Source organism: Euleptes europaea, chromosome 3, assembly GCF_029931775.1.
Source record: "Euleptes europaea isolate rEulEur1 chromosome 3, rEulEur1.hap1, whole genome shotgun sequence".
Classification (NCBI taxonomy): Eukaryota; Metazoa; Chordata; class Lepidosauria; order Squamata; family Sphaerodactylidae; genus Euleptes; species Euleptes europaea.
The window spans coordinates 83,368,738-83,429,685 of NC_079314.1; the positions used below are offsets into that span (position 1 = coordinate 83,368,738).

Consider the following 60,948-nt stretch of genomic DNA (forward strand, 5'->3'; position numbering starts at 1 on the left):
AGGCAACCACTATTCAGAGATCTTTCCAAGAAAACCACCAGTGTTTCTCCCAATCTCCCGGTTGGCAGCACCATTGGAATTAGGTTTCTTTGACAGATCTTAAGCTTCAGAGGGGAAAGGAATGTCCTCTTGATAAAATAATATCAGGCCAGGCAAAGTGCCCTGCTTGTGTAATCCAGTTTGAGCACAAATAACACATTATGGCTGTACCATTATTTCCAAGTGAAAGTGTCTACATTTGGCGGAGCCAAGAAAGTTATCCTGATTGACACGTTTATAAATGGGTCGGTTGGAATGTGTATTATAGATTCAAAGGCCAATGCAATCCACCTGGTGTTTAGGAAGGAAGGTCCTGGGAATCAGCACACCAAAGGGGCCCTCTCCACCTCCATCACCCCTGCCTCCATAGAAACAGAAGCAGCTGGCTTTAGGAAATCAGACCATACTTTCCATTTTCCATAGTTCCTTGTCAGCTCAAGCAGCTCTCATCCTCCATCGTATCCATTCAGGATTCTTTGGGTAGTACAAGCCCAGATTCCACATCCCCAGTGCCATCATGAAGACAATAGTCTATAAAGGTCTTGTGTGGGAACAGGCCTGCAAAATGTGGGGCCTCCCCTCTTCAGCTGAACACAACTTGCAACACGACAATCCTAAACAGTTACACCTTTCTAAGCTCACTAGCTTCAGTGGACCACACTGCAACCTGTGAGATGCTAAACAGCCCCCATATTTTTGCAGTCACATATATGCAGTCAATCTAGGTAGTAAGCTCTTGGTAGGCTGTTATGTGGTCTACATTGGCCTTGGTGGCTCACATGTTGACCAGGCCTGCTTTGGATTATGTCAGTTGTGGTATTGTGCTGTTCTGTAACACTGTAGGATGTGTTTGTGTCTAATGATGTTCAAGTTTCCCCCTTCCTGATGGGAAAACAGTTTTATTCCCAACAGCTTGAAGATAGTATCTCCTTTCCAGTTCTTCAGGTTCCCCCCACCCCTTTGGCATAAATGCCTGTACATTTGTAATTAGAATAACAAATCAGTGGCAGCATGCAGTTAGGCTGCATAACAGTAGCAGAAACTGTGGCAGTTTAGAAATTAATTGGTTGTCTTGTGACCTGAGTTGTCATAGGCAACCACCTACAAAGGTTAGGAATGCAGAAAGCCAATTGGATGAATGGACAAACAAAGCTGTTGATTCTGACTGATCTCAGTGCAGCTGCCATTGTGGTTGTATGATGCCTACATAAACCAGCAGAGGAAACACAGATTATGCCACAGCTACTGAATGTGAATCCCCATCCAATGGCCATGAAGTCTCCTCCTCCTCTTAACCTAACTCACATCACTGTGGCATCTCTTTACAGACTTGCTGAAACAAGGCTTTTGGCTACCCAAGAGCAGACTCTAAACACTCTTGTGTTGTTTCTCACATTTCTGTCCCTCTCAGCAGCTCAGGGTGATTTGCCCCCATTTTTTTTAACAAGAACTCTGTGAGGGTTTGGTAGGTGAGCATATGTAACTGGCCAAGAATGACTGAATTTCCTGAAGAACAAGGATGCGACCCCAGGTTTCCCCAATCTAAAGCCTTCCAGTATAACCATTACACCAACTGGGCTGACTTTTTTTTTTACATGATTGATAATCTGATGTTTAATAAATAGATTTTATTGGCTTTGGGTTGTTTGATTCACAAAAATTGCCTAGCTAAGGCCTGGTATAGGAGCCCTGTGGCGCAGAGTGGTAAGCTGCAGTACTGCAGTCCAAGCTCTGCTCACGACCTGAGTTCAGTCCCAACGGAAGTTGGTTTCAGGTAGTTATCTCAAGGTTGACTCAGCCTTCCATCCTTCCGAGGTCAGTAAAATGAGTACCCAGCTTGCTGGGGGTAAAGGGAAGATGACTGGGGAAGGCACTGGCAAACCACCCCGCAAACAAAGTCTGCCTAGTAAATGTCAGGATGTGACATCACCCCATGAGTCAGGAATGACCCGGTGCTTGCACAGGGGAACTTTACCTTTAAGGCCTGGTATATTCTTCTACTACAGATTCAAATTTTCAGTGGTGTCAAGCAGGGCATTGGCAGATATGGCCCTGACTCGATGGAGTATGGCTCTTAAAGAGACCTATCTCTGCCCAAACTTTCCAGTCCAATGTTTTTGTTGGTAGGGTTGTCAGCTTCCTAGTGAAAAATGCCATCTTTAATGGGATGGTATTTATCAGATGATGCTGTTAACCTCCATGCCTTCATCTGCTCATTTCCAGACATTAAGCTGTTATTAAAAAGACAGGACATTTTTCTCCAGGCCCATTGGCAACCTTATTTGAGTTTCTCAGGGAAAGGAGGGGATAAAATGTGGTTGATGGTATATGACAAGACTGTGATGGTAAAAATCTTTCATAGCCTACAGCATTGCCATATTCCATCAGTTCACATTTTTATCCCATCCTTCCTCTGAGGAACTTGGAGCTACATACAAGGTTCTCCACTTCTTCATTTTATCCTCGCAGGAACCTTATGAGAAAGGTTAGATTGAGAGATATTCATGGAGCTTTATAGCTGAATGGGGATTTGCATCCTGGTCTCTCTGACCCAGTACTACACCCTATCTACATAGGGTTGCCAACCTCCAGGTAGTAGCTGGAGATCTCCTGCTATTACAACTGATCTCCAACTGACAGAGATTAATTCACCTGGAAAAAATGACCACTTTGTCAATAGGACTCTATGGCATTGAAGTCCCTTCCCTTCGCCAGTGGCAAAGAGGGACCTGGCAACCTTACTACTACATTACACCACATCTCTTATTGGTTAAATCTATTTTAAATTGGGTTTGATGGGTTCATTTTAATCTTACCCTGTAATTTAGTAAGCCACTTTGATCAACTAGGTAGAGCAGAATAATATAACCACTTAACCATTACAGAGTACCGTTCTATCTGCTTTCATCAAATATTGTTGAGACATCATAATTCATGAGTTGCCAGGTGTGTAACATTCATATGCAAGGGCATTAGCAGTTTCTCGCTATCTCTATCTGGAATTAGCTGCCAGATGTTTACTGATAGTACTAGATCTGACAAGCATTATGTCAATGGAATTAGACTCTGCTTGCAAAAACTTGAGTTTCGCTTTGCAGTCTTTAGCAAATAAATCTATTGGCTTTTCTAATTCATGGCTGGTTGGAAGCCAAGCGGTTAATTCACTGGAACGCCATAAACACTGTGAAAGTATGTCTTTGCAAATACTAAAAACATTCTTTGAGTCGTATTCATTTTGACATGCAAAGGTTTGGTTCTTGTAGGTTATCCGGGCTGTGTAACCGTGGTCTTGGAATTTTCTTTCCTGACGTTTCGCCAGCAACTGTGGCAGGCATCTTCAGAGTAGTAACACTGAAGGACACTGTCCTTCAGTGTTACTACTCTGAAGATGCCTGCCACAGTTGCTGGCGAAACGTCAGGAAAGAAAATTCCAAGACCACGGTTACACAGCCCGGATAACCTACAAGAACCAATGAACTCTGACCGTGAAAGCCTTCGACAATGCAAAGGTTTGTATGCATTTTTTTCGACAGGTTTGCACGTTTCACATCCTGAAGCACTGTCCTGAGTTGACATGATCATAGAATTAAACTAGTGCATTATAGTGATTTTACCCAGGCTTCTTTCAAGCTGAATTCAGATTTGCTTGAAAGGTTCATGAATCTCTACATTATAGTAGTAGCAGAGCACAGCAGATGTCATGAAGTCTGAGATTTCATAATTAGTTTCCCCCCAGCTTCCATCTACACATCCCATACTAGAATTAAAAGATTGTCATCTGAATTTCTTCCATCCACCCTGACTGGAAATCAGAGCATTTTTTTACCTGTGATCCATTTCTGGAAGTCACCAATTTGCAATGCACCATTAAGCAGAGTTACACCTCGTCAGGTTCCGCTGGGGTCAGGGTCTTAGTCCAAGGTTGTCTCATCCTCCAACTCCAGGGTTGCTTTCCATCGGGCAAGTTCCCCAGGATAGATCCTCAGAACACAGCAAGAGGAGGGGTTTCTTTTTGTCCAATTTCCCTACTCTGCCATTTACCTATTCCCACCTGCCTTGGAATGGATTGGTCTCTTCCTCCCTGGCTGCTCCTGGGCATGGCCTTTAAATGCTTCCCCAAGGGAGGGCCAACCACATGCTCAGCTAATTTTCTCTCCCCAATCCCATCCTGGGGAATTACAAGCCTCTGGGCCAGTGGATACTTGCCTTGGAGTGGTGAGCTCACGGGCCCTTCCACCTGGACTTCTTTAAATAGCTGGGTGCCCTGCCTGACCTCCTCTAGAAGATCAGTACTGCCTGTTCTCCCTGACCCTTTGCCAGAACATTTTGGGGACTCAATGCCAGGGTCATCTCTGGTAGGAACTCTGGTGGATTGGCTTCTGCTGCTGAACACCCTGCTGATAGCCAGCTGGGCTCCTTCAAGCTGACTAACTGCAACAAGGCCACACCCTGCTGCAATCTGACAGGTGACATCTCCAGACCTGGTGCTTGCTGGTGCCACATGCCTTTGGTGGGGCTTGCAGTCCCCTGGGATAAGTGTGGAGATGGAAGTATTGTGTTATGCACTGTACTGGCAACCCAACAATGATCTATCCAAGTCCAATATTGTATGCTATACCATATAAGCATATTATAATATTGGACTTGGATAGAAGTTGTTGGTAGGGTTGCCTGTTCTGGGTTGGGAATCACCTGGAGATTTTTGGGGTGGAGTCTGAGGAGGGTGGGATTTGGGGAGAAGAGGGAGTTCAATGCCATAAAGTCCAATTGCCAAAGTGGCCATTTTCTCCAGGAAAATTCTATTGCCTGGAGATCAGTTGTAATAGTGGGAGATCTACAGCCACCACCTGGAGGTTGGCAACCCTAGTTGTTTTTCTCAGGTCGACACTCTGCTCAGCTGTCAGAGTCAGTGGGTGACCTTAAGCAAGCCACCACGTCTCTGTTTAAAACCATCTTACATATTACCCTGTGGCCAAAACCCTGGACTATAGTTCTGGAAGCACTAAGCTTCTGGAAAGCAAATAAACCCTTCAAGTATTTATCTGCTATTTGGACAAAATTAAGCTCAATAACACAGCTATTTGTCAAGAATCAGAACATTTCCCAAGGTAAAGGCAGAAGTAAGCCAAGCTTAATGGCAGGGGACTGACTGAAGCCTGAGAAGAATTCAAGATGTTAACAACATCAATAACAATAATAATGTAGGTAGAGAAGAAGATAAGGCAAGTCAACCCCAATCAGAGAACATACATTTTTTTGAATAATAAGGAGATGGGACATGGCTGATAGGCAATCAATAACTACCTGCTATCAGCTGATCTGCAGGGAATGGGGTAGTATTGCACAGTTTTATGACTGTGGTCTAATGTTCCTTGGCAGACTGTGAAAAGTCCTTATTCAGCCATCTAGATAGTCTAGCACAATTGCTAACCTCAGTTTGACCTACCAGTTGTGTAGTTAAACACGCCTGTGTCAAAACCCCCCCCCCCCAAGCCTCTTTGCAGGAAATCAATATGCAGGCTGGGCTTGTCTTTGGAACCAGGACCATTTTTTACCTGCCTTACGTGTCCCTTGAATTGTTAAGACTTCTTGGAGCTGTGGTAGCAGATTGGCCAAGATAGACTCTTGGAAACCACCCCTTACAGTTTCATCTTACCCACACAGTCAGTTGGTGGCCTTAGACAAATCAACCCCCCCCCTTTTTATTTACAACCCAGGGGTAATAATACTGGCTTACTTTAGAGGGCTACTGTAGTGCTTTGGATAATGAAAGCACTATACAAATTCAAAGTGACAATTTAGTTCAGTTGGATTTTAATGCTTTATGTTTCAAAGGGTTCTAGCTAGGACTTAGGTGAGCTGGTAAACTGGAGTATCCTAGCCTCTTTGTGTGTATGTAAACTACTGTCAAGTCACCGCTGACTTAAGGAAGCTCCAGCAAAGGGCTTTCAAGGCAAGTGAGAAGCAGAGGTAGTTTGCCATTGCCTTCCTCTGCAGAGTCTTCTCTGTTGGTCTCCCTTCCAAGTACTTAGCCAGCTCTGATTAGATCGGGCAACACCATGCTGCCTTCCCTCGTCTTGGCCTCTGTGGGGGCAGCTAATCTGAGAATTCTGAGAGGTCCCTCTCAGGATCAAGCAATGCAGCAGCAACAACAGCCCAGAATGAAGAACTCCGTCACAGCCAGGTGCAATCGTGCTGGGATAAGTTTTCAGGTATCTAGCACCTGATCTGCTCCCACTGCTTGCCAAGGTTAGTCTCTCTAGAGTCCTTTCTTGGCTACATATTTCCTCCTTGCCCCCTTGCCCTTGCGTAGAGTGAACAGGCTACACAGTTTGGGCTATTTCAACTCATGATGTCAATCAAGAATGTGAAGTCAATTCAAAGAGTTTGGTAATATTGTTGTGTCAGTTGCCAGAGGCAGGGCTGGCAGTATGAAAGGATCTTAATGCTAGAACTGCTGAAAGATATGATACTGAGGCGTGTGCAAGCAAAGGGCCAGTGTTCTGCAAGCGGTATGGTTTCAGCCCACCGCACTGGATGCCAGAGGGGAAGTCACACCCTATAATGTAATTTGTATGTTCCTGTAACTCCCCCACATTTTATCTTTTAGCTGTTTTATGTCTGAACCCTTCTAATGGTATATAGTTCCATATGATCATCGTCAGTCACAGTATTCGATGCAACAGACAGGCGGTGTATACCATTGCCTGTACTGTCATTGATTGTGATGAATAAAGATTACCTCCCAGAATTCAAAAGTGGAACTGCAAGCTTGGAAATTCGAATTTTGGCATCATCTTCAAGCACAGTAATCCAGGGCAGGAAAACTTGGTGAGCGCCTATCGATGAAGGGAGTTCACCTAAGCCAGCCACCTGCTTATCGGCTGTATGGCCAAAGGCACGGGGAATTGCTTGGTACCGGGTGGCATTAAATTGAGCTCTAGCTGTGTTGGTGGGGCTCAGCACCTTTCAGCACAATTCTATACAGAAAATATATAAATGCGGTGCCAGGAAATGTTGTTCTTGCCACTCTCATTTGCTCTAATGACAGGCCTCCATTTGGGGAAAAATGAATCTGTTTAGTTGAGATCCCTTTTCCAACAAGAGGCCACCTTGTGGTTCTGGGAAGATTACAAACAGGATGAAAAAGCCAGTACCCCCCTCCCCCCCACGCTGCATGTCTCCATCTGTTATTGAGAGGTACTCTACCTCTTAACATGGGGAGGAGAGCAGAGTAATCCTGTGGTCCCACTAGCAACACACCTCGGGCTTATGCCAGTGTTATGGTTACAGCTGTAGTAGTAATAATAGCAGTAGTATTGGCTATAACAATAGCCCTAGAAATCAAGGCTAACAAAACAGCCCTGATGACCATACCCCTACAACATCCTTGAATTTTGTTTTGTTTACCAATATTTATTGATTCAGATGTGACAAAGTTCTTTAAAAACAAGTCCAGTGGTTCAGCATCTGGATTGTGGGCTGTATTACCACCGCCAACGAGATTTTAAAATCTGGGCTAAATGCTTGCATTCTAAATGATTATTCCACCACAATGTATGTTAGATTTAGGATTGTCCCCTAGGGATACTGTTTTTGCAGCCATGCTCCTAATCTCCCTTGGCATGAACTCTGCTCTTGAGCAATTCCTGAGATTTGAAGCCAGCTTAGAGTTTCGGTTGAGAAAACATTGATGCGAAAGTGGAGTTTCCAAATTCCTTCAGCACACTACTGATGTTCTTCCTCTCTGACAGTACAACAATAACATTTGATTCCTAATACAAATGACTTTGTTTTCCTCAGCACATACTTTCAGTTCCAATTAATTAATGTCAAAATACAGAAGGAACATTATTTTCTTAAAACCATAGCTGATAATTAAAGTTGTGTTTTTTCTCTCAGCATACTCCATCGTGTTTTTAGAGTCCTATATTTTAAAGGACTTCCCGATAGAATGCCTGCATAATTTCTGCTTTTGTTAATGGTGCATACAAATGAAGCTTTTCCATCCACAGAGAGCTTAAGTACAAAGCTTGCCCTCAGAAGGTCTGAGTTCCCCCCTCCCCATGAGACAGCATTTAAAATCACATTATTTAGTACATTTTATATTTCTATTATGGAGGAGGGGGAAATTACCAGGATGGAAGAAGAAACCATGTGTTTTAAATTATACATACAAAGTAGATTTGCTAAAGTATTCAGCCTTACACAGTTTGGCAGTAAATTATAGTACAAAAATGAGTATCAAGAAATAGTACAAGTCACTTTTCACCATTATACCAGCAAAAGGACAAATGGATTTTATCCTTTTTCTAGTTATTCAAATACATAAACTGAGTCACAAATGTGGAATTAATAAGCAACATTAATATATGTGTCATAAATGAACATTAAAAATTCACTGAGAATCCTCTACTAATAGTTAGAATTCTCTTATTTAAAAATGGTGTTTTCCCCCCTCTCAGTACCACCTCAGCTTTTCAGTCACTTCAGCTAACCATTTTGTGCCAAAATTGCTGCAGAAAAATTTGACCAATGCATCTAACTCCAATAGAGCTCAAGGCGTCTTTGGCTGCTTTGTAAATGAGGCAAGTATACTCCTACCCTCTCTTGTAGCAGAGTGGCACATGAGAGGAATCTGTGCAGCACGGGTCTCTTGTGAAGGCTGATGTCAAAATAACAACTCCAGGCGGTGACCTGGTGGTTATGGACAGTGTTCGAGTTCATGGCCCACACTAAGAAATGGTAGTACATGATCACTTAGGGTTGCCAACCTCCAGGTGGCAGCTGGAGATCACCCACTATTATAACTGATCTCCAGGTGTCAGAGACCAGTTCACCTGAAGAAAATGGCCGTTTTGGAAAGTGGACTCTATAGCATTATACCCCATTGAAGTCCCTCCCCTGCCCAAACCCTACCCTCTTCAGGCTCCATCTCCAAAATCTCTAGGTATTTCCCAACCCATAGCTGGCAACCTTATCACTCCTATCCTAAGCAGAGTTACATCTTTCAAAATGCATTGAAGACAGAGTAATTCCCTTTAGGGTGTAATTCACTTTAGGGTGGGTATTGCGCCTGTATTTCTTTTCTAAGCAAACCTGTTACCCATCAGGGCATGGTTTTTAAGCAGAGGCTAGATGACCATCTGTCAGCAATGCTGATTCTATGACCATAGGCAGATCATGAGAGGGAGGGCATCTTGGCCATGGAGTAGAGGTCACTGGGGTGTGTGGGGAGGTGTGAATTTCCTGCATTGTGCAGGAGGTTGGACTAGATGACCCTGGTGGTCCCTTCCAACTCTATGATTCATGGTACAGTGGCTTCTCTGACTTTCACTTAGTAATTATATTATTAGATCTGTAACAGATCTAATGGTGATGACACTTGAACCCTGAAAAATTGTAAAGACAGCCAAGGAGATGACCAAATTCATGCCCAGTGCTTTCTTTGTGAAAGTCCATGTAAACCTCCATGTCACAAACTGGCACTCTGTTCCAGGAACGCTACAGCTGCCCAGGCCACAGGGAAACAGCTACTGGAGGGACTGCCCCCTTACCAACACCGCAGTGGCTACATTCAGATATTTGCTTCTGTGCCCAGTTCAAAATGTCAGTTATTGACTTCTAAAGTATTAAATGGCTCAGGGCCTGGGTTCTTAAACCACCTCCCCCCTTATGAAGCTGCCAGTGCAACGTGAAACCTTTGGTGGCCCTGCTCATGTAACATCGGCAGGTTGGAAGGACAGGGCTTTTTCAGCTGTAACCTCCAGACTGGAGGATTCACTGTCCCATGAAATCCATCAGACAACCCCCCACCCCCGCATCTGACCATCTGGAAATTTTTCAAGATTTTTTTTTTAATTCCAGAGGGTGCTTTTCTTTCCCAACTCGATGTTTGAATCAGTAGTCTTTTATTTTACTTTACTTTTATTTCCCTGCTTTGATTTTTATTGCTCATTTTATCACTCTTTATTTTGCTAACCCTTTTCACTGGGTCTATCAATTTTAATCTTCCCCACCTTCTGCTTATAGCGGTTTTAATTTTGGGTTTTTTAAAAAAAAGTTTACTGCTGGCTGTTTGATCCTGTTTCTGTTGAAGTTTTTATTATTTTCATTGTGTGACTTTTTAAAAATGTGTGCCACTTTGAGTATTATTCATAGGATAATATTTGTTTTCAAAGTAAGTATGTTTTGATTGCAGCATTTCCTAACCAGTGTTTCCTTGTGCACTGCAACACTGAGACAACTTATTTTCTGCCACCTGGTGGTTGAACACACACATGGCACTCCATATGCTAAGAATACATAGTTCTAAGATGAAGATAATACTGAAATGTCAACCAGAAAATTTCCCAATTATTCCTAAAAATGATTCTGACTGGAATTTGGCATGTTGTACCAAAAACTTGCAGGGAGGAATCTGAGCCAAATGAATTCAATCCCTTTAAAAGAGTATAAAGTGCAGCTTGCAGAATCCAAGGCTCAACTTTAGCTGTTTATTCTATTGCTCCAAGGTCATTCTGTGCCCTTTTGACTCTTACAGTAAGACCATAGATACATTACATTAAAATAGAACTGTGTTTGTATCTAAACACTTGAGCACTTAGTTTATTAGGCTTTTCTTTACTTCAGGTTGCACAGTGATATTGTTGAGTGGTCTCGGCCAAGTGTGGGCAGTGGGTCTGTGTGAGAAAATTCTAGGAGCCCAGGTCACTGGTGGATCCATGGTCTGAGGAAGTCATGTGATTTATTTTCACAAGACGTTTGAGTTAGAGCTGGGTGAGATGAGGGAAGTTCAGATAAATCTTTGTTTGGGGGCCCATGGCATCTTTTGGCAAGTGTGGGTTTACTGGTGTTTACTGGTGTTAACGATCCATGAGCCACTTTTTGGGAAATAATAATATGGTTGGAAGGCACATGGATAAGTAACCTACCCTCTCCCTTTACAGGGATAGTAATGGAACAGTAATTTGTTTTAGTGGTTATACATGTGGAACAGAATTTAGAACTCCCAATTCAAGAACAGGGTTCTTGTCATTATTGTATTGGTTGAAGATCTAATAGCCCTTTGTAAAGTCTACTTTGCTATATGACAAATGATGTAATCTTTTAATGTAATTTAAATTAGGCTTATAACAATTATCATAACCAGTGGGGACCCAAAGCTGCATTGATTTTCTGTCCTTCGTTTTATCCTCACAACAACCCTGTAAGGTTGGTCTCACTGAGAGTGATTGGGAATCTGGGTATTAGAGACTCACGAGAGGTTGCTTTAAAGCTCTCTTATTATATGTTGCCCATTGGGAAGATAACTTGGTTCAGGGTGTTTCAATTCCCTTCATTTTTGGTACCACAACTTCCATCGTTCGGATGTTGGTGGCCAGTTTTAAAACCGTAGCATTATTTTCTGATGAGCTATGCCTGCCTCAAACAGAGATATGAGCTATGCCTGCCACAAACAGACACCCTTTGCTTCCATTGCAAATACCACAGGGAAGGGAGGGTTTGTCTCACCTGCGCCACAATATTCCCCATGCCTTTCAGTTTTGGCACTGGGACTCCCATAATCATCCTGAAGCTGGTAGCCCATTTTTAGTCTCCTAGCTTTATTCTCTGAAAAGTTATGCCTGCCATAAATGGGCAGACAGGCCGATTCTTTTATTATTATAGATTCATGGTAACAGCAATCAAAGTGATTTGTTTTGTTACTATACTGAGTTTGGATCAGGGTCCTATAGAGATGGGGCAGGTGGACTCTTTGTCCAAGGGCCCATGGGCTCTTGGCAGCCCTATATATAAAACCAAATATACATACATACATACATACATACACATACATATATATATATATATATATATATATATATATATATATATATATATATATATATATATATATATATATATATATATATATTTAAAAGACGAAAAAGATTCACGCGTTGCAAAACAATCCAAATACCGTCTCTTTGGTGTTTGCTGTTCCATTTCCCTGTGTATAAAGACTATTATAATTTATTACTAGATTAATGTTTGGCACATCTATCGCATCCTTTAACCTGCAGCCTCTCTTTAGCGCGTTAGCCTACGAGAAGGACCTAACATTATCAGGCGTTTTAATTCTAAGAAATAAAAGACCCAACGCCGTGTAACCCAACAACACCACACACGTTTGCAACGACAACAGCCCCTGGCGCCGGCCCACCCGCACAAGCCACGCCTTTCCCTTGGGAACTCCCCAATCAGAGCGTCGCTGTCCAGTTGGCGCCTTCAGCCCAGACAATAGAAAAAGGCTTTTTCTAAATTACTAGAGCGGCCCTAAGAACCGCGATTCCATGGGGGTGAAAGGTCGGCAGGGAATTGGCTGCCGTGTGACGGAAGTTGAAGGGTGGCACGTCACTTCCTGGTCGTGCCTTTTGGACCTCTGGCGGGCACACGTGCTGCCCGGCGGGTAATTTTTGTTGTTGCGGCTGCCTCCTGCCGGGTCGGGTCGCCATGGTGAGTCCGGGGCGCGGGTGAGAGGGGGGTGTGTGTGTGTGGCGCGGCGGGGCCGTCTGTCGCCCCCTTTTCATGCGTTCTTTTCCGGTTCCTCCCCGTGCAGAGTTTGCCTCTGAATCCAAAGCCCTTCCTCAACGGGCTGACTGGGAAGCCCGTGATGGTGAAGCTGAAGTGGGGGATGGAATACAAAGGCTATCTTGTCTCTGTCGACGGCTACATGAACATGCAGGTAAGAGAGGGGGAGAGGGTTGGCTACCGATGCCGTTACTGCAGGTTGATGGCCGCCCATCAAAAGCCCGTGCTTCACGGTCAAGGGCTTTGGCTGTGCTTTTGCACCTTCTCATCGAGTTTGGCGTGCGGTAGTCAGACCACATTAGTGTCACGCCCGTTCTCCAAGGGTCTGAGGGTAGTGCCATGTGGGTTTTCCTCCTAATTTTATCCTCACAACAACCCTGTGAGGTAGGTTAGCCTAAAAGAGTGACTTACCCTGCATCGTTGCAGAGAATTAGCCCCTTCCGAGCCAATGGGTCTCCTTCCCGGCAAAGATGCCCAACGTTTCTCTGTGCGCAACACCCTCGTCTGGATTAGGGGAAAGGACTTTTGGGGGTGGGGAGGAGATAGAAAGAACCAGTCCAGGGGCTTTGGGGAGGGGCCGTGGCTCAGTGGTAGAGCCTCTGCTTGGCATGCAGAAGGTGTCAGGTTCGATCCCCGGCATCTCCAGCAAAAGGGACTAGAGGCAGGTAGGTGATGGGGAAGACCTCTGCCTGAGACCCTGGAGAGCCACTGCCGGTCTGAGTAGACAATACTGACTTAGATAGACCAAGGGTCTGATTCAGTAGAAGGCAGCTTCAGTTTTGGAGCTGTAGTTTGTACCTAACCTTTACCAGTCCTGATATTGACAGCTAAGCTCTGCACCCCATCGTCTTAACCCCCCTTAAAAAAAAAGTCATCCTTCACCTACTGACTTGTGTATATCAGACCCTTGTTAAAGGGGCAGGAGCAGACTAGGCTATTTTCCCTCCCAACTATATATTTTTGATGTTTACTCCTAATTCTTAATGCAAACATCTCTGTGTGTGAATGGCTGTGTTTGTAAGGTAAGGAACATGTTATGGAGCAAGTTCTACTTGCTGACACAGTTTCTTTAAAATGTTGAAAATGATCTGTAATTTCCAGCTTATTACAGAGAAAGGTGAGGACCTATCCCACCTTGAAGCATTCATAATAATGTGGGATATATAGTCACGAAATGCAGAACGTAGTGGAAAACAAATGGTCATGCTGATGACATTAGAAGACTTCTTAGCACATTAAGTATTGGTATTCATTGTTTCACACCCTTCAAAAAACTTGTGTATAACTTCAACCTGGATATTTGTCTCTTAAAATTGTCAGATTTTTGTTTGATGTAACGTATTGACCACTGGCTTGGAACCCAAATATATGCACATATATATATATATAATTGGTTATAACCAATTAGTAAGCATTTATTTACAAAATATCCCTTTCCTGTATTCTGGGACTCTAAATCTTTCACACATAAATGGCATACCTTGCTTTCAAGTTTTGGAGAACGGTATGCTGCAAGCTCCTTTTCATTTCTGTCTTTCAAGTCAGTTCCAAGCTTGCGGTAAGTTACATCAAACAAGGGACTGACAATTTCAGAATCATTGTGCTTTATTCATGAGCTAAGAAGCAAGTTTCATAATTAGTGATGCATGTCGATGTCCACGTTGATACTAAATTATATTTCTCCATTTAACAGACAAAAATATGAATAAAATAAAATGTGGTTGAAGTAAACCTTTAAAATTGTAAAACTGGTTACTGCAGAAAATTATATTTTTGGCTGTCAAACAGTAGCCCTGTTCACATGTTAGTACACCCTGCCTGTACATGCATACATCTGTTTGTGAGGCAGAGCCAACACATTAACTTTACGAATGAAAGTGGGGATCCGTACCTGGATAACTGTGGGGCTTGTATCACATGTTCAGTTGTTTAAAGAATTTTAAAACTGGAATGTAGCTTGTTTCCATAAGACACCCAGCAAGATGGGTTTTCTGAAAAAGTAGATTTCCCCCCAAAAAAACTAGTATGCTAAATACATGGTTATCTGATTTATCATGTCTACTTTGGTTTTGTAATCAAATTTTAAAGTACCTCATGTTAATTTTGTCTCAATAGCAACCAATATTTGGACTGAAATATTTGATGGGGGGTCAAATCAAGTATGGTTTTAAGTGCATAAACAAAATCAAATTTTTATGGGAAAACTTATTTTTATTGGAATAATACTAGTGAACATTTAGACAATGTAGATGTACTTCCTTTCCATTGTTTACATTTAAGGGGAAAAACCCGAAGGAACTGAAAAATGTTGACATGCTAATTTTAGTATCGCCAAATAAATGCATAGTATGCCATGGTTGTCTACTCATCTACTTCAATGGAATTTAATTCTCATCTGCAGAAGTCACTAGAGCTTTACTTGATTGTTCCGTATAATATGGGTGGTCACAGTATCCCTTCTGCAGTGTAAGATGAGGCACATCAATAAGAAATTGAGCTTTGGTTTTGATTTGACCATATACAACTAATCAGTTAGTTGCATGTGTAAAATCATTTTTAAATTTTCATATTTGTAGTTTTTATTGCTCTCCTCCCAATACATACTTGCTCACACAATTCCTAGGAACAATAATCTGAAAAAAATTAATTATAAAACTGGTACGTTTACCTTCTATTGTATTGACAGTGGCATCCATTTGTGGTTATCAGTTTTATGGAACAATGAGTTTTTTAAAATGGAAAATTTTCCTTGTTGCACCTGCTCACCATGGTGCATTTTATCCTTTAAACTTCAGCAGAGAATTTTGAGGGATGCTGACGTAAGTGAAAGGATAAGACAGCAAACAATCTGCCTCTACAGGCTGTTACGCTTGTGCTAGTATAGGATTCAGCCCAACATTAGCAACGTTTCAATATGTTATGCACTTTTAAAGTAAGAAAATGTTAAGTGCTTGAATTTATATTTGATTTTAAAGATCTTTTGTACAAGAAGCTTATTTTTACGGGCATACATAGATCCTCTAATCGTCCTTAATTTTTGTTTTGTTTTCCTTGCTAAAGCTTGCAAATACAGAAGAATATATTGATGGTGCATTATCTGGACATCTTGGTGAAGTTCTGATAAGGTATGTATAATATTAACATGTGCAGTTTTATCCTGAAGCAATATTTACACTGTGCTAAAATCCTCCAGCAACAGTACTTGGTTTAAAACCATCAGAACCCTTTGCAGTATTTTAAACACAATACTTTAGGATTAGAATACCAAGTCACAAAATAATCTGGTAGGTTGGTATAAAGTGCTGCTTCATTATTTCTCTTCCTGTGTAATAGTACTTCTATGATTGCAATTGGAAACTGTATTAATATAAGGAAGAATATATATAGTGAACAGAAGTAACTTTTATTTTTATTAGTACCAATAAATTAAATACAGCTGCAAACATAGAATACTTGTATTTAACTTAAACTTACAAGCAGTTTGACTTATTAAAGGAAATATAGTATGATGTATACATTAATTTTTTAAAAATATAAACCACATATATTTATGCTGATCATAGCAAAAACAACTTCTGTTTTGATTTGCAGGTGTAATAATGTCCTTTATATAAGGGGTGTGGAGGAGGAGGAAGAAGATGGAGAAATGAGAGAATAAACTATTGCTTTTGGAAACATTTTTAAAGGTGTTCAATCTTTTTTTAAAAAATACAATATATGTCACGTTTGGGTTTAGTAAATTTGTAAAAGAGCCTGCATACTGTCTGTATCTTGTGGTTAGGAAAAGTTAATTTTTGTTGACAGAAAATGTTCACTGTGAAATAAAGACTCCATTTGACTTTTTTTAAAAATTGATTTGTTTGTGTGAGGTTAAGAATTTTTTAAAAGCAAACTGGATGAAATTTCCTCTGCCACAGTTTACTTACTTTAACTGAACTGAGCTACAAGCACTATTGCAACATCTGGATCTATCTTTAAAAAAGCCATGTGATGCAGTTTAACTGAAATAGTAGTCATCTTCGATTCTTGAAGTGTCATTTACAACTTGTTCTTTTCCTTGTTGAATCTCTGGAGGTTGTGAGCGATACACCAGTTTTCTACCCACCTAAAAATGTAAGAAAATATAAACACAATCCTTGTTAAATTAACTTCTGAGTTCTAATAGTCTTCCAAATCTATTAGATACAACTGTATTAGTTACATGGGCTCTTGGGACCATGCGGGGGCATCACGTTATCTAGAAGTAAAACCATAACTGTGTACACTGAAGTGCAAGTTTTACTGAGTTCAGTGGGACTGACTCCCTGGTGAGTTTAGTGTTGCAACCTCAGATTCTTCTTGTTTACTCACACAGATCATCATTTTGTTTGGCAAGAACAGGTTCTAGCAAAAATTTGCCTGTGCTGTCATTGAGCATTGCTTGCAAGTGGAGCGTCAAATTATTTTGGTTGAGATAGAGCTGTATCTGAAGTTGCTTCTGTTTGGTTTTATTTCAGGTTAGTAAAAGTTAGTAACTGTCATTCCAGTTCTGTTTTGTCTGTGATTACTTGCATTTCTTTCACATTTGGTAAAGTGTTAAGATTATTGTCTAAAATGTCTGCAATATGCTAAAATGTATTTGAACTTTGAGAGCTGGAGCCAGTTCTTCTGTGATCAAAAGACTACTGGGAACATGGAGGTTGTAGCAAAAAGGATAACATACAGAATCTACTTTCCACCCCTTTTCTTTTGCATATGCATAAAACCTGGGCAGGGGAAGAGAATTCCGCTGATTTTCCTCCTTGGTGCAGCCCCGTTCCCAACTCCCACCATCTTTTGAGGGTTCTCCAACCCTCAGATGTGCATTTTTGTGGAACAGAGGCTGCAGAAGGAAACAGCTTTTACAAACATGATTTGTTCACAGAAGGGTTGAATCCAACCCTATGTAAATACTGCAGTGCAACCATCAATATATCCATAGGGAAGGTCTCTGTTGAATGCATTTTGTGTTAGCACTTGAGTTGAAGGTGTTTAGCACTGCAGCACTGTGTAGGGTTTCACTCCATTGTGACTCAAAGCCCCAGGATCTGCAATCTTTACAACAACAAGCTGTCTGCCTGCTGCTTTCTATCCCCCATAGAAATGCCTACAGAATATGGGACAAACCCAGTGCTTTAACATGCTTCCAAATACTGGGTTTATGTGGCCATCATTCATTATTATTGGAGCCAGTAAGTGTATCACTCTGTCAGATTTTTTTTGTCAGTTAATTATTCTTTACTGGTAACCTGCTTTGGAGCGGGTCCATAGATTTTGGTCAAGCTGCTGGAGGTTTTGTGTTTAGGGACTCAGGTAAGTTTGTTTCCATTTAACTATAATTTCACTGCATTGCACACTTCAGTGAAAGTGGTGCTCTTTAATGTGTTAGCTTTTAATCTGAAGTGAAGATATTCTAATCTACATCTTTGAGCTAAATCCCTTTGCAGCACAATTATAACGTATTTTAATCAGCATTTGAATTAATTCTGGATGATAAACCAGACTCAAGATACAACTAGTGTTTCCCTGCTGATAGGCTATTATCATGCAGTGACTCAGGCAAGATTGTCCAATGGTCAAAGAATAGCAAGCACAGTTCAAGTGAGAAGAGCTATGTCATTGCCGCGAAAGGTCATGCATGCAAAACATGTGGTACATGCTGTGACTATGTAAATATATGCGGGCTTATATTCCATTATTCAACTGGATTTACCTCAAAAATATGTGCATGACCACAGCTATATTAGACTGAGGGATTTAAAATAAATAGATGAACATCTTTTTTAAAATTCACAACTAACCCTTTTATTTGGTGCTGCAATTGCTCTTTTCAGAGCACGCTTCACTCTTTCTTCTTGAGCTTTCTTCAGTTCTTCCAATTTCTCTTCACGTAATCTTGAAGAATTAAAACACAGTTTGCACAATTAGGAGACATTACTTCTATGTTACCTGAAGAAAACTTGGTTTTGGAACCTCCCACACTTTCTCGGTCTGGTAATTTTGCATTTTACTGTGATTAGTTTGTGGCACTCAGGAGTGAAGCATCAAGAAATACCTAGAAATTTTATGGAGGGTTCTTGCAGAAAGGAAGCACAAGGGTAAATTTTAGACTTTTTTTTAAAGTCAAGAGCGCTAATCATACTTTATAAAGAATCTAATGAACTATGTAAAATATGCACTGAAGTGGTAACCTACTCACTGCAAATCCCAGTGTGGTCTAGAAATAATGGTGGTAGTGTTGAGATCTAGGTTTAAATCCAAGTTCAATCATGACAATATATGTCTGAAATACTTTTATTACTTATTGGTTGTTCATTTACCTTTGCTTTCTTTCTTTCAATCTAAGTTTTTCATTGGCTTCAATAGCATCACGGTATTCACTTGGAACTGCTTCCAACAACTCGCACAATTGTGAAACCCTAGTTTCTATTACTTTCAGCATTTGAAAGGTAGTCAGACTGGTTACTTCAGTTTCTTCACCACAAGCTCTGTATGCTTCTGTTACTTTTTTATTAAGCACATCCAGAATTTTATCCTTATGATTTAAAAAAGTGTTAATAAGGTACAGCAACAATTTGTTAAATCTATACCAAAGCCCACAATGAAATATTAGGATGTACCCTAGAAAAGGACAGTTTCCAAATTTGACACTTTTATAGTTGCATGATTGTATTTCCTTCCTTTTTTAGGCAAATTCTTGGATGGTTTCCTTTCAGTTCACAAGGCAGGCTGGTAGAGATTCATTGTACAAATAACACAATACACAGTTGAAAGTAAAGAGAACTAAATCTAATAAAGATACAAATGTACATTTCTTCAATAAGCCAGTATGTATTTAAAGTAGCAAAGAATGATTCAGCAAGAAAACTGCCGCAAGTTTTCTCTGCACATCAGGGGATCCAATAGCCCATAGATGATTGAAAGGCAATTTTTGTTTCTTTGTCTGTCTTCAATTATCTTTATTTCAAGAAAAATATTTTTATATATAAAAATCCGAATATTTGAAATTCTGAAAACTACAATTTGTGGCATTTGTACATGGTATGTGAAGTAGGTGTTAGGATCTTCGGGGCAGAACTTTGTCAGCTGATATCCTGGGATTGTGGAACATGAACAAACACTGTTTAATTCAAAATAGCCCTTTGTTCCACTGTACATAATTTTAAGATTAAAAGCCTGTCCTTGCAGCTGCATATTGATACCCAAATGCGTTCATGTCCATTCCACTGCAGCAAATGGGCATGAGCGTAGGTCTGCATTATCACATCTCAGTAGCAGAGGGTTGTATACTTAAAGTAGAGCCAGCTGGGCTATCATAGCCTCTTAAGACAGAGAGCAAAGTTAGGTATTAATATAGTTACACCGTCTCCCATTTTCTACTCACTCTAATGACACCATTAGATATAATGATAAGGGCTGGCTCTCTTGAGCCATTCCCCGCTATGAACATAAGAAAGGTCATGCTGGCTCAGACCAAGGTCCATCAAGTCCAGCAATCTGTTCACACAGTAGCCAACCAGGCGCCTCTAGGAAGCCCACAAACAAGACAACTGCAGCAGCATTGTCTGCCTGTGTTCCAAAGCACCTAATATAATAGGCATGCTGCTCTGATCCTGGAGAGAATATGCTTTTCCCATGTCAACACCCCTACCAAATAGTGCTCTAACAACAGTAAAGTCTTTTTTTTTATTTATTTTTTATTTTCTCATTTATTACAAACTAAATCAGTTTTCATCATATAATTCTTATAAATTTAAACAAAGTAGAAATCAAAGACAATTATCTATTACAAAAAAAGGGGACTTCCCCTTCACTCTAGTCTGTCTAGCATTTAATTTGTATATACTTTTGCCAACATGTAATCCTTATTTGTAGATTTACATTATATTTATCTTATATTATCAAATCCAGTTCATATAATATTGTAAAATACTCTAAAATATCTATAATAAGTTCAAATTAGGGATTATATTAAGGAATAACCTTTAAATTGACCTATTGAGAAATAACTTTCACAGTATATTCTCCACGCCTCCCAAACAACAGTAAAGTCTTCACTCTTAAATATCAAACAGATAAAGCCTTGGAACCAGAGTAACATTTCCACATGTGCAAGGACTTCTGCATGTAGAGTGTGATTTTCTTTTCTGTGGCAGGGACAGGAATAGGGGGACATTTTGGGCTCCTGATGGAATGGGAATGCTGAGTCCTAACAGAAAATGTTAGTCTGGATCCAGCACAGAAATTGTCATGCCCCTACAGAAGATATTAGTGTAGCTTTTATATAACAAAAGGGAGACTGCTTTTATTGTTAGTTGTTTACACAGCAAAAAGTTACCATGGTTGTTGGATTATACTGTCCTGCAGAAAATATCTTGGCTTTTAATGCCAGTTCATTGCTTTTTTCCTCTTCTTTCATGGAAGCAGCTATAACAGCTTCTTTTTCGTCCACTAGGCTTTTTATTTTTTGTTCCCTGCCAAAAAAAAAACAAAAAATGGTGCTCAGAAGTTATAAACAGGTTTCATAATTCTGTAGCTAAACTGATATAACTCACAGTGGCTATATTTCTGCTAGCTCTTAACTTTATAGAAAGGCTGCTACATCACTGTTGGTATCTGATAAGCCATGCAGTTTGCCGGGACAAACGAACTGACGGTGAGGTTGAGACCTTGAGTTTGGAAGGAAATGGTGTGTAGGAGCTTGCTAGTCAAAATGATGGACATGTATGGTACCAATCAGCATGAGCAAGCCATCATCCATGGTACTGTTTTTTTTGGGGGGAACTTCAGTTAATTTACAATTGGATTGTCTCAAAGCTCTATGTGGGGGCCTTGCCCATGAAATCCCAGTTCTTTTCTACTACTGTCTTTGCAATGTGGGGCATGGGTGATCTGGATACCCCTTCCCTTGAAAGAGACCTTTCTAAGGTTGCTAGATCTTCCACTATAGCCCACTGGGGGGGCGGGCCTTACTCAACACTCTAGGATTCCACCCAAACTCTATGGTAAAAGCTATACATGAACACATGAAGCTGCCTTATATTGAATCAGACCCTTGGTCCATCAAAGTCCGTATTGTCTACTCAGACCAGCAACAGCTCTCCAGGGTCTCAGGCAGAGGTCTTTCACATCACCTACTTGCCTAACTGGAGATGCCGGCGATTGAACCTGGGACCTTCTGAATGCCAAGCAGATACTCTACCACTGAGCCACAGCCCCTCCCCAATTTCGGGGGCAATTCTGCACTTGATGCAATTATGGCACTTCCAGGTTTGTGCCAGAACTGATAGTATTGCTATTTGCATGTCCCCAGACCCTCATTTTCCTGCTGGGTGACGATGCTCCCCTGGCAACCCTAGACTGTGCCCTAGCCCCTTCCAAGTGTGGCCTGCATGCTGAAGACAGGTGATGTTAGGAGTGGACACCAGGTAAGCTTCCTGCAGGAGAACATTTCACTTGAGGTGCTGCTGCTCAAAAGGCTTTGTCTCTGGCTGCCACTCTTTCATCTCCATGGAAGGTGATGCACACAGAGTAAGGGCTGAGAATTAGCTCTTAAGTGACAGGCAGACAGGTATGGGAGAAAGCAATCATTCAGAAACTGGCCCTATGCCACTTAGAGTTTTTAAGGTAACAACCAACAGTAGCCAGTGAAATTATTTCAGTACAGGGGTTATATGGTCTCTGTACCCTACTCTTGACAAAAACTTTGCCACTGCACTTTTGTGCCAACTGAAACTCCAATTGGTACAAAATATTCTTAGGCTGAATCGTAGATTGCATTTCTCTAATCCAGGGGTCCCCAATATAGTGCCCGCCAAGTGTTTTCAGGAAGTGGGAGGGGCTAGGTAGGGCTTTTGCCCAGCAAAGGTTCTGATTGGTTGTGCAGATTTTTAAAAAAATGTTGCTTTGGCAACAGCTGCCACCACAGCACAAGGATTGACACTGTGTTAACTGAAGTTACTATCATTTTGTGGCTGGCTCTGCCTCCTGTAGCAGCTATTTTGTTGTTATGCTCACCATGCCGTGTGAGAATTCCAAATGTGCCCGCAGACTCAAAAAGGTTTGGGAGCCCTGCTCTAATTTAACCTGGATATGATAAGAACTTGTGTGGCTGTAGCCAAACCATGCTTCTTAAGAAACTATTGAAGCTGCTATGACAGAGGAAATTGAGCTATCAGCTAATTGTCTTACGGTAAATAGTGCATCTGCTCCTTCCAGGAGACAGTAACCCCAACCAGAACAGGATGATTCTTCCATGATTAGTTCTATCACCAACAAACAGTGGCTCAGCCTTAGCTGGATGGGGCTTCAGTTTATTGGTCCTCATCCTTTACCTTCTCCAGACCCCTCCTGCTACAGGTAAGCTGTGGTCTTTTTAACATCAAGTTCTGTCCTCTTTCTGTAACACAAATACAAGTGCTCTAGGCAGAGATAATGTTACTTCTCTGTTCTGTACATTGGCTATCACATTCTTGACACTTAGCTTAAATATAGCTACTTACTGGCTATCAGCCTTGCCATGTGTCTGATGGTCAAACTAGATTTGGTACTGGCACCTTGTTCAGTGGAGCATATAGTGTTTAGGGGGCAAAAGAGCTTAATTCCTCTTCTCTTATGTCACAGCTCCTATCTGAAATGGGCACTTTGTTGCTATGTACTCTTTGTAAAAATGCTCAGTTCAATACACATATCTTCTGTCATCACATCTTGTTCAACCCTAAATAAGGGGAGAAAAAGCAGAGGATGCAGACTTTAGCATTTGCCCTTTTGTCTTGCCTTGTTTTAGATAACTTACATTTGCTTTTTAACAATTCTTTCCCTCTGCCGACAATCTTCCAGTGTTCCAGCTAAGTCCTGAATGTTTTGAAATAGCGTAAGATTTTGTTCCTCAAGAAATGCGAACATCTGAAGTAACTCTTCTGGGTTTTTGAAATATATCTCTGGCTCCTTATGCAGAAGAAATAATGCTATCAACATAGCTGCAGATCTGTTAGAGAGAGTACTTAAAAAATAACCGAAGACTCAAAATCCATGCTAGGATGAGCAGGAATTTTTTTAGGACTGCATTGCATTAGATACTGTGGGTGGCACTTGCCTTGCTAATCCCTTTATTAGCAAAAATATTTATCAGCCAAATTAACGGCAGTTCACCTATTATTCAAAAGATAAGTTTTCTTTGTGTATCTCCTATGGATGTTTTAAAGTGTACATGAAAGAAATAAAGTTGTTTGAAGACACAGAGGGATGAAACTGTAACTGGCTATGGCTCTTGCCAGTAAGCCACAGAGTATTTTCCTTATTTTACAGCAGTCACCAAGGCAAAGATGAGCAGCAATGGAAACAGGAATTGGCCTTTTGTTTTTCCAATTAGCCACTTTCTGGAAATCCACAAAATGTGCCTCATCATTGCTAATGTTTTCTTCAAATACTATAATTTATTTTTAGCCTGAAAGCAGGGATCTGTAAAACAAACCCTTTTATACCAGTTCCAGGGTGCCAAGTGCATATATTGCTGACAACGGTATATATCCTCTGTCCCAACCCTGTATGAGGAAATGACAGTCTTGGATCTTCTTCCCCCATAAATATTTTCCAACCCACAATTCCCAGAGGAAGTGTACCAAGATTGGGTTCACATTTTAACTGGAGCTTGGGTACTATGTAAAAACAAAATTGGCATTTGCAAAAAATGCAACCTTGCCCAACCTCTGAAAATCTGATGGTCAAGTCACAGGACCCACACAGCCCACAGGTTTTGGTGCAGAGGTTCTCTAAATGTTTGTGTAATCATTTAATTAAAAGCAAAAGGGCCGCCTTTTTAAACAGATGGCACAAATATAATCACAACACATAATAACAAATATAATTACCACATCACTTGGTATGTCTTCCAAGGAAAACTCCTCGTCTGAAGAAGCGGTTTTTTCACTTGCATAGCTATTAGAGCAGGCAATAATTTAACTCAGGTTTACATTTCAGTCTTAAGCAAGTTAAAGTTTCATGTCAAAAGGCCGCAAAACATTTTTTGTAAAATGGGGCCTAACACTTTAGCTAACAGAAACGGCATCAATAAACCTTACTGACCAAGCATTGGAAGAATTTGAATGTGGTCTGCTTTTCTTGACACAAATACAGTCACTTTTAAGCCATTTATGCAGGGTCAATTTTGATGCTCACTCAAAGCTCTTTTTTTTTAATGTGACCTTTAAAATGCCTATTCACAGTCAAAATGCAAAAGGAGAAATTACACCCCCCCTCACCTGCTCCTTTACTTGCATAGCCATTGGCAATGGTCGTTTGCATAGCTAAGCCGAGTTTGTGATTTTTCATGGTTCTTTCAGTAAATGTTTGAGTGGGGGGGAAGGTTGTGTTAAAGTGGCTCTTAAGAAATGCACAGCAGGTATGCGCTGGCTTTGCAGTCACTTCCTGAATGATGGTTCAGCATGGAAAACTAAAAAATATGCGGGGCACTTCAGCCTGGAACATGCTGCTAATTACCAAGCATAAATGGCCCTATACATCAATAAAGCTGATGATGCACACTGCAGACCTTCATGGTTGCCATTTTGTTTCTCAGCAGATGTCACAGCTTGTAATCAAGAGCCAGAAGCCAAAGAACTAACTCCTTCCAAGCTGCAACCAGCTGAAGCTTCCAGCTGGTCTGGGCTATTTTTACCTCTGTAAAAATGTAGATGGGCAAGCCACAGCCCCTCGCAATCTCTCATTTCTCCAATACTAACATATTTCACTAAGCTACAAATACAACCCATTACTTTTGGTCATCATTTGTGTTTAGCTGCTCAAAGTATTTAAAAAAATAGTAAAATTGATCCAATAAATAACACTTGATCAAGACATTAAGCTTTGTACTGTACCTTACTACAGATCTTCTCCTTTCTAGCAAGGATTGTCTGCGACTCATGTCTCCTTTTGATCCACTTCTAAAAAACCTATAGTCAGTTACTTTGAACATTGAAATTAAAAAACAAAGAGGCATCATATGCTACCATAATTCAGCAAATAGGATGTAGTTTCATGATAAAAGTATTGCCTTAAGACTTCCACACAAGAAATAAGATTTTTACTGTGTGAGATTGGTGAGATCTTCTGAAGTGAAACTTCAGACGAGAGCCTTTCCTGCCGCAGAATTCCCTCCTAGCACCTGTTTACCTGATGCTCTGTCTTTGGAAATTTAGATGACATGTAAATATGAAGTGCCAGTTGACAGGGAAGTCGCTTTTCCCCCCCCCTCCCCACCCACATGTCATCTATTGTGAGTTAGATCCTTCAAAGGGTAAGTTCCCAATTCCCCAGTAGCCCCATCTGAGCTGTGAAAAGCTGAAGCCAGGGCTAAGCAGACCTGAATGGACAAAGTCACAGGAAGTCAGATAGTGGCAATAAGTGAACAGTAGCATGTTTGTTGGGGACAGGAATAGCAGGTCTCTCCTGGAATGTATGGCAGCCATGCTAGAAGGAAATTGTAGGACAGCCAGTTAAATCCTATTGCAGTGAGCATTAGTGAGTCTTATAGGCTAGTATTAGGAACAGACAAAAGGATAGTGTTTTCTTCTGCACTGCCTGGAAAGGTGGTATTTAAGGCAGAAGAAGCATACCTTGTGAAAAATGGGCACCAATGAAGTGGGGAGAGATCTAAATAGTAATGAAGATGTGTGGGAGTTCAGTGACAGGGTTCTGCTGTTTAAAAAGGTAAAGAAGCCAAGATTCCACTAGGCACACTAATCCTTTTGGGGGGGCATACCTACAGCCCATTAATGGAGTCCAGACTCTATATATTCACTACAGAGGAACTTTATTGGGATTTATCTTCTTGGACCTTCCTAGCCAAGTCACACAGATGGTGTGGAGACCAATTCTAGTTGAAACCCAGCCCTTGCTCCATTACAGCAAACACCTTTCAGCTAGAACGTCTGGTATGAGTTTGTTATGACTGCCTTTTCCCAAACAGCCAACCTCTCCTTACCTGAGCTTACTGAGAGTCTGCTTTTACGATCCTGACCAGGAATAGTGAATGATGTTTTTCTATTTAACACATTCTTTCCATATGGACTTTCTGGAGCTTTGCCTAATGATACAATTCAAACAAAGTAAATGGTTGGATCCTGCACAAATTTTCTGCTTAGGCCAAAGCTTTTGCACAAGTGGAAATGCAAGAAAAAGGCTGAGGTTGCTGCTTGCACTGTCACTTCTGTATCAATTTCTGGGCACTATAATATATAGGGAGGAGATCACTGGTTATTGCTCCAGAGGAAATGCCCTAAGCCCATTTTTGCTTGTGCATCTCTGGATCTAAGCCAAAGAGTCACCGTAAACAGGCTACAGCAGATCAAAAGTCCATCTAATCTAGTATCCTATTCTCTTTCTCTGGGGAGACTAAATTGTCCTCTTCCATTGTCATCTACTCTCAGCAGGTGAAGATCTTTTTTTGTGTGTTTAGTGTTTCCTCAGTGATTCCTATTTCTTGCCAAATGTTTTAATGCTTGTTTTTATGTTTTTGTTTGTATTTTAGCTCTGGTTTTGATTTAATGAAGTGCTTTTTGTTGGTTTAAATTTGTTAGCGGTCTTGGTGGCCCTTATGAGGGCAGAAAGGCAGGAAATAAATTTTATAAAATAAATAAATTTATTTATCTAGAAATTATACATGCTGCCTTCTCCACTGACCTGCTCAAGGTGGCTCACAATTAAAAAATATATAGATATGCCATAAAAACCCAACCCTAAACACTACATTAAGCAGACTAAAATGATATTTGTAGAATATTCTTCAGGCTAGAAGCAGACTATTAAAAACAGTTAAAGAAGATGCATCAGTTAAAAGCCTGGATAAAAAGAAATGGTAAGTGCCAGGAAAGTCTCAGCAGGGAGGGTATTCCAAAGGCAAGATGCCACTACTAAAAAAGCTCTCTCTGTTTGGCTGCCCACATCACCTGTACAGGTGTAGGACATAGAGAGCAGGGCTTGGGAAAAGGCTCTTAACTGGTAATCTGGACAGTATGGGAGGAGGTGGTCCACAGTGATCAACTGGAATGCTTCCAGGAAACTCACAAGCAGGACAAAAATACAATAGCCCTCTCCTTTTTGTCCCCAGAAACTAATATTCAGTGCCCTACAGCCACTGAACCTAGTGATTCCCTTTAGCAATTATGTCTCACATCTATTAATAGGCCTACCCTCCAAATCTGTCTAGTCCCCTTTCAAAATCAAACTAGTGGCCATTAGCACAATTTGAGACCGCAGATTAGGTAAGTTATTGATTGTATGTTTCCTTTGTATGTCCTCAATTTACTACTGAACAAGTTCAAATATCAGCATGAATTAAAGGGTATGTAGCACAATGGTTTTAGACAAAATATCCCCAACCTATCAGAATATTAAGATTAAAATAACATAATATAATATATTATGATACTACTACTGATCAGTTTGCCCGGGTATCCCCAAATTATTTCATCATCGAAAAGGGAAAACAATTCTATGTTTCTCCTTAGTCATCCTTTTTTCCAGCTAAAGAGCATCAAATGTTAGCCTGTTCCTGCAGATAAATGCTTTGTCATCATCTCATTTTCTGAATATTATACAGCACTACAATATTCTTTCTTATGTGGTGTGGCTAGAATTGTACTTCGTATTTTAAATGGGGCTGTACAACAGACTTGCGTAAAGTTATTACAATCCGAGCTATTTTATTTTCTCTCTTTCCTTATAATTCCTAACATGAAACTAGCCTTTTTACAGTATTTGTTTAGAAAAAAATTACGCTGCCTCTCCAAGAACCTGCCTGAGGCAGCTTACAAAGAACAAACGTTGAAAGGTATTAAAATTTTAAAAATCCAGCATTAAAAAACATGTGCCAGCATAAAAATATAGACCATAAAAACAGACGACTGACCGCTCAAAACAACAGCTTCTGAACTAAAATAATTAATAATGATTGTGTACCATCAAGTCACAACCAACTCATGGTGACCCCAGGACCATGGGGTTTCAATGACGGGTGGTTTATCATTGCTTTCCTCTGCATAGAAACCCGTCTTCCTTAGTGGTCTCCCATGCAAGTACAAACTGTGGCCAACCCTACTTACCTTCCAAATGCTAACAAGATCAGGCTAGTCAGGGCTACTCAGGCTGCTCCAGACTAAAATAGTATTTAAAAAAAACCCAATGCCTTAATTAAAAGCCTGGGTGAACAGAAATGTTTTGGCTTGGCACATAAAAGAAAGCAACAAAGGCACCAGGTGAGCCTCAAGGAGGAGGTGCCACTACTGAAAAAGCCCTGTATCTGATTGCCATTCACCTTACCTCTGAAGGCAGAAGCACAGAGAACAGGCCTTGTGAGACAGGCTGGACAATATGGGAGGAGGGGGTAGCTGCACCTCCCACCCCATATTGTAACAACTGTAAAAACTGTACTGTTACAGATCTTTAGTTATGGTATCTTGAAGAAGTTCTCTCACTATACAGGAGCAGGGTCCGTGTGTAATAAGATTTATACTCATATCAAACTGTATTTCCACTACCCTTATTTTTATTAGGAAATTATTAGTGCAATCATGTTATACCCTTCTAAGTTCATAGAAGTCAGTGGGCTTAGAAGAGTCTAACTGTGGTTAGGATGGCACTATATATTATGTATTGCAGGATGAAGCAAAGACAGGGCTACAGTGCAAACTAGTTCTATGGACTGTGTTAAAAAAAGAATACTTACTTAATTTGCGGCCTAATACATAAGCGGGTTGTGATTTTAGACCAGGTTTTTCATTAAAAGGAGTAGAAAGGAAAGATTTTGACATTCTTTTCTTCTCTGATTTCTTTTTCCCCCTTTTTTCCAGTTGCTTTTCTTGCCACTCTTGAGGAGAAACACTCGTCAAAAACGTTTCATAAGATAAATACCTCCTCAGAATATCTTCAGTGTTTGCAATCTCACTGCAAATGTTCAAGTTAACAGTTGACAAACAATTTGGGTATTTTAATGTTTCCAAAACTTCTGCTACTGAACATTCCTCACATCATTCTGTTACAGCAAACTTGATGGTCCCTACATAGCAGTAGGTTGTGAAATAGGGCCAGCCACAAATAGAAATTTGTGCATACCTGCGGGAACTTCCATTATCGAGAACAATATTACTTTGCAGGTTTAAAAAAATAAAATAAAATGGCGTGACAAGAGCCAAGCATGCTCGTTGCTCTCCAAGAGTTAAAGTTGAAAAAAGAAAAATGGGAGAAAGGAGGGGTTTCAGCACGGTCCTCTGAAAGCTTCCAGTATCCTTGCTGTGGGGGCTATTTAACAAGTTGCACTGGGTAGTGGTCAGGATCATTGAGTAAGTGGAGTCCTACCTGCTGGGTCACAACCCCCTTAGAGGCTCCATTTTGGCTGCTATTTGGAAGGGCCTGCTGCTAGTGCAGATGCACAGAGACCTAGGTTGCTATGCCTCTTGCCTCTTTTTAGTTCTCATGCTGAGAAAATTAGGAAGACAGCAAGGAGAGGTCACCCATCAGCAGAGAGGATTCCTCCAGAGCTCTGACCCTTGGCTTGCCTTTCCTGTCCCTGATGCTCTTGGCTTGCTGCCCTGGACTCAACACTAGTGAAGTCATAATTCTGGGTCCCCTCTTAATGTCACTTGCCTCTGATGTCACAGGCTGTACCTGGGGGGGGGGGCATTAAATGGGAATCCCAGCTCTATAAAGGTTAAAGACCATCACAGGAGAGCATTGTACAAGAAAAGTGAAGCTAAAGCCAAAGTTATTACTCTGGTTGAGCATGAAGAAGTTCAGGAACTGGTATAAAACTATCAGACTGAGGTATCAACTTTTTCATTGGCAGCTATTTTCTTTCTGATTATGGGTGGTGTGTATCCAGCTTACTGGGTCCTTGAAAACATCAGCTGCAGTCTTTCTTATTTGTTTAATAAATGTTGTTGTTTCTTCTCTGCAGGATGACAGCGGCACAATGAGAATCAGTTTGGGAAATCACCTTCCCTCTATGTATTTAAAAAATCTATAAGCCATTATTCTAGAAACCTGCTCGAGGCAACTCACAAGGTAAAAACAATAAGACTGCACCCCACTTGTAGATGGACATGATGGCAAGGAACTAAACATTCCCAAGAGTGCTGGGGCCCGGTTTGGCTCAGGAAAACAATAAGGGAGGAGGGATTTCAGTGTTCCTTCCTATGCCATTTTCCCAAGCTGAAATGGCCACAGGGAGAGGCCATATTTGCCTCATTATGGGGCTCCATATACCACAGTCACAGGCTAGAGAATCCCAATCTGACTGGTGTCACAGGTAACATGTAGTTTGCCCTCACTTCTGTAGATGGAGGCACAGAGAACGGGGCTTGGAAAGAGGATCTAAGGTCATTTACGCATGGGAATTTTACCTGAGGTTCGTTGCGGGCTAGACCCACACTTTCCAGTTGGGAATCTCTGCACCAGGCTCTCTCCAAGCTCAAATCAAGTCCTGCCCCTTTAAATGATGCTTTGTAATTAGCTTGCTTTGCAGTGCTCACTGTGAAAGAAGATTCCCCACCCCAAAACCCAATTGCCGCATAAAAAAGCATTTTAAAGGGGGGAGAAATCCAAGCCTTGGTTTTAAAAAGCCTTTATTTTGCTCAGAAAGAGCTCCGAGGAAGCAGGAAGCATTTGCATCCCCACCTCTTTACATGCTGTTTTGTGATTGGCTGTGAGAGATTACAATCTTCCTGTGGCCCGTGGTTTGCCTTCTGCACGGAGATTTCAGCCGGGCTCAGCTCAGGCGAGAGGGAAGAGTTGGGTTAACAGAGGAACGGGAAGACCCGGACATTTTGAGGGCTGGCAGCAAGGAAATTTCTAATGGATGGAAAACACATGCAGAACTCCAAGGAACAACCGAGTCAGACAGGGGGCCAACGTGAGTTCAAGGACCCATGCATAAATGACCTAAGTTGGTTGGCTGGACAAAAAAAAAATTGGATCACAAAAGAAGCAGAACAAAAAGCTCACCTTGTAATTGCAAACACCTCATTCATTGCTGCATTCACCTCAGTTGTCAGTTCCAGTTTAGATTTTGCTTCCTGAGATGCTCTAAAATAACACATTTGTTATTAACTCTGTTTACATATGTACATGTGGGTGCAGAGAGAAAGAATAGATGTCTTTTCTGTTCCCCACAAACACAGGTGTATTATAATACTGGGAGGGGGTATACAGCCTTTTTCACCTTCTGTTCTGTCCCCACCCTATTCATTTTCTAAACCAAAAGTTTCAGAAGTCTATAGAAATTTTGTACTTTTCCACTACGTTATTATTAATCAGGCAGCTAGAATGACTTCTTAGAATTCTCTCATGAAACAAAGAGTCCTATCATTATGTCAGCATGAAAGGTGATTTCCATGTGGGGATAGGCTTGTGTGATTTCCCCATTGCTGCTGCAGCTGCTAATACAGCACAGTAGTAGTGGGGCTTTCACATGGCAGGTTTCCCTGTAGCTTCCATGCCATGTGGCACAGATTGCTGTAATGATATAACAGTATTAAACTGCCAATTAAACAAAAAGCTCTCCTGCTGGTGTGTGGGGGGGGGGGAGGAAATGGCTGCCATGTGGGCAGGAACAGGAAAACACAAAATTTCCTGCCCACATGGCAGCCATGCAGGCTTTGTTGTGACCTTTCCCAAAATTTTGCAGCAAAGCAGGTTTGGAAAAGATTGGAGAAAAGCCAAGGAAAACGTGTGAGGTACATGGATGCTCCACAAATCTGTGCATAAGCAGGGGGGAAACCTGCTTCCCAACAGCATTCAACCCAGTGCAAATAACCCATGTGGAAATGGTCAAAGGTAGGAAGCACTAAACAAAAGCTTACTCCACAGTAAACAAAATTCAACAGGAAGATTCTATTTTAAAGCTGGCAGAAAGGGCTCATTGGCCAATGACAGGAAGGTTTGAAAGCCTGCCAATCATAAAAAGTAGACATAGTTTTCAAACCAAAATGGGGGGGGGCATAACAAAAAAAACAAATCTTGTGTCAAGATGGGAATTCACCACAGAAAACCAAACACACCCACACCCGCTACCAGCTGCTTACAATGTAAAGTGAGGGATATTTTGGGATTTTAAGAGGTGGAACTAACCGTAGAATGCAGCCAAGGTATATTTCATGAGTTGCCTGATGAGAGTTAGGCTGGGAGAAACCTCAACCCAACTCATGTCAGACATATGACTGAAGAGTTACCTTTAAAAGTATGTTCTGCCCCCATTCTGCTCTGCAGCCCCACACATCTGGAGGAGAGGCTTCAACCTTCCCTTCCTTCCACTCCAAGCCCCTTCCAGCAACTAAAAAATGGCTGGAGGGCCACTTGCTGCCAGGGTCCGTATGTCTGCCCCCAGAAGTTTTTTAGTCGCCAATATAATGTGAGGTGGAAGGGATGGAATGCAGAAGCCCATCCTCTCTCCACGCTGAGCTACATAGAACAAGAATGGGGGCAGAAAATGCTTTTAAAGGTGAGTCCTCAGTCACATGCTGATGTGAGTTCGATTGAGAAAACCCCCAACAAGGAAAACCTTCTCCCAGGCAGGTTTTATTGCACATAAATACAGCATTCTGTATTTATGCCTTATAAACCTGCCTGAGAGAAGCTTTTCCTTGGACATGTAAGACTTGAAACCGAACATCCCACAGCACCTGGTTGATTGTTAATATTTACTTCATCTTATACGTTCTATTCTGAATAAATATCGTTCTTGTTCATTTTTTTAAAAGGAAGCCTGTTAGTTTACCTCAGTTATCAATCCACACTTGGAAGAGTGTATATCTAGGTCCATAGTCTCTGCCTTTGAACCATTTTTTTATGTGCCACTGGAAACCCCACTGCAGAAGGGCAGGGGGAAATTGTGTGGCAGGTGGAAAATTTCTGTTGGGGGGGGGGGACTAGCCCCCAGGAAACCTGTTAAGAGGATAGCTAAAGCTCCTACACACTGCCATGGTCTGACCTGGAGAGGGAACAGTGCACGCAAGGAACAGAAGCAAATATGCAACTAACTTATGACTGTGATGGAGTTCACGGGCTGGGTCCAGGGTCTCTATCCTGTGAACACTGTTTCATGGAAATCAACCCTGTTATGTAGGTGTCATCTCTGATCATGCACTGTATACATACTGAATCAAGACATCAATAACAAATTGTAACAGTGTCTTACATTTTAAGGGCATCTACAGAACTTCTATCATTCTCTCTGAGAAACTCCTCAAATGCAAGTGTATCTTCTTCCAGCTTTGTTTCAGCAATGTTGGCCCTTCGTTCTTCCTTTTCTGCCAGTTTCTCCAGCTTTTCCATAGTACATTGTTTCACTTTTACTCTGTACTAAGAAACCAATTACAAAAAAAATCACTTTCAAAAAGATATTAATCTTCAAGTGAGCTAGTGAGTCAGGCTTTGTGAGGACAGATGATTTATCTTCTGGGTCACTATATCAAGGGCTTAATGATAACTGATCAATCTTATCTCAGCTTGGCAGTGGTGCTAGAAATCCTATTTTCTTTCATAAAACCGAGAGTGCTAGTACTTGCTACAGAGTAGCCATAGTGTTGGAGTCTTGACTAGGAACAATACAGAGAAGTTTTATTTATTTATTTACAAAACGCATACCCTGCCTATCACAAATGTGGCACTGAAGGAGGCTCTCCTTAAGCAACAGGTTAGCCTTGATCCAGCACAAGGGCCCTCACATACACACAGAACTGTTTCACAGGTGCAGCTTCCCTTGTTTTAATTTTCCCATTTCAACAGAGCAAGCTTGCCTTATGCATTCCACTGCATACATGCATTAATTCATAGAAATAACTAGGATTGCTCAAGAGCGCTCTCTCTCCTTCTCTCTCTCTCTCTCAGTGTGTGTGTGTATGAGCACATGTGGATTTCTGGTTCAAGTAGAATTTGGTTTGGATCTCGTGCAAATTTCTGTGGGTGCAGGGAAAGAGGGTGATTTTGCCAAGGGAGGGGGATTCCCAGGAGTAGCTTAGTGAGGGAATGGGAGATGTCCCATGGGAGGGTGCACCAGTGAAAAGTGCCCTTCTCCCTGTGCCTGTCAAAATCTAGATGGGATTCCAGGTTTTATCTAGTGAGATAATGAATATTGTGGGACTTCCTGCCCCAGGACGTGGTGATGGCTGCCAACTTGGAAGGCTTTAAGAGGGGAATGGACATGTTTATGGAGGATAGGGCTATCCATGGCTACTAGTCAAAATGCATACCTATCTTCTACAGTATCAGAGGAGCACTCTTTCCCCCTTACTATATTCTGGAGCTCAGTGCAACTGCAGATGGGTCACAGACTTTACATACAAGAATTATTCTGAATCTGTAGATTTTATTTTTACCATTATGCCCCTTCATGGCTGGAGCAATTTTCAACTCTCTGTACAAAGCATGAATGTGGAATATTGATACATTAAACCTGGTTAGCTTGCTGCAGGACAGGCCACATGACGCAAACTCTATTTTTTGTATCCCTCTGCAAGTTCTGTTAGCCAAAATTGAACCTCTTACCTTACTACAAATTACTTAGATATACAAAGTAACTCTCACTGATTTAGGACCACTACTTTTCCTTTCATTAAAAATATCAGTTAAAAGAACTCAAACTTACCTCCAACAGAAAAAGCTCCTTCTGTTCATTGATGTAATCTACTATAGACTGCTTGTCACTTTGACAACCTTTAAGAAAATTAGGATAGGTAGCTTTATTTCTTAGATCTCTGCAGTTTTTAGGTTTAAAGAAATTATACTTACTTTCAAGGAATTATATGACTGACAATAAACATTTTGGAAGTATAATTCCCCCACATACAGGATACTGACTGAATAGGATCTCTTATATACTGGCTTAATTTAATTTATATACTGGCTTAATTTAAACTGTGATTAAAGAATTTTAATGACAATTTGAGATATCTGAACTGAAAAATCATGTTTGTGCTTGGCTAAAAAACCAGAACCAGAAATAAAGGTCTGTGGATTTACAATTCATGATTCACCTATTTATTTTTATTTGAAAAATGTATATTCCACCTTATCTCAAGGCAACCAACAATGCAGCAACTAAGTTGTGAGGACATAAATAGTAGTTCAATTAACTACATTAAAAAGGTTAATATGTACATGATCTTGCTGAAGGAGGTGGCTGTCTGAAGAATGTAACTGGAATACAGACGATGTACTTTGGTAACCATCAGGGCCCTGTGCCGTGAAGGGCTCTAAAGGTGACAGTCAGCACTCTGAATTGTGCCTAGCAAATGGGTAGCAGTCAATGGAGCACTGCAGTTATGTGTTCTGAGCAGATCATAATAGCCAGGCCAGCATGATCTAGATAAGGGGCCAATTTACAAGCTAGAAGGCACTCCTATTGAAAGTACCCACCGGTTGATCCATTAATAAGTCTGAGTCCAGGAGGACGGCTTCCCCCACACAAGCTCTTAATCTGATTGACCTATTATCTCCGGCATTAGAGGAGAATGTCTAATATATTGGGTGCTGTGGAACACAGGCAGAATGGTCCTGCTGCAGTCGTCTTGCTTGTGGGCTTCCTAGAGGCACCTGGTTGGCCGCTGTGTGAACGGACAGCTGGACTTGATGGACCTTGGTCTGATCCGGCAGAGCTCTTCTTATGTTCTTATGACTATGGAATGCTTAACTCCATCTAAGTCTGGTAAATCAGCACCACCCAAAAAATTTGCCTTCCCAGCCAGTATTAACTCCATCTTGTCTGCATTAAGCTTGATTTTGTTTACCTTCAGCCAGTTGACCACAGTTGCCTCCAGAGGCTTGGATAATGAGGTATAAATCTGCATCTCCTCAGCATATTGGTGATAACCCACTCCAAATCTACCTGTCATCTTGGCCAGTGGTTTTACATAGAGATTATAGCACATTAGTGATAAAATTGATCTTTGGGGCACCCCACACATCAGGTCCCAAGTAACTAACTCTGCTTCTCCTATCATAACTCTTGGCTTCCTGCCAACAAGATATGAGCTAAACCAGTGGAGAGCAGTCCCTTTTAGCCCACACAGATTACAGCTGATCCACCAAACATCATAGATGACTGTATCAAACACTGCTGATAGGTCTAACTGTATCAGCAGTGATGTATTACCCATATCCAACTGTAAGCAGAGACCATCAACCAAGGCCAACAGGGCTGTTTCAGTCCTGAATTCTGACCTAAAACCACACTCAAATGGGCCAAGGGCAGCTATTTCATCGAGAAATGCAGTTGGCCTGGCACATCCTGCTAAATCATCCTGCCCTGGAAGAGAAGACTGGACACAGGTTGATAATTGTGCACATCCCTCTTATCCAAAGATGATTTCAACAGGTGTCCAAGCACAGCTTCCTTTTAAGACAGACATATTAAAATAATCCTCCTTTCTTTCAGCAGGGTTTTAATAGCCAGGATGGGCAATGATCCAGTATGCAGGAAGTGGCCTTCACAACTCCAAGCACTCTGTCAACATTATTAAAGGAAACCAACTTGCAGCTATCCACAGAACTCTGACAAGAGGTTGCCACGGATATCCCCAGCACACGATGTACAGCCAAACTGGCATCTAAGTCAGACCAGATAAGAGGGATTTTATCAGCAAACAAGCTAAATTGTCATAGCCAAATCAGAGTCAGGAATATGAGACACAGAAGTCATTAAACCACCCTAAATAGTTTTGCTGGACAAGATTCATCCAATACAACGATAGTGGAAAAAGAGCCTTTTTTGCCACAATCACTGCCAGCCCATAGGCCTTAAAATGGGCTCCTCAGAGCATTCTTTCTGATTTGGGACAAGTGTTCTGCCAACAGTGCTCTAGATATCTCCCCACCCATTTGAACTAAGTGATGTGATATATGAATTGATAAACTACAACTGCAACTGTTGTTTTGTCTCTGGAAGCTGCAGCACTCAATGACAGGAGCGCCGAGTAGACAGGAGATGAAAGAAGATAAGCAATTCCAACCATGGTTTTCCTGATTATCTGGAAGCTCAAAGCATATGTTGGATTCTCAGTTACGGTTAGTACAAGACACAATTTGGCCTGATGGCTGAATTGAGCCAGTGAAATATCATTTAATGACATTTAATGTTCTTATTTCAGAAGAAATAAAAGATGACTGCAAGTTGTATGTCTTCTTTTGCATTTAAATTTATATCTTAACTCAGGTCCAAAGCTATATATTTTAACCAGTAAATGTTAAGAGATCCTACCACTAGGTGCTTATGAGATTAAAATCAAGGGTTGGTAAAGGCATTCTTGGTAAGGGTTCATCTATGAAGATTCAATTTCATGTAATAGTCTTCAACATATTTTAAATGCAGACTGAATGTGCAGTCTTCAGCACAAAGGCACTCCAACTGATCATTTTGTAACTGTGCATACTTGCCTTGAAAACCCTACGGGGTTGCCGTAAGTCAGCTGCAACTTGCCAGCACTTTACACACACACACACACACACACACACACACACACACTTACACTTTGCGAAAGCAAGAGCCCAGTTCAGACTGGGAATTTCTTTTTCTGTTGCTGTATCTCTTTCAACAGCATATTCCAGCTGTCGTATAGCTTTTCGAGACCTTGCTCTTGATGAAATGGTAGTCTTTTCATACACCTTCAAAGAATGCTGATTTGAGCTGACCTGAAATTGAAGTGTATGTTTGAATCCAGTTCTTAGCTTCTTCTTTTGGAAAAAAAAAATCAAATTTAGGCTTCACATTTATGGAACATGTAGGGGAGCAAGACATGGTTTTTTAAATACATGCACATTTAAATCTACTATTCACTTTTCATGTAAAGGGGTTCTCTAGTCTCATCTTAGAAAACCATAGTACATTTGGTGCAAGCAATCTACTGCGAATAAAATGAACATTTCTCCCACATACTGTACCTAAGCCCTGGCAGGTGTACACATGTTGTCTGGACATTAGGAATCTGTTAATTTTCTGTGATGGCCTTCTGAAACCCTGCTATCCTCAAATACTTTGATTGCTTTGGGTATCCCCAGCCCCATCTTGACTACCAACACATTTAATATATTCAGCAAACATGTAATTTTTGAAGAACACACAAAGTAAGTGCAGAAATTACATGATCACTAACAGCCCATGATGTCTTGGCATGCTTAGTTCTTTATGTTTTTGAGTATTGCAGATCTCAGTTACACATGACAAAGCCATCTGAAAAATAATAAACAGAACTCTGAATTATGCCAGAACCTAAATAACTTCCATTGCAATTAACTTCAAAACATTTTTGATATGTTCTCTATTTCTCAGCCTTAGAAACTGGTTCTGAAAAGCTGCACTATTTCATCCCAGAAAACACAAAAACTGGATGCTGGTATGAAGTTAATCAAAGTCTTATCGGCCCACAGTTATGCTCCTTTTAAGAATGGTCTGACTACCATTTTCCTAGATGGAGTGACGTTGTGTTTTTCAGAGCAGGTTAAGAGCTTGGGGGTGCTCATAGACCCCCATAGGCCTTGCTGTTTGAAAAGCAGACTGGCATGGTGGCCAGCAGTGCTTTTTATCAGCTGCATCTGATTCGCCAACTTTCTCATTACCTAAACTCAGCTGATATCACCATGCTGATCCATGCTTCTATAACCTCATGGTTGGATTACTGCAATGTGCTGTATGTGGGGCTGCCCTTGAAAACAATCCCAAAACGATAACTGGTACAGAATGTGGCAGCCTGACTGTTGTCAGGGAGTAGCTGCCAGGAAAATACGTTGCCTGTTCAGAAGCAGCTATATTGGCTGCCAGTCTGTTTCTGAGTTTAATTCAAGTTGCTGGTTTTGATCTTTAAAGCCTTGGCCGACCTGGGACCTACACATCTGAAGGACCATCTCCTTCCATACATGCCTGTGCGCCAACTAAGGTCATCAGGCAGCCATCTGTTGGCTATGCCACCTCTTAGGGTGGCCTGTCAACCAGAGCATGGGCCTTTTCCATTGTGGCTCCAGCTCTGTGGAATAGGCTCTCTGAAGTGGTAAAGGAGATCTTCAGGAGGCATAGCAAAGCCTGCCTGTTTGTTGTTTTGAGGGGGTTTAAATGGCAGGCATCTTTTAAGGGGGGGAGGGATTTGGGGCTTGCTATTTTATCTTTGGCTTGGCATGCAGAAGGTCCCAGGTTCAATCCTTGGCATCTCCAGTTAAAGGAACCAGGCAAGTTGATGATGTGAAAGACCTCTTCCTGAGACCCGCGAGAACCGCTACTGGTCTGAGTAGACAATACTGACTTTGATGGACCAAGGGTCTCATTCAGTATAAGGCAGCTTCATGTGTTCAAAAGGAGAGGTGATATATAAACGTTTTATTAAATAAAAATAAGATATAAGAAGACAGCAACCTCCTCTGCTTTGGCCACATAGGAAGGACCAACACACCCACGTACATAATTACAGCCAGTGTGGTGCAGTGGTTTGGAGCGGTGGCCTCTAATTTGGAGAACTGGGTTTGATTCCCCACTCCTCCACATGAGCGGCGGACACTAATCTGGTGAACTGGGTTGGTTTCCCCACTCCTACACATGAAGCCTGCTGGGCCAGTCACAGCTCTCTTAGAGCTCTGTCAGCCTCACCTACCTCACAGGGTGTCTGTTGTGGGGAGGGGAAGGTGATTATAGGCTGGTTTGATTCTTCCTTAAGTGGTAGAGAAAGTCGGCATATAAAAACCAACTCTTCTTCTTAGCTGAGACAGGAATCTAAATCATGTGCACCTTTCAAAGCACCATGAGAGCCTCAAAGGAAGAAGCAAACAATGCTCCAAGAACAAGTGAAGAGAGAAAGGCCGTAAATTGTTTCACAAACATGCCACAGTGGTCCGTAAGTAGGTCCATCTCAGTCAAAAAAGGGATAATAACCCCTTCACCATTTAGAAAAACTCTAGTGGATGACTTTACATATGGCATGATAGCAAACCTTCTTGGCTGTAGTCAAACCACAACATAATCTTTCAAATGTGATCTACATTGTTTGATTGGATTCAGCCTGAATTTCCCACCACCTGTGTTCTAGCTATCTTCCATGTTAGAAGGAGAAACACATTGTTTAGGACCCACAGTTTCACTCACTGTTCGGAATACTTGTGGTATATTTTATCCAAGGTAAATGACAATTGCACCGAGGACACATTTTCTAAAGATGTATATTTGACATAAACATGCAATCAACAAAACAGATAAATATTTTGCAGGGAGGAGAATTTCCAGTAGCTTGTTTTTTGTTAAAAGACAAAAAAAGGTTATTGCTTGTTAATTACATTAGCAACTGTTTGAGAGTATACCCTCTGAAGAAGTTTTACTACTCTGCTGGCTTTGTTGGATATTTTTTTTTAAACAGACCTAGTATAGTAAACAATTTTAAGGTCTTTGTTAAACTAAGAACAAAATTATATTAATGTTTATCGTGATCAGTAATAGTTGACCAATAGATAGCTACATATACCTTTTCTTTTTCTGCACACTCCACATCTCTATAAAAATAGATTTCACCGTCCAGATGCCTGAAAGGACTTGATGGTTTGCCATCTTAAAATAAAGAAGATTTTTTTTTTAATTTTCCAATAGCTTTTAAGATTCAACCACAAAACAGTTCTAGATGGCTACCAAACTATGATCCAGAAAACTTTTAAATGACAGACTTCACCTTAAAATACATCGGTTTGAAGTAACATGCTTTAATTTCATCTACTTGAGTTTTTAACCTTCGTTAAACATTAAATAACATAGCTGTGAAAACACATCCAAAAGCGTTTGGGACTGGGGAGTGCCTGCAAAGCCAGACATACTCATATTGATAACTTCCAAGGACCGAAAGTTCTTGGTAAGCCTTGAAGCCTTTCTGTCACTGGAAAAAGGGAGTTATGTTCTTGGCTGTCAACCCATGGAACCACCATCTATAGTCCAGTATAAAGAAAAGCAGCTCATAGGTGTGAAAAAGGCTATAACCACCCCATTTTTTTATACTAGAGAAGGAAGAGCTCTCAAGTCTCTTAGAGGCCACACACCATCCCCAACACAGAAACATCTAACTACAATCTAGACCAGGAGTCCCACCTTTTTGAACCTGAGGGCACCTCTAGAATTCTGACATAAGGTGACGAGAAAGAGAATATATATGCAAATTGTTGATACAGGAAGGAAACAGAATAGTTTTTAATTCACCTGAGTCAGCAGAAAATCTTGCCTGACTATCTTTCCACAATATGATCCAAGAATATCTAACAGAATTCTCTTTTTCCTCTTTATATTAAGCTACATCCCACTCCTTTGCCCCCTCCCCAATTTTGGGAGGTGGGGGCTGACACTCTGCCAAACCTGTGATCAGATATGATAACGGAGAGAGCATTCACACAGCTGACAAAAATGACTCAATCACAACCGTGTTAACTCCGAAGAAATCAGTGTGTGTCACTAGTCCATGTCATATCCAGTCAGAAGCACCTCTTGCCCCCATGGCTATACCAGGCCCTGCATCCCATCCCTGTCAAATTATTCTAGGGAACAGAGAAAGGCATCAGTCAGTCTCAGAAAGCCCAGGTTCTCTGAACTTTCAAGGTTGTAATAATCATGGGAACTATAGTTCCACAGTATTTCATGGCCAAGATGTAGCACACATATGTGGAGGCACCCAGAGCAACTGAGACATTTTGTAGCTTGCTTGGCTCAGACCATGCTTTCTCCACATGTGGATAGTTTACCAAGGTATGTCTCAATCCATGCTCAGTTAAGACAGATACAACTACAGAATTCAGTATTGCCACCCATTCCCCATTCTGTGACAGGTTCCAAATATGGCTGTTCTCGATTTTCATAGCACACACCATTTACAGTTACTAAGATTATACAAAAACACATGGGAGGGATGTTACCGTTATTCTTTCTGGATCCCACACATGGAGAATAAGACTGTGATACAAATGTTGCCATCTCCACACCATAAAACTCTCTTTGGATCTAGCAAAACAGAGAAAGAAAAACAATAGCAAGAAAAATTAAAATCATTTTTAAAGTTCTGAAAATCCAACACGCAGCTAAATAACGTCTTGAGCCAAGAAACATTTGGGCACTTTGCAGATTAAGCAGTGACATGCTGAGACGCTGCAGAGGTCTCAACGTGTAAAACTGAGCTTCTAGTGCATACCTAAAGGGGGAGTTGCCAGCACATACATGGGGAAAACAGGCATGATTAAGTTTTTTTTAACCTGTATTTTTAAAATATGTATAGGAAAATATGTTTTGGCCTCGTGCCTAACAGACAGCAAGATAGGAGCCAGGCAAGGTGACACCAGTGAAAAAGCCCTGTCTCTCATTACCACTCACCTCACCCCTGGAGGAAGTGGGCACAGAGAGCAGAATTCAAGAACAGGATCTCAACTGGCCAGAGGGGCAGCATGGGAGGTGGAGGTCCTTCATGTATACCCCCCCCGCCCCAAGCCATTTAGGGCCTTAAAGATTAGAACCAGCATTTTGTATGATGCCGAGAAACAGATGGGCAGCCTGTACAGGTCTTTTAACACACTGGTGATACAATCTTTGCATTTTCGACCAACTGAAATTTCTGGACAGTTTAAAAAGAAAGCTCCATGTAAAATGCATTACAGCAATATAGCCTTGACACAATCAGAGCACAGATCACTGAGGCCAGATCATGCATCAAGGAATGGCCATCGCTGGCATATCAGCACTCCCAACAGCACCTCTAAGCTATGAGCTTGAACAGAGGTGTAGAACTCAATTGTTACGAGGGCCGGACATGACATAAATTGTCACTTGGTTGGGCCGGGCCATGCCTTGCCGGCCCAGATTGAGAATGGGTGGGGTGGCTGTCTCACATGACTCCTGGGCCACATAAGAGCTCTCAAGGGGCCGAATCCGGCCCTTGGGCTTTATGTTTGACACTCCTGAGCTTGATCCTTCAGGGGGATTGCAACCCCCTGTAGCAGAGGCTCACTCCTCTGTCTTGTGTGGACTGAGCTTCATCCAACCCAGTGCATTATTTGGGCAGAAACAGATTCACACAGTCACAAGAGGACTAGCAGCATATCTGAATTAAATTGGTAGCATTTAAAACCCCTTGTTCAGTAGTATGTTACCATCCTATACATTATAGCATATTAATTGTGCAAAAAATATATTTTGGAAGGTTTATTGTATATTACCATTGTATACATAAAAAAAATCTTTAGTATGGGTGAATACAACCTTATGTTAGAAAGCATTTCACGTGTTCCAAAAGAGAAAACATTTCATAGGGAGGTTTTTTTTTCAGTGTACCCCAAAAGTTCTAATTAAAAAAACCTTTTTTTGAAATTAGAGAAAGTGGAACAGAACTTTTAAAACTAAGATAAAGTAAACAAAAAACAACTAAGCAGAATTTATTTCCAACTCTAATCCCTGGAACAGACGACGCCTTGAGCATGCGCAGAATTCCTCTTGCTCACACGTGGTTCAACAGAGCCAATTTCCACACACTGGAATCCAGACAGAGCACAAGCCAGCGCCGGTTACTATTTGGCAAAGACCCTCCTCCACTGAGAACAAACGCAGAGCCCCAAAGTCGCCCCTCGGTCTTCCAACATGTAGCCTGGCTTGGACTTTTCTCCTCCCTACCCGAAAAAGCGCTCGGGGCAAGAGGGAAGAGTTGCAAAAGACATGCGAAAGCCCCGCTGCGCAACGGCGCCCCTTCAGCTGCTAACGCCTCCCGGCAAAGGGACAGTTGAGCTCCGCCGACCAGGCGCTCCAGGGCGCGAGACTGGAACCAAAACCCGCGCGCTCGCGGCGCGAGCCCCTTCTCCGCTTCCTTTCGGTCACGCATGCGCGAGTCGTCATAGCGGCAATGATAGCAATGTGTGCGTGTGTTAAGGGCCATCAAGCCGTTTCCGGCTCACGGCGACCCTATGAATGAGAGTCCGCCAAAACGTCCTATCTCTGACTGCCTTGCTCAGGTCTTGTAAACTGAGGGCTGTGGCTTCCTTAATCGAGACAGTCCATCTCTGGTTGGGTCTTCCTCTTTTCCTGCTGCCACCAGCTTTTCCTATCATGACTGTCTTTTCCAGTGACTCTTGCCTCCATTGTCCAGCTTTCACACCCATACATAGTAATAGGGAATACGATGGCATGAATGAACCTAATCTTGGTGGCCAGTGACGGGATGTACTAAAACAAATGACAAACAAAATGGAAGCAATGGGAGAGGCTGCACAGCCCATTGAAGATAATGGGAGAAGAGAGTGGGCTGACTTGTCATTCGTTTTAGTACATCCCGCCAGGGACACATCCTTACACTTAAGAACCTTTTCTAGCTCCTTCATGGTGGCTGCCTTTTCGTTACCCATTCTGTTCTGTACCCATGAAGATTGAGGAAGGCGTATCAGCATGCAGCCCGGTCTTGTGAATGTTTGTGCCTATGCAAGTCTTTGAGTTCACAAGAGAAAGGCTTGCTTCCTGACCCCTTGTGTTTATTAGGAATGAAGGCCTCCCAAGTAAGGATTGTAGCCTGAATAGATTGAACTCAAATGCGCCTAGCTGGCATAGGATCGGCTTGCCGGCAAAGTATTCCTACGCAGAACGGGGGAGAGTGAGGATCTTAATGCTGTAAGGTTTGTAGAAGATCCACAAATTGTATTACACAGTATTACACTATTGTGACCATTCACCTCCTGGCATTTTTTGTCTGGATAAGGGCTGTAGTTATAATAGATTAATTAGTACATGTACACGCTCAAGATCGTGAGGTTGGTAGTAAATAGGAAAATGTCCTGAATATAAATAGAAGCTGATGCCTGCTCAGCTCTTTCCTCCCTGTGACAGCACTAGAAAGCAAATGCAGGTCATATTTATGGAAGAACCATGTTTAGCAGATACTTTTGGCTTGAAATTGGCAGGTAGTTTGCCAAGTATAGAGAAGGATATATTTTACTTTAGTGAGTAATATAAACACCACTGTAAACTGGCTTTGATGCTCTGACCCCAGAACACATAGGAAATGAATATAGGTTTATATAAGAATTATGTTAGTGATCTCTTAGAGAAATGATTGCGTTCTCCTTTGTATGAAAGGGAAGGCATGGATGATCAAACCATTTCAAGATGATTGTGTATTCTAACACAGCCCTTTCTGGATAATTGAGCTGTGAGACTCATGAAAGCTCATATCGTGCCAGAAATTTTGTTAGCATTAAGGTGCTACTGGACACTTGCTCTTTTCTACTGCTACAGACAGACTAACACGGCTACCCATTGTGATCTAACATCCCTTTCTGTGTTTCATAGTAAAATGTTACTTGTGTTCTGATTTAAAAATAGATGCACATTCCTAAAAACCATTCTTTGAATACTGAAGTTCTTTTTCATCCAGCATCCAGTCTCCAATGGTTGCCAGCCAGAAGTATTGGGAAGGCCACAAACAGCAAATCGAGACAATGTCCCTGTCCTGCTGTTGTCCCAGCAACTACAGGCATATTGCACTAAGCCTGTTGTATATATTTACATTTCTATCCCATGCTTCCTCCAAAGAGCTCAAAACAGCATTCTTCCTTCCTCCATTTTATCCTCACAACTGTCCCATGAGTTAGATTACCTGAGAGAGAATGATTAGCCCAAGGTCACCCAGTTAGTTTGATGGCAAGTAGGTATTTAAACCATGCCTAGCCCAATGCTCTAACCACTATGAAAACCAGATCAATATATTTTGAAAATGGTAGACCTAATTTTCTCCATGGATTTGTCTAATCCCCTTTTAAAGTCATCTAAACCACTGGCCATTCTACATCATGTGGCAGCAAATTCCGTTAATTAGTTATGTGTTGCGTGAAGAAGTGCTTTCTTTGGTCTATCCAGAATCTACTGTGGATCAGCTTCATAAATTACCCCTCATTCTGATCTTTATGGGAGAATGCAAAGTAAATCCCACAAAGTTCAATAACATTTAATAACTCTACCTGTATTTATGTTTGCATCGATTATCAGTATTTTGGCAAGACATACCTGCTCCTTGACAGTGCTGCTGAGAGCCACCATGGGCCCCTGACAGTGATTCCCTCTGGGCTTCCTCTCACACAGCTCAAGACCCAAACATCATGTTTAATTGCATGGCTTGTCCCCAGGATAACTAAGACCTCTTGAATTTTGTCCCTCTCTCTCGGGGCCACTGCTCCTAGCCAAAGTAAAGTCACTGAAGTAAAAGAAAAACCCCAGGACAAGGAATAGGGCACTGAGACAGAAACATGGATCCTTTGTAAGCACCGGGACTCTTCTCTTTCATTCTTAAATACCATAACTCTTTGGAGAACAAGAGATGCACCCTCTCTTTCACAGGTAACTTCCTTCATGCAACTGAACTGTGTGCACACTCACTATAAGTTACTGACCATGCAGTGTCTCAGTGGGGCTGACTCCTGAGTAAGTGTGCCTAGGACTGTAGTCTTGGGTTACCGCACTTTGTATTCCCAGCGATGTATTAAGAGTTTGAAAATGTTGTAAAAAACATCACTTTAAAAGGGTTTTTGGATACCACGGCTTATAAATGGTTGGAAGACGTCTTCACAGCTAAAGGGGCCAAACAAAGTGCGAACGGTATTTTTCATAACGTTTTCAAACTCTTAATACATCACTGGGAATACAAGTGCGGTAACCCCCAACGTTTTCACAGACAGAGCATGCCCCATTGTGCAGTGTGTCCTCATTTTTACACATTGGCCTGAGGAGTTTACAAGGGAAAATCCAAGAGTAATAAATGTTATGTTTGCCCTGGGTGAATGCAGCCAACCGAGAGAGAGACTCTGACCTGGCAAATGTTGAACCATTCTCCCCTCCCTGCTGAAGCCTGGAGTGTTGCTGCTGGGTTTGTTTAGTTCTCTGCTCCTCCCTCCACTTATTGTGTCTGGGAAGAGACATGGCCGGCCAGTATGAACTCCTCCTCGAAGGCGCCCAGCAGCTGGTGCTCGTCTGTACCAAAGGCGAAAAATATCTCCTAGAGTCTGGCATGCAAAATCTGGCAGTGTTAGAAAATGCCAGTGTGGTGATTGGCAAGTAAGTGTGTTTTTGGGGAAAGCAGACTGTCCAGCATAATCTGCCCAAACAGATAATTTTCCTTTCCATATTCAAGTAGCTCAAATTACAAAAGAATAGAGGATGTTATTGCAAGAAAACTAAATAAAAATATTGATCTTTTGACAGGCTTAAAACTTCTTTTTTAAATGAGTTACATTGTTGCAACTGGTTGTTAGTTACTGCTGTCTGTCACATCTGAGATGACTGTTTTGGTGTGTGTGTTTTTAACAGAGATGGCTTTATAAAGGCAGCAGGAGATGCTGATGCCATTCGCAACCAATTTTCAGGAGTGCCTTTTGAAAAGATAGTTGATTGTTCAGGCAAATGCATCTTACCAGGTTGGTGTATATTCCATAGTCCACTGTGCCAAGCAGAAAGATGCTGTGTTTACATAGGCAGAAATTCTGTGTTCAATTGGCCAATCATTATATGTGTTTTTTTCCCTTGGTTATAATAGAAATGTAGTGGCTTGTCACAGGGCAGAAGTATGGAGAATACAGAAGGGGAGGGAAATTCTGAAGGAAGGATGTAACCAGTGTGAAAAAGCATTAATGGTATAGTACAAGAGATGCCCAAGTTTACACTGTTCCTCCACTGTTCCTAGGGTTGCCAACCTCCAGGTAATAGCTGGAGATCTCCTGTTATTACATCTGATCTCCAGCTGATGGAGATTAGTTCACCTGGAGGAGATGGCTGCTTTGGCAATTGGACTCTATGGCATTGAAGACCCTCCCCTCCCCAAACCCCTCCCACCTCAGGCTCTGCCCCCAAAACCTCCCTAAGAGTTGCCCATGAAGATGATTCAGAAATGTCAGATTGTCCAGAAAGCGGCTGCCAGACTTCTGACCAGTACACCTTGGTCTATGTAGGTAGCCGGCTCATGGGTGACTCAGCCTTCCATCCTTCCGAGGTCGGTAAAATGACCCAGCTTGCTGTGGGTAAAGGGAAGATGACTGGGGAAGGCACTGGAAAACCACCCCGCAAACAAAGTCTGCCTAGTAAACGTTGGGATGTGACATCACCCCATGGGTCAGGAATGACCCGGTGCTTGCACAGGGGACCTTTACTGGATGATTATGGAACCATAAGCAATTTTCTGACAAAATTATTGTTAGAGAGTCCCACTATTTTGTTTTCTAGGTTTGTTATAAATATGAAATGACATCTCTATGCTGCACATTTTACTGAGGTTTTAAAAACAATGTTTTCACTAGGTCTGGTGGATGCACATACACATCCAGTATGGGCTGGTGACAGGGTTCATGAATTTGCTATGAAGGTAAATTTGCGTGAGGCTGGACTTTTTGTCAGTTACATTTTTGCATACATCTACCTTTTCCCCAGGTTAATGATTCTGTAATGTCACATCTTTTGAGAAGCCATAAATATGGTACTATTATATGTGATGTACAATAGCAGAGCACAAGGACAATGTTAGGTTCCTGGCAGTTGGGAAAGCAGGAGGAAGAGGTTTGATGTCAAATAATTTAGTAGGTTAGCAAAGAAAAAAAGAGAGAATCCTAATTAATTCCTTGGTGCTCAAGCTAGGGATATCTGATGGAGCACTGAGTCTTGAAAGCTTATACCCTGAAAATCTTGTTGGTCTGTAAGGTGCTATTGGACTTGAATCAAGATAGGCATCCCCAGATGGAATTCAGAACCCCTAGAGGTGTGTATATATGGGAAGTTCCAGAAGACAGAAAACCCCTGAAGCAGGTGAACCGTCACTCTTCCCACCAGTGTCACAATTTGGCACTATGGCTGTTGTTGTCCTGGCATGAGACTTTGAGAACAGGGAGAGATAAAGTTCCAGGGGTAGTGGTAGAGGGCACCCTGCCTACGCCATATGTACTATGGAGGTGTGCCATCACATTTTCTGAAATTTGGGAAGATTTCCTGCCTTGCCTGTAGGAGCTTTTGTCGTTACAAAATCCAGCAAGTGTGCAAGAATCTCTCTGTACTCAGCTTTATGACTGGGGATCTCTGATGGTAGACCAAGTTTAGAAGGGGTTCCCCGACTTAAAAAATGATGGAATAAGAATAAGTTTTAAAAAGGTTTAACTGGAACCAAATTTTAGCCCAGAATTTGATTTCAGATACCAAGCCTCAGTCCTGGACTATAAGAAATAATAAAAGATGTCATCCGAGCATGTACAGAGTATACATTGTGCACCACTGAGTAATTACAGCCCACAATCACAGCTTTGGGTTTAGGATTTTCTATCTTAGCTTCATAGCTCTCTTTCAATGTTAACCACTGGTCTGATAGCAACTTACGTCATGCTGTTACTTGGACATGTCATGCTTTTAGAGGGAAAACCATTAAAGATTAACATGCTTATAGTGAAGCCTGGAATGTTTGAATGGAATGCATCAATTTATGACATTGTGTGTAAATTACAAAAACACACTGTATATTTCCTACATGTGCTGAAATAAATGTGTGTGCATATGGAACTAGTTGACCGGATTTCCTGTGCGTAAACACTAAATGCTGAAAGATGCATTGATTTTTGTAAAAGTTGGCAGCTATGACTTTGCAGTGTTTTAAATGATTAATTGGTCAATTAACCATATAATTTAACGTCTCTATTTCTCATTTTGAGAGGAACATAAGGCTGAAAAGTTAATCACATACAGCAAACCCACAGTGCCCCCTCCTCACCCAAGGCATTTGGCAAAGGGAGAAGGGACAGTTGTAATCACATATAGTTGCATTGTAAGGTGGTCTTTGCCCAATAATACATCTTATCAGATTATTTTGTTTGTAAGTTGGCAGGAGCTTCCTACATGGATATCCATCAAGCTGGAGGAGGAATACATTTCACAGTGGAGCACACTCGGAAAACCTCTGAAGATGACCTCCTCCGAAGTTTAAAGCAGCGGCTGCTCCGCATGCTCAGAGGAGGCACCACTTTGGTTGAATGTAAAAGTGGATATGGTTTAAACCTGGAAACGGAAATTAAGATGCTCAGAGTGATTGAAAGGGCCAGGCAAGATCTGAGCATTGGTATATCTTCTACCTACTGCGGAGCTCATTCTGTTCCAAAGTAATATAATATTCTTCCATTATCATTTTAAGTATCATGCTATCACACGATGTATTTGATTTACGCATAAGAATTATTTGTGTGATTGAGTAATTCTTCATTATTTATAAAAAGAACCTCTAGGAAATTGAGAGGCAAAGTGTAAAATATTGCTCCATACTTGGGTTTATGGGTAATTGTTCTCCAAAATCAGAATGCTGATCATTTACAAACCAGGTTTTCCAAGAGACAGTCTTTATTCCAGTAGCTACTGGTCTTCATGGTCCAGCAAGATCAGCTGAGGAAACAGATGCTCATGTTCCAAGCGCTACCTCTTAGTTGCTGGTGGTGAAAAATGCTGTCAAGTGACAGCTGACCTATGGCGACCACATAGGGTTATCAAGGCAAAAGGTTTGAAGGTGGTTTGCCATTGCCTGCCTCTTCTTGGGCTGAGAGAGTTTTGAGAGAACTGTGACTGTTCATGTGGAGGAGTGGGGAATCGAACCCGGTTCTCCAGATTAGAGTCCACCACTCTTAACCACTACACTAGTTAGAATTTTCCAGTTAAATATAAAGCATTGAAATCCCATTGGCTTCCAGTTGCTATCAGAATGATGTTTGAAAATTCTACAACAGTGAATTCAGGCATGGTGAAGATGTGAGGACAGAACTTCCTGTGTACCATCTAGGAGAGAGTCACAAGTTCTAATTTCAGTATGATGGATGAAATGTGTTTGCATCTTTGTATCTTTGTCATGCCTGAAGCGTCCACTTTAATTCAGCTTAGTTATGAAAAGCAGAAAGAAGATTTCAGTTAACTGTTTTGCAAAGAGAGGATAGAAAGAAATCTTCAGTCTGATCCAGCAGTTTTTCACAGGTAGGAAAATTCTGATGCACCCATAGAACTGTACCCATCTCAATAGTGAAAACAGATCTACAGGTTCATCGGCTCTGGACTGGGACACTGCTATATATTTTTATTATATTATTATTCTGCTTCTCAGACTTAAAATACATAGTACTGTTGTTCAGAAATGAAGCATGGGCCTTACTGTTAGGGTTATAAAGTAAGAGCCAAACCTTTGTTTAAAAATCAGGTGCAGGCCACCATTTCTGATCAAGTCCACACTGAAAGCGGTTGGAGATTTAAGCCTTTCTCCCTGCATCATTTTGTCAACTTGAAACAGTTCTTCACCATTACCTGTATGTTTGTCACAGTGTTGCATATAGTGGTTCTGTGGGGCCCTTTCAGGTGAGGAAAACAGTCCTGGGGGAAGGCTTAACCCTTTCTTCCCCTTATGTTACGGTCTTGATCACAATTGGATCCCCATGTCCCTGATTTTGAAAGAAAAAAGAAATGCTAGGTGCTCTGTTCATGGAATTCGTACATTCAGTGTGGTTTGACTGTATGTTTCAAACTAGATGTGGCATTGAGAGGTCTACAAATGGCTCTTCTACTGGTTTTTTAACTGTAAATAGCAATTGGGGGAGATTCTAATTAAGATTGGGGCTGCAATGTCGGAAAGTGGGGGTTTAACCCATTTGCATAATCTTAACTTCCTCCCTGATACCTGTATAGTATCTGTGTGGTTTCCCCGCAAAGCAGTGTATCCTGCTGGGGGGATCCGGGTTTGCGGACCCACGGGGGGGGAGTGGGGGGAACGGGGGCTGGAGCCCACTTACCGGCCGCCGCGGCTGATCCAGGCGGCGGCGGCGGTCCGGAGGCGGTGGGGGGGGGGACCCGGCCGGCCCTCGTGGAAGGAGGGGGCGGCACGGGTCCTATGCGCGGCGGCTGGGAAGGACAATGGTGGCCGCTGGCTCCTGTCCGCCCCTGCGGCCGGCCGCCCCCTTTACAAGATTTCGGCGGGCTCTGCCGGGGGTCACGGGGCCCACCCTGGCCCAATAGGGCCCACTCTGGCTGGCGTGCCGGGAAGGGGGATAAAAGGCGGCCCCTCCCTTGGCTGCGGCCATTCGTTCCCCCTCCACGCCGCTTGTCCCGCCCACCCTCCCCTTGTGCATGGGGTTTTAGCTGTTATCTGTCACAACTAATGGTTGGCGGTTTGGGCATGGGGCCGGATCCAGTTTGGGGGAAAGATGGCCTGCGTGCCCCGCTTCCCATTCTGGGGACCCTAATAAGGGGTTTTGTGGGGAGGCCAGAAATGGTTAAGCCTGGCTCGGGGGCTGCGGTTTGGCCTCCTCCCAAGTGGCAGTGGACCACACGGTTGGCTGCCGCCCACGTGGGTCCCAGCATACTTCCATTTCAGGCTGCGCCCAGCAGGCGGGTTGGGCACAGGGTGTGATCAGCTGACAGATGGGTCAGCTGATCCCTGGATCCCACCCTCCATGCTTGCCAATGCCGAACACTGTAATCAATAAAGTTGTGGCCTGTTTACTCCAGCTATCAAGTACTAGTCATTCTTGGTAAGAGCACGCCTTTCCGTCTCCAGGGAGGGGTAGCCCCTGGGATGGCCGTGGCCCCCCTTTCCCCCCCGTTCCGTTCCGTTCCCCCATAGGGCTGGGGCCGCAAGCAAATTTCCACACTATTGCCCTGATCCAAAAGTATTTATAACTTTAAAAGCAGACTAGTTTGGCCATCAAAGGCAAGATACAGACAGGAAGGGGAGCTGAGGGGAAAGTAAGCAGAATACATTTGTAATACAGTAGAAGGTATAGCTTCCTTCGTATATAGCCTCCTTGGTGGACAGAAAATTGGGATATAAATGTTATAAATAAATAACAGTGCAGTCCTGAAGGGGGGGGGGAACTGCGACAGCTGGGACAGCGCAGCTGAGAAGCCTCCTTAGAGGCTTCCCGGCTGCTGCAGAAGGGAAAAATATTTTTTTTCCAAAATAAAACCAGTAAAATAGGCTTTCCCCCTCATATGTGAAAGAAAGCCTGCTCCACGCAAAAAGGTGGCTCAGGACCGCTGCCATCCCAGGAGGCGTTCCTGGGGTGAAAGGGGTTTGGAAGCTGCCTAACGGCAGCTCCGCCCCCCAGAATGCCCGGGAATGCCTACTGGGACGCCAGCATGGGGATTTGTGCCAGGAGAACGCTGGCAGGAGGACCTGCCGGTGCCCAAGCCCTGCACTGCTGCCGTGGTGCAAAGGGACTGGTGTAAGTGGCCCAACTCTGGCGTCCTTGCCAGTTTGCACAGTGCATGTGGCACAGACACCAGCGTAGGGGTCATGCTGGCTCCTAAGAGCATTCGCTCCCCCCTTCAGGAATGCACTGTAAATATGGGGGAAATAGTTAGGAATGTCAGTAAATAATTATATCAAAATTATGTAACACTGTTCACTTAGATCAAGTAAAATCCTCTTTGAGTTCTATAAGCACTTTTTAATTTCATGACTTCATGTACACAAGAATGTAGATCATGTAAAATGTAATTAATCTTGTGGGGTTTTGTTATTTTTTTGTTTTGTTTAATAGGGACAAAGATGCCCTTGAAGCCACTGATGACATTATCAACGTCCACCTTCCCAAACTGAAGGAACTTGACCTTAATGATGAAATACATGTTGACAATATAGATGTTTTCTGTGAGAAGGGTGTCTTTGATCTAAATTCTACCAGAAGAATTCTTCAGGCCGGGAAAGAGATAGGGTTACAGATTAACTTCCATGGGGATGAACTCCATCCAATGAAATGCGCAGAGGTATTTCTTCAATAAAGCAAAAACAAAAGGGCAGTTTGGTTTTGAATCCTGAATTCTCAGACAACCTCACAATCATGAAACACTAAAGCACAGTAATGCATTTATGCAATGAACTACATGGAAATGTAACAAGCAATGTCAAAGGGAAATAAGAAAGTTGGACTTTCTGACCTTTGCTGATACCTTTTCATGTTCCATTCAAACATTGACTTTGCTTATCTGTTCCCAGTGAGATAAATTTTTTAGAAAGGACATCTGGTGGAAATGGTTTTCAATAGTGATAGCATTGGTGGATATGCCTATTTTGTACTGTTTGTGTGTCATTAATATTCTTTAAAAGGTACAAAAAGAGTACATAGATGTCCTGTTGCTGTCTCTTTGGATATGTGACTGTTATTTATTATTACTCACTTCTATAATATTTGTAAGTATGATATACAGTTCAGTAAAGCCAAACAAGTCCATTTTGTCCATTAAATCTATTGGTTCACTTTTCTTCCTGGTAATTGTGCATGTATTATTAAGAAACAACTGGTGGCTACAAGGAACTCATGGAAGGTGGGGGGATTCCTAAAGGTGGCCTTCTACTGCCCTGTTCACTTTGCTCCTCCTCCCTAGCCTACCTGCTTTCAGCATCACTGCCTCAGCAGTAGAAAGGGAGTGGGAGGACAGTGGTGGCTCCTATTCCTCCCCCTTCTCAACCTGCCCACCTGCAGCTTCATCACCTCTGCAAGGGTGGAGGGTGGCTCTTGCACTGCCTGACTCCTTGACCTGTGCCCCTACCCACTTTTACTGTTGTGGGGAGGGGGACCTGCTCCTCCCTGCCTCCTCCTGCTTCCCTGCATGCCTATACCTTTGCTGCATGGCGTGTAGGGGAGTGGTAGGGGCTCCCTCCCACTGTACCCACCTGCCTCCTCCCCCCCCACCCATCTGTAGCATCACACCTTCAGCGCTGGGGTGGCATGACGCCCATTCCTCCTCCCCTGCATTTTGTATAGATTGTACCAATATTAATTAATTGTTCTAATGTGTGATTAGTACAATCCATTCAGCATAAAAACTTTCTTGTAGAGTCAGCTTCAAAATTTTATAATTATCTCTTTTAAAAAGCAAACTGCAAAATGGTGGGAAGGAGACCAAATTGTACGGCAGTTGATAGAAGCTGGATGTCATTTTGCCATTAAAAATGTTCTCTATTGGTAACTTTTCAGTCCAGTCTTGTTTTGCCATCTCTTTAGCTTGGAGCTGACCTAGGAGCCCAGGCTATAAGTCATCTGGAAGAAGTTAGCGATGAAGGTATTACTGCAATGGGCCAAGCAAAGTGTGCAGCTGTCCTGTTACCAACAACTGCCTACATGCTGAGGTAGATTCTAATATGGTCATATTGACACTGTAGCCCTGCTCAGACAACAAATCTGTATTCCCAAATACAAGCATGGAAGAGCAGAATCATTCCTGCTGGTCTTTCCCTCTCATCTTTCCATATGCCGGCAAACCTCCAAATGCAACACACATTTATGGCTTGCAGGCGTGATTTGTGCCCTGCAGAAATACGAGGTACAGGTTATGTGGGTGGAACCTATGCAAAGAGGTTCAGTTGGGGGCTGTGCCCATGACCCCGTAGCAGTCTCTATGCATCCAGGGAATGCAAGAGTATTCCAATGAAAATAACTTTTTTGAATGTGATGACAAATACTTACAGGATCTTTTGAGATCATACACTGACCTAACAATTACTTTTGGCAGGGTTCTCTGAAATGCTGATGTTTGATAACCTCGCAAACCAACATTGCAGGGCAGAAGGTTTCGATTACCATTCTGCCTGCTGTCATGCAGTGTTAGTGCAAGCAGCATGAAAAATACTTTTAAAAAACATTGTAAATATAATTGGCATTTAATAGATGAAAAAGTGATATTTAAAGTTAAATAAAGGGGTCGCCATAAGTCGGCTGTGACTTGATGGCACTTTACACACACACACACATAGTGGCCACAAATCCGTAGTGTGGCTGTTCGGACAGTAGAATGCAGTTAACACAGCACTGGCAGAGGGCCAACACAAGCCCCTCTCCTTTTACATACAGTCCATCTGGGCCCTCTCTGTGACTTCGCAGAGGCCTGGATCCTGTGTTAGTTCCCTTTCAAAAAAGCGAAGAGACATCATATAAACCTAGCCTCCATGCAGACAGGCACCCATGCTGCAAGCCAGACTGATGCTAGAAGATATCTGCATGATGATGAAGGATGAATTATGGTGCTTGTCTATCACACTGTTACAGCATACACTGAACAAGGGCATTGCCCCATTCTACTGCTTGTGGTGGGATTTAATTGCAACTAACTTTTGCTGGACTGTACCTTCAGCCTTTCGCTAACTTACTTCTGTGTTTCAGAACATTGTTGAGTCTGTAAACTTTGCAAATCTTAATTAATTTTAAGTGATTGTTGTGCCTTGAAATATCCAGACAAACTATTGCCTATGTTAAACAATGCATAATGATTTTCTGGAATATGCCAGCATCTGACAACTGACATATAGATAAAACTACAGATTCTCTCTCTGTGTTTGTTTACATTGCAGTTTGAATTGTAAAATTCCTTTTCTTTTTAGATTAAAACAGCCTCAAGCTAGGAAAATGTTAAAAGAAGGAGTGATTGTTGCTCTTGGCAGTGACTTCAACCCTAATGCTTACTGTTGTTCAATGGTAAGATGTTTCTTTAGTGACTATCATTAGATGCAAAATCATTATTCATATGACTAAGTTCTGTGAATACCATCTTGTTTCTTTGGGAACGGACATTCTCTGCTTTCTGAACTTGCATACCATGTGAATTTCTTTATGTAGAGCTGTCAAGCAGAGTATTTTTTTAACACAGATTTCTTGTGGGTGTGGTTAAATTCATTGTCGGGCAGCAGGACCCTGCCCAACCTTACCAGCTGGAAAGTGGGGCTCAAGTGGCAGCAAATGCAAACTCTCCGTTTGTCCTTCACATCAGCTGAGAGCCAAGATCATACCCGTGAGCTGCCAGCCAGGCAGTGCTCCATGGGATGTCACTGGGCTGTCCTTGCTTGGTCAAGGGTAGGTTTGTCAGCCTAGACTCAGGTGATCTGGTCATGCTGATCTATGCTTCTGCATCCTCATGGCTGGATTACTGCAGCAGGCTCTATGTAGGGCAGCCCATGAAGACAACCCAGAAACTGCAACGAGAGTAGAATGTGGCAGCCTGTCAGGGGCTCGCTGCCAGGAACATATGTAATCCATTTTGAAACAGCTACATTGGCTGTCAGTCTGTTTCTGAGTTTAATTCAAGGTGATGGTTATAACCTTTAAAGTTCTTCATGACCTGAAACTCACATATTTGAAGGACCGTCTCCTTCCGTATGTCCCTGTGTGCCAACTGCAGTCATCAGGCAGCTGTCTGTTGGCTATCCCATCACTTAGGGTGGTTCATTTGGTATCGAGTAAAGCCCGGGCCTTTTCCACTGTGGCTCTGGCTCTGTGGAATGAGCTCTCTGAAGAGGTGGGAGAGGCCCCCCTCCTTGGAGATGCTCAGGAAGTGCTGCCTGTTTGCCAGGGCTCTTGAGGGGGTTTGAATGGCGGGCATCTTTTAAGGGGGGAAGGGGAGGGATATGGGGCTTGCGATTTTATCTTTGTTTTTTTCTGGGGATGTTTTGCCTACCGTCATAAGCTGCTTTGAATCAAGAGTAAAGGCAGAATATAAATGTTTTAATAAATAAATAAATAAATAAAATAATTAATTAATATAGTCCAAAAATTATGTCTGCTCTAGTGAAGCTTTCAGTTGACTCAGCAAAACATAGGTTGGTGCACTCGTTCACTGTACATTTGTTCACTTCATAATTTACTTTCATATGTTTACATATTTTATGATGTGAATATTTTACTTCCCATCTTTTCTTAGCCCATGGTAATGCATCTGGCCTGTGTAAACATGAAGATGTCCATGAAGGAAGCTTTAGCAGCTGCTACCATCAATGCTGCTTATGCTCTTGGGAAATCCGACACTCATGGCTCCATAGAGATTGGCAAACAAGGAGATCTCCTTATCATTAACTCATCAAGGTAAGAACTTAAATTACTGTTTGAGGCTTCTGTACAAACAGAAATGAAATTCTGCCCTCCCGGGTATTTATTTATCTGCATAGAGGGGCATTCAAGGCAGCTCATGATACACAAAACCTCCTACAATATAAAGCCACAGTAAATAGCAGCAGTCAAACAGAATAAAAGAATGAAGACAGCAACAATAAAAATTAAAGAGTGCCAAATAAAACAACCCTTTAACCATCACAATCTTGGGTGAACAGGGCTCATTTTGCACAATACCTAAAAGATGACAGAGATGGTTTCAGCCTTCATCAGGCACAACCAGAGAAAGGCCTCTCTCCAATTTGACCCCTGGCTCACTTCTATCTCACAAATATTTAAAAATTGCTTCTGAATGAAGTAGATTGTATAATTGATTTTACTGAATCTCTGACCTGCTGAAAAATTCGACTCCCCCCATTCTGCAATTCAGAATTTTTTTTCCTAAAAAAAGAAGAGGGAAACAGCAACTCCTGCTTATGTTAATTTTTTGTTTTCTGTGGCATTTGCGAAGCCTCTCCACAACTATGAGGTGATGTCATGAGCTGGATTTCTGGGAAAGACAGTCCAGATTCCATATCACATGTAGTATTAAACTTATTGTCCTTCCTGATGTTTGTACAAAGTAGATACAAAATGGTAGGCATTAACATAACTCTTACCTGTTTTTGTTAGTGGCTCAACACTCTTTTTTAAAAAAAAACCACAGGTAATAACTGACTAAAATTGACCTGCAACATAAAGTGTTATCACATGATATTTATGTGCAGCTCTTTTAAATGCTGAGACCAGGTCTGTTCATCTGCTTTTCCTATGACCGTGCACACCACTTGGGCCACTGGATAGCATAGAATCTAACATGAGCCTGCAGGACTGCCACTCCATTCCTGGCTTTACTGTGAATAACTACCAGTCTTGGCTTGCAGCTAGGTGCCTTCTAGGATCGCCAACTATTACAATTAGAAGCACTCGGGGTGAGAAAGCTGAATCTAGGGTAAGGTTGGAAGTAGAGCCCAGAAGTTTGGTAGGGTATCTGGAATGGAGCCCAGTGGTTTCTGTTAAGTCCAAGGGTGAAGCCCAGCACAGTAGCTATTAGTACAGCTTGGAGCACTAGTTATAAACTACTAGACTACTTTTTTCTCTGATTGGCCACACTATTGCTTTCATAGCTCTTCTAAGCCCTAAATGCTCGTAGGACCTTGGTGGAAGGATCCAGAGCTGCGTATAACTGTAATTGCAATGCCCAGCTCTGGGGAGGGGGTGCAAAGAGAAGACAAAAACCCCAGCAAGTAGCTCTGTATCTCCAATGATTGCTGAAGCTAGGCCCTTCTACTACAACAAGGGCATAAATAGTCATGGTCTACGTGTTCAAGAAAAGATGTCGTAGAAAGTGGGATGAGGAGAGATTGAGTTTTCCCATGTGTCAAGAGTTGCCTTGCCATGGAAAGCTAGAGTGCCAGAGAGAAGGACCGAGAGTAAGGTTATAAGTCTAGTCTTAAAGGGGGGGGGGCTGTGGCCCAGATGTGAACCCATCTGTTCATGTGAAAGTCTTAGGTTCAGTTATTGGCATCTGCAGTTAAAGGATCTCTCCAGGATCAGAGGAGCATGCCTATTATATTAGGTGCTGTGGAACACAGGCAGGATAATGATGCTGCAGTTGTCTTGTTTGTGGGTTTCCTAGAGGCACCTGGTTGGCCACTATGTTGAACAGACTGCTGGACTTGATGGGCCTTGGTCTGATCTAGCATGGCTTTTATGTTCTTATGATCTTATGCCTGAGGTTCTGGCAAATTGCTGCCTTTCAGGAGAGACAGTACTGACCTTGATAAAGCACCTTCATATGGTCAGTATGGGAAATAGTCTCCCTGATATCCTAGCTTTATATCTGCAGTGTTATTTTTTAAATTAAAATGTGCTTTCAAGTATCCAGCCCTGTGTCTTCTGCATGATTTTTACTGACCGTGTAGATTGCCTCTTATGCTTCAGGTTTTGTACACAGTATATTAAACAGTGTTGTTTATGTGGAAGAAAAATTACACTCTTAATTATTATTTTTTAGGTGGGAGCATTTGATATACCAGTTTGGAGGCCATCAAGAACTGATTGAGTATGTGATTGTCAAAGGAAAAGTCATCTATAAAAACACAAACATTCTGGACTACTAACGGCTTACTATATGCCTGGTTACAGCCAAGTGATACTGAGATGGTTTTGATTACAAAACATCAAGAGAAGTCTGTATCTGCATTTTTCAAACACTTTAATGCTTACTCGGTGGCCCAGCACTGTATTGCCAATGCTCCGTCTGGATAATTCAGCCATTATCCAGACCGAACATTGGTCTTCTTAAATTAAAAGTTAGCCTGTCTGAAAATGTCACTAACCCATTTGTGGATGGGGCTGGTAGAACTTTAAGAGCACCAATAGATT

General features: G+C 42.0%; 3 protein-coding genes across 3 annotated transcripts; 2 read left to right on the forward strand and 1 right to left on the reverse strand.

Moving 5' to 3' along the window:
• Window positions 1–12,442: 12,442 nt before the first annotated feature.
• On the forward strand, window positions 12,443–16,297 carry SNRPF (small nuclear ribonucleoprotein polypeptide F). The gene is made up of 4 exons (XM_056847372.1): window positions 12,443–12,537; window positions 12,641–12,766; window positions 15,673–15,737; window positions 16,204–16,297. Exons 1-4 carry the CDS (start codon window positions 12,535–12,537, stop codon window positions 16,268–16,270), a joined length of 261 nt encoding a protein of 86 aa, XP_056703350.1. The 5' UTR covers window positions 12,443–12,534; the 3' UTR covers window positions 16,271–16,297.
• Window positions 16,298–16,609: 312 nt separating this feature from the next.
• On the reverse strand, window positions 16,610–46,690 carry CCDC38 (coiled-coil domain containing 38). The gene is made up of 16 exons (XM_056846526.1): window positions 46,658–46,690; window positions 42,541–42,625; window positions 41,115–41,197; window positions 38,145–38,307; window positions 35,267–35,334; window positions 33,818–33,981; window positions 31,627–31,707; window positions 29,354–29,571; window positions 26,612–26,713; window positions 25,506–25,593; window positions 24,501–24,567; window positions 23,426–23,577; window positions 20,969–21,104; window positions 18,951–19,165; window positions 18,432–18,525; window positions 16,610–16,717 (listed from the first exon to the last, which is right to left on the reverse strand). Exons 1-16 carry the CDS (start codon window positions 46,688–46,690, stop codon window positions 16,610–16,612), a joined length of 1,857 nt encoding a protein of 618 aa, XP_056702504.1.
• Window positions 46,691–47,564: 874 nt separating this feature from the next.
• AMDHD1 (amidohydrolase domain containing 1) lies at window positions 47,565–60,683 on the forward strand. The gene is made up of 9 exons (XM_056847353.1): window positions 47,565–47,701; window positions 47,954–48,060; window positions 48,937–49,001; window positions 50,495–50,772; window positions 54,184–54,409; window positions 55,648–55,772; window positions 57,021–57,114; window positions 58,334–58,494; window positions 60,578–60,683. Exons 1-9 carry the CDS (start codon window positions 47,565–47,567, stop codon window positions 60,681–60,683), a joined length of 1,299 nt encoding a protein of 432 aa, XP_056703331.1.
• Window positions 60,684–60,948: the final 265 nt, after the last annotated feature.

Coding starts and splice junctions, on each gene's coding strand:
- AMDHD1 (XM_056847353.1), top strand. CDS start 47,565: ATGGCCGGCCAGTATGAACTCCTCCTCGAAGGCGCCCAGCAGCTGGTG. Junction 48,061..48,936: donor AGGCAAATGCATCTTACCAG/GTTGGTGTATAT, acceptor TGTTTTCACTAG/GTCTGGTGGATGCACATACA. Junction 55,773..57,020: donor ACAACTGCCTACATGCTGAG/GTAGATTCTAAT, acceptor TTTTCTTTTTAG/ATTAAAACAGCCTCAAGCTA.
- SNRPF (XM_056847372.1), top strand. Junction 12,767..15,672: donor ACGGCTACATGAACATGCAG/GTAAGAGAGGGG, acceptor TCCTTGCTAAAG/CTTGCAAATACAGAAGAATA. Junction 15,738..16,203: donor CTTGGTGAAGTTCTGATAAG/GTATGTATAATA, acceptor TTTGATTTGCAG/GTGTAATAATGTCCTTTATA.
- CCDC38 (XM_056846526.1), bottom strand. CDS start 46,690: ATGGTGGCTCTCAGCAGCACTGTCAAGGAGCAG. Junction 41,198..42,540: donor GGGATCCAGAAAGAATAACG/GTAACATCCCTC, acceptor CTTTATTTTAAG/ATGGCAAACCATCAAGTCCT. Junction 38,308..41,114: donor AGTGTGCAGAAAAAGAAAAG/GTATATGTAGCT, acceptor CTTCAATTTCAG/GTCAGCTCAAATCAGCATTC.